Below are 72,089 nucleotides of genomic sequence, written 5' to 3' on the forward strand. Positions count from 1 at the left end.
TAAAATAATCAAACACAGATCAAAAGATGGTGTTAAAAGCCACTTTAAAATGTACGACCACATTATCCATCAGAACGCAGAACTCCTTCGACAACTGAACAAGGACGAACGGATACAAAGTTCCTGGTATTATAACGGCAAGATCTTCGCGTTAGATAACCAAGCTGTGCGACATAAATTCGACATACTTGATTCGATTGACAAGAAGCTGAAAAAACACTACAGGTTGGTAATGCGGCGGGGTGCGGAAATTCGATCGGGATCGAAGTGAACTGAACTGTGAATGTGTATTGCCTAACGAGATCGGGATCGTCATACTTAAAAAACGATGATTGTGTGTATGGTGTAGCAATTCCACCTAAAATTTAAAAATATGAAAAAAAATAATATTTCTTTGTTTTTATAATTGTGCAAATACTTGTTGATGGTATGTTAAAAATAACATTTTCATAAACATAATGATCAGAAATTAATTTTATTATAAAAGTGTAATAAACAATAGTTCAACACAAAGGGAGGTAATCCAAAGAGAAATATGAAACTTTTAGTTGAAAGGAAGGACAACTCAATTTAAGGAAAAGATCACTCTACCTTTATAGTCTGTTTCAAGGTATACCGTAGCAGTGGTCTAGATCAGTGTTATCTAAAATTATTTAAGAAATATTAATTACTTTACAATATTTAATAAACAGAAGTAATTTAGATAAGTTGCATAAAAAAAACTTATTCAATTCATTATAGGTTTTTTCACTTACATATTATGAATAAATTTCCTTCTCTTAAGTCTGATTTGAATTCTTGCTCTGTCAATTCATATAAATCTTCGTCTCTTTCACAATCGTCTTGCCAATACTGGACCTGTAATAATAATAAATTATTATCATGAATGTAGTACATTCTCTTGTAAAAACAAATTTTAAAAATACTAATTTATAATGATCAGAACAAAACACACAAATCAACACAGACAACACAACACAAAACACATAGAAAGAGGTTATTTTTTGGATGATTTTTTATTGGTTATTATTTTGCTAAATTACTTTACTTAAAAAAAGAAATATTTTAATTATATAAATTTTTTACCATCATAATGACTGTTATTAATATAAAGTTTTTATGATGCATAAAACCTTAATACATTAAATGTGGTTTTCCTATATAACGCTTATTAGATTATAAGTAGTTTATCAAAATGCAAATTTTGTACCATACCCTGCAACTTTTTACCATACCCTTTTTTTAACTTGTATTAGTTTTAGTTAAAATAAGTGTTCATTTGAAGTTTAACAGGAAATTACTTTAAATATTCCATTCTTGTACTCAATTATTTGTCCATTCCATTCTATGTTCTCTCCTTCCTCATTGGTCCACACATGGTAGAATAGTTTGGACACTAATTTTTGGGGATTGAAAGATTGTTCACCCTCTGATTTGTCTTGATTGACATGTTCAATGAGAAATTTCAAATTGTCTAAAAGTTTGTCTATATTAAACTGATGTCCCTTTTCACTGAATTTTGTGAAATTTTTAAGATTTTTATCAAGTGCGTACACGTTCTTATATAATGTGATTTGTTTTTTAATTTCACTCATTTTTTCTGATTTTTTCTTTATTTTCCCCACTTCCAGGTCCACTCTCTCCTTAGATGTCCACATACCATCATTGTGCAATACATCAACGGCATCATCAATTTTTTTCTGTTGTTTTTCTTTGGTTTTTTTCACAAAGTCTTGTTTGTCTTTAATGATCTTTAAATGTTGTTGTAACAATTGTGTTTTCTTGGTCTTGTTAACAAAAATAATATCCTTGGTTTTTTTTCGAACATCATTAATAACTTTTTCTTTCTCTTGCAATGATTTTATTTTCAGCCATTCATCAGTTTTGTTATCATTAAATATAATAGTACTTTGAAGATTAAAAACATCGTAAGTTGGTACATCATTCATTTTCTTGTCCAACTGACCCATCAGTCTTTCAACAGAGATATTATTTGAAGGACAAGATCTACATTTTTCTAAAACAACATCTGATGGATTAAAAAACTTGCCTGATGGTTGTAAAAAAGAACTAAAAAGTTTTTCACATTTAACCTTTAAAAGAGAACAAAACTTCTTTATGATGGAACAAGTGATATCGTCATTAAAACTTTCATACAAAATGTCCTCCACATCAGAACATGGTAAAGATGGACCATAAAACAGTGAAATTTCTCTCTTTAAAAGTAAATATGGATTTGTTGTACATGAATCTAAAAAATCTAACATTCTTCTATATACAGAGCCCATTGTTACAGCATTTTCAACCTCATCTGTCTTTCTCCAATAAGGCTCTGTAAAAGTTTTGCATAAAATACCCAGAGCTTTTAAAATACATAAAATAAAATTGTTTTGAAGGCCACATAAAATAAAATTTTGAACAACATTCAAAGTGCTTTTTGATGAAGACAGATAAAAAATAATATGCTTTCTTAAAAAATAAATACCTGCAGCATTGTAAAACAAAACATTAAAACGATTCCCTCTTACATTCATGATCGGTATGTTTCTAATACCTTGGTCTTTAATAAAAATTGCTACTAAAAGAGGGTCACCTGTTCCATCTTTAAAAAATAATTTTGACACACATCTAATAAGATAAAAAGTATAGGATTCTTTACAGAACAAGTTATGAAAATTGATATTAAAATCTTTTTCAAGTTTTAAAATTTCTTTAAGACATTCGTCTGAAAACTGTAAAAGTGGGTGTACAGAACACTTAAAAGAATAAAAATCTTTGTTACAATTAAAATCAGTACATTCATTCATTAAAACTTTGTTAACTTTTTCTTCAGTAAAACTTCTGTCTGTCATAAAACAAGTTACATTATTTAAAATTTCACTAGAATGTCCATCACTAATTTCATTCAGAATATCTGTTGTTGTAGAAACATAAGTATCGACCTTGCCATCACTGACTTCTCTTAAACCGGCAGTAAAAATATCGGAATCTGTAGAAAATTTTACACCATAAAAATGTCTGCCCTTCTTGGTTGTGGCATCACGCAACGTTGTCATATTTTCACAATTTAATAACTTTTCTTTTAACTGATTTTGTCCTAAAACACCCATTTCTGTTGTTAAAACAGAATTTGTACTTTTACATGGAATATCTAAAATTTTAAAATTGACAAGAGATAAAACAGCATTAATAACAGGCTTAATATGATTAATTCCGACATTATGTGACCTTAAAATATAAATAACTTCTCTTAGTTTAAAATCATAAGGTTTTCCTCTTGTACTCTCTCTAAAATTCAAAACTTTCACACCCTCTTTCTCTTTCTCTTTCTCTCAAACCTCTTTCTCACAGTATAAAACATCTAACTCCCTCTCCAAATCTTTCAATACAGTTTTAAATGTATTACATTGAACACCTTTATCTAAAAATACATTTCCTTGGTTTTCAATCTTCTCCTCCTTCACTGTCTCCTTCCTCTGTTTCTTCTCATTAATATACACTTTTTTTCTTAAGTTTCTAATGATATCGTCCTTTCTTTTTATTTTCTCACTACGTCTCTGTTTTTTTATAGCTCTAAGCTGTTCTTTTAATGAAATGATTTTCTTTTGTAGGTTTGTGATTGTAATGTTTGACTCCGTTGTTGAATGCACTGTTGATGGCTTTATTTTCGAACTGGGGTTTTCTTCAATAGGAATTTTGAATTCTTTCTTTTCAAATTCTTTATATTCGGTTGTTTTTTTTCCTTTCAGTTTTCTTAATTTTGATAATCCTCTTTTGATCTTGATATACAGGGCTTTTTTATTCACTAATTTCTTGTTAATTTTCCGGATATGACATATGTCGTTGTGAATGTCATTAATATTTCCTCCTCTCTTCTCAAATATTTCAAATACCAACTTGTGTGTTAACATTTTAACAATATGATAAAACTATATTTACCAATTATATGTTGGCTGTTTTGACAGAATTTTTTATGGAACACATGTTAGTGAGACAATAAGACAAGATACACACAGCACAAAACATAGACATAACACATACACATAACATATGAAGACACATGACATTATTCATTTTAATAGTACACGTACTTACCTTAATATAGTTGTACAACTGTATAAATGTTCACATGCACATGAACATCAGAAAAAGTCCACAGGATAAACAAGGGTATCTGAAAATGGTGTTTATAAAGAAATCAAGTTGAGTGCCAGAACTGTCACTACTTATGTATTAAGACTCAATATTTTGACTATCAGACAATGACCACTTAACCAGCTTACATAAATTTACACAAGTAAAAGTGTCATTTCAAATGTTAATTAAAATTTACAGATATGACATTGATGAATAACTATTTACCGTAAATACTGTGATCAAATCCAATGATGTACTATATAGTGAACAAATTCAATATCAACAATCTGAAATAACAATTTGAAACAGACTATGAGAAAAGGGAGATAACTCAAATTTCACAACTGTCTTTGAAATTTTACCACTTCAATGTTATTATAAAAATGTGAAACATGCATAAATGTGTTCAATATTGAATGCATTCTTATGAATGATAATTAAATTAAAAATATAAAACTAAAATTCACTTAAAATAGCACGTATCTTTACTGTTATAAGAGAATTTCGATTTTTTTAGGTCGGTATCCCATGCCACATAATTTTGTAAAATTCAGCAACAGAAATCAACACATCAAAAAACTATGGAGTTTTTACAGATTGTAGATAACATATAATAGTAACTGAAAATCGATGAAACCAATGCGTACCCTAGATGTTAAACCTCACAAAAAATAAAATTAACATTGCAGTGTAGATACTAGTTACGTTCTTTTTGTAAATACGAAAAAAATACTGTGAAATATCTGTATAAAATGCACTAAAACATTCACAACGTCCATCTCCTTATCACCGCTCATCAAGACATTAATGTCATTGTCCAATTCTTTTCTAAAATGAAAAAAAATAAAATGGTACCTGACGTTGTCATCCGATGTGGTCAAGATGGCCGATTTTGCACAATTTTACTGTATATTGGAGTTATCGTCCTTTGAAAAAATGGCGTCTACTGGAAACGCTATATGGTGTGTGAATGTGTGTTTATGTATTTGTCAAATGATAGTCTGGTAAGTGGTTACTTGCTTAATTTTAAATTGTCATTTTTATTTACTTTCTGTTTCTTCACAATTTTCCTAGGATACCACAGTCGGGTAATATTACAATAGCAACGGTGAACTGCCAGGGGCTAGCAACTTTTAACAAACGTCAAGATGTTTTAAATTATTATAAACAAAAACAATACTCTATTATTTGTTTTCAGGACACTCATTTTATACATGAAAACGAACCATTTATTGAATCCCAGTGGGGATACAAATGCGTTTTTAATTCATATTTGTCAAATTCAAGAGATGTCTGCATACTTTTTAACAACAATTTTGAATTCAAAATCCTAAGAGTAAAAAAGGACACAGATGGTAACTTGCTTGCATTGGATCTAATCATTGAAGAAAACAAAGTAACACTTATCAATATATATGGGCCTAATATTGACACCCCTAGTTTTTATGAAAATGTAAGAGATATTTTCTTAGAATTTGACAATGATTATTTCATACTGTGTGGTGATTTTAATCTAACTCTAAATCCTTCGCTTGATACTTGTAATTACACTGGAATTAATAACCCTAAGGCTCGTAGTAAAGTCTTAGAAATTATGGAAGATTTGCAACTTATCGATTACTATAGAGTTCTAAATCCAGACAAAAAAGTTTACACATGGCGTAAGAAAAATCCTTTGAAACAAAGTCGTCTTGATATTTTTCTTATTTCTGATAGTCTTTCAAATTTAGTTGAAAACTGTTCCATTAAGCCGGGTTACAGGTGTGATCACTCCATTGTTTTGCTTGAGATAAAATTTAATCCCTTCACCAAAGGGTGTGGGCTTATTCTCTTCTGTCAGACAAAGAATATGTAATAAAAGTTCAAGAAACTATTCAGTCAATTAGTAAACAATATCTAGATAATATAGAGAGTTGTGATTTTCAATGTAAAAATGGTATTGATGAAAGTCTTTTTTTTTAGGTGCTAATGATGGAAATAAGGGGGGTGACTATTTCTTATTCAACATATAGAAAAAAGGTCAGAAATAACACTGAAAAAAATCTTCTCCAGGAAATAGAATGTATGGAATCAGATTCTACTATTGATATTAATATTTTGGATGAAAAAAAAAGTGCTCTTGAAAAGCTACGCAAGGAAAAGTTGTTTGGACATATGATAAGGTCTCGTGCCCATTGGATGGAGGAAGGCGAAAAACCTTCAAAATATTTTTGCAATTTGGAATCTAGAAATTATATAAGCAAAACAATAAAAAAAAATTGAAGTTGAGGGTATTGGAAGGGTATATGAGCAAGAAAAAATACTAGATTATGTAAAGAAGTACTATGAAAATTTATATGCAAGTGAGGACACAAATTTAGTAAGGATTGATTTAGATAATATTATTTTTAATTACAATTCACCTAAGTTAGAAAATGAGTTGTCAAATGGTCTAGAAGATGTTTTTTTTAGAAAAAGAGGTATTAAATGTCATAAAACATATGAAGAACAACAAATCTCCTGGGAGTGATTGGTACACTGCTGAATTTTTTAAATTTTTTTGGAAAGATATTAAAAATTTTGTTGTACGAGCCATTAACTGTATATTTTTGAAGAAGGAACTCCCCATCTCACAGAGACTTGGAATTATCTCATGTCTACCTAAAGGTGATAAGTCTAGACAGTTTTTAAAAGACTGGCGACCAATTACTCTTTTAAATGTTTTGTACAAGATTATTTCAGTATTATTTCAGAAAGTATTAGATTATTTAATATCTGATACACAGTCTGGATTTATGAAGGGAAGATACATTGGGGAAAATACCAGATTAATATATGACCTGTTATCTTACACTGAGTTTAAAAACATACCTGGTCTTTTAATTCTTATAGATTTTGAAAAGGCTTTTGATTCTATGTCGTGGTCATTCATATACCAAGTCCTTAAATATTTTGGCTTTGGAGAAAATATTATTCAGTGGATTAAGATTTTAAATACAAACTTCCATGCTGCTATTTTACAGTGCGGCCATTTATCACAACAGTTTGTTGTACAAAGGGGATGCAGGCAAGGAGACCCTGTTGCTCCATATTTATTTATCATGTGTGCAGAAATTTTAGCAATAATGATTAAACAAAACAAAGATATTAAAGGTATTTTTATTAATGATATTGAACATAAGATATCACAATATGCAGATGACACTTCACTAGTCCTTGATGGTTCACCAAAATCTCTTTTTGCAGCTCTTGAAACCATAGAATTTTTTTCTAGTTTTTCTGGTCTTAAAATAAATACATTTAAGACAAAGATTATTTGGATTGGATCAAAAAAAATTTCAGATCAGGTTTATCATCACACAAGATGGAAATTGGATTGGGGGTCAACAACATTCAACCTTTTAGGAATTCAGTTCTCAGTAAATCTTCATAATATTGTCGATATGAATTATAATTTACAAATTCCAAAAATTATAGCTATGGTAGAGCAATGGAAACGACGAATTCTTACTCCCATTGGTAGAATTACTGTTATTAAAAGTTTGCTCATACCGAAACTAAATCATTTATTCATTTCACTACCAAATCCAAAGAAAGAAACAATTTCATACCTTAATAAAATTTTGTTTGAATTTCTGTGGAAATCTAAGATTGATAAAGTTAAGAGGTCAGTCATTACACAGGACTATTCATCAGGAGGGTTGAAAATGGTTAACATTAACAATTTTATAATATCTCTCAAATGTTCATGGATAAAAAGGCTTACAAAATCACACAAACCATGGATGGATTTTTTATTTACCATTTATGGAAATGAGTTTTTACAGAATTTGTTCGATTTTGGTGATAGTTTTGTAATTGAATGTTTACACAAGGTAAACAATGATTTTTGGAAAGATGTGTTAAATTCATGGTTATGTTTTATTATTACCTATATTGATCACCCAAAGGCAAAAGATAATCTTTTAAATTCTCCGTTGTGGTACAATTCAAAAATACTCATAGCAAATAAATATGTTTTCATAAAAACCTGGTACAAGAATGGTGTAAAGGTCATACAAGATTTTTATGATGAAAATTGTAATTTTTTAAGTTATGAAGAATTTAAATGTAAATACAATCTCAAGAATATATGTATAATGCAATACAACAGTGTTAAATCAGCAATTTTTAAGTTTTTTAAAATGTCTAACATTGACAGGACTTCTGTTCAAAGAAATCCTAATCCATGTATACCATTTTTTTTCCAAACAATCATACTCCATGAAAAGTGTACAAAAATTATTTACAATGTTTTGAACGAAAATATGGTTGTTCCAATTGCTGTAACCAGATGGAAAACAGATCTGGTTGATTATAATGTTGAAGATCTTACTGTATATGATATTTTTAAGATTTGTTTTAAAACTACCAAAGATTCTTCTGTACAATGGCTTCAATTTAGAATTTTACACAAAATTCTTCCAGTTGGATACTACCTTAAAAAAATCAATATTAAAAATACTGACACATGTGGGTTTTGTAAAAACAATGTGGAAACAATAATACATGTTTTTATTTCCTGTGAGAAAATACATACCCTGTGGAGTGAACTTAGTTTATACATTTATAGAAAGACCTCTGAAAGAATTGGATTTAATATGTCTAATATTATACTTGGCCAACTTCCATTGTCATTTCATAACAAAGTAATTAATTTTATAATTCTGTATATGAAACAATATATTTTTTGTTGTCTTATGTCAAATAAGACACCATGTCTGATTGGTTTCCTTTATCACTTAAAACTAAAATACAATATTGAAAGATATGCTGCAATACAAACTGGTAAACTACAATATTTTGAAAACTTATGGGATAGTTGGAAAGATATCTTGGCTGCTGATATCTGATTTATTTTTGTTACACTGTATCATGAATATTTTTTTCTATACTTAATTTTTTTCCCATGTAAGCAAGTAACCACAAAATAATAAATTTCAGTGTTTATTCATAAGTGTGTATGTGTGTGTGTATGATTGAATGTCTGTTTTGCATGTCTGTTTCTTTGAAAAAGAAATAAATTATAAAAAAAAAAAAAAGATTGCTTATGACTTAAAGGTGTGTCGTGACCTTGACGCAAGGTCATTCGGGCAAGGTGAAGGTCACTGGCAGAAAAAGTGGAAAATTCGTGGTCGGTCCACATCTTTCTTATGGGGAAACATTGGAAGTTTTTACTTCACACAAAGATTGCATATGACCTAAAGGTGTGTCGTGACCTTGACGCAAGGTCATTCGGGCAAGGTCACTGGCAGAAAAAGTGCAAAATTCGTGTCCGGTCCATATCTTCCTTATTGAGAACCATTGAATGTTCTAACTTCACACAAATACTGCTTATGACCAAAGGGTGTGTCATGACTTTGACCCAAGATCAATTGAGGAAGTTTAATGTCATTGTTTCAAAAAAGCTAAATTCTGTCTGTTTCATGTCTTGTATTAATGAAAATATTAGAAGCTAAAATTTAACACAAAACTTGCTTGTCTCAGGCCACAGAAAACTATTTTTAGATTCTCATTTTCGTCTCTCTGAAAATGGCCTGCCCCGATGAAAATTTTTTTGGAAAAAAAAAATGTGTGGAAAAAAATTTCGGAAAATATCGGGCTCAGTATACCAATAATTCAAAATGTTTAAGTATTAAACGCTGCTTGACATGTGGATTTCATTTGATTCGAGTCATGGTTGTTAACGGAAGGATGCAAATTTCCTCATGTATTTACAGTTAACTTAAATATAATGGAATTAAACGATAGAAATTAGTTTGTTTACTCCTATTAGCATTAACAGTTTTCAAAAATAGAACAGTTGTTATTTATAGAAAATGGACAGTGAAATAGATTCATCCAATATTTTCTATAATAGCAAAAATACACGCATTATGATTTTTTTTTCTTAGCGGGGGTATCATTGTGAGCTTGCTCACAGTATTTCTAGTTAGCTTAAGATTATTCGAAACATTGAGCGAAGCTTATTATGGTAACTTTGCACTTTAGACTTTTGATTGTTACTTATGGTTATTGTAGGTAGAATGTCAGTACCTGGATATTCTGCGGATGCATCCTGGGTCATTTCATATTTATTTATTTTTTTTTTTTTTTTTGGGGGGGGGGGGGGTCTACTAGACATAGGGCAATCACTGCCCGTGTCACCTCGTCTAAATGCTCCCTGTTCAGCGCTGCTTGTTGATTTTGGTTTGACACGCTTCCCTTTTTTGGTTGGGTAAGGTGGATAAATCCACCAGATTCATATGTCGTATTACAGAAAGATTAAATCCATAAAAATTAAGCTTTAGATTGTCATCGGCGCTTGAAAAGTATGAGGAAATGACATTTTTAAAATTAGAATTCATCGCAGCAAAACAAATTTACACAAAAAGACGGTATAAATATAACATTACAAATACCTCTTGAATTTTTTGAGGGATGACTGATGCAAGAATAGAATGACGTCACAGGTTTGGGTTATATATATAATAATGGGTCGTACCAAGCGAAGCGGTTTATGAAAAAGCGTAAACTGTCCCAATCTATTTTATAACGTATAAATCAAACAAATATTGAATTCATTGCTTATAATTTAATGTTTGTAAAAAAATCATCTCAACCAATTCATAGAACACGTAAGCTACAACTATTTTGAGTAGTTGCATAGACAGGGTATCTGTAAAGTGCGAAACGAAATAGAAACGAAACGAAGTGAAATGAAACGAAATGAAATATACCGAAACGAAACGAAATATGCCGAAAGGAAACGAAACGAAACAAAACGAAATCGAGCAAAATGAAATATAAAAATATTTAAAATATATATTTTATAGTGTATATTTTAAAAGTAACAAGTCTCTTTTGAAAAACCGTGAAAGTAAAACGCGCGCATTTGTAAATTGTAAATATGGATTACACTTTTGAATAGATAATGCTTATTTTAGTGCAAATCAACACTTTAGACTGTTTCTATATATTTTACCCAAATTATCACTTTCTGATTCCCTAATTTTATCCATTTGTATGTATACTTCTAAACACAAAATCGGATTTTACTGGTGATTCCTGGTCTGCGTTTGTCCGACATCAAACTATGTAATTATAGATCATATTAGTAAAACGTACGTGATTAAGAAGAGGCGAAGCGAGTGTGACCCCCTTCCTAATCAGTTATTTATAAATTGCGTAAATTCTAATCTAATGATTATATGATCTAACTTATTTAGAACATAAACCACTTTCATTGGCTGACCAAAAGTTCTGAGCCAATCAAATATTATCCCTCTTTTGTTTAAAGCCCTCTAAGCTGTCAATCGGGTACCGCCAAATGCGACGTGAACTTCGAGAAATTTTAAACAATTTAAAAACATTTCTTATAGAAAGAATATTTGATGCACAAGTGGGTTATGTTCTAAATCAGATTACGCAGTTTCAAGGCACATAACATTGTTTTTTAAAGTGGGGGGGGGGGGGGGGGGGGCAGAGAGATTTTAAAAATCTTGACTAGCAAAGATAAAATTGGGAAATGGCAACGGGGGGGGGGGGGGACACCTCCGGCCCCTCTGATGCTAAGTGCCTGCTTTCATAAACAGTAAATTAAAAGTGAAAAATAAGAAACTTTTAAAGGAATAATATTGCAAAATCGAAACTAAAATTCAATTTTCTATCATGCATGTAGTTTTTGAACTATGTAAATTTTATATGAAGTAAATAATTCATACACCTTATATAATATAATTATATACATACCTTTAATGATTTCAAAAATATTCTGGTAGTTTCGTTTCGTTTTAATTTCGTTTCGTTTTGTTTCGGTAGATGCGTTTCGTTTCGTTTTAATTTCGTTTCGTTTTGTTTCGGTAGATTCGTTTCCTTTCGATAGATTTCGTTTTGTTTCATTTCGTTTCTATTTTGCTTCGCACTTAACAGGTACCCTGCATAGACGCTTATCTCTTTTGAAACGGTTATCATGGTTGTAACAGACAATACAATATATAAAGAATATGATTCTCTTTATTATCTTAATGTATGTTTGACTGTCAGTGATGCTAATTAATGCATGCATTTGAAAAGATGTCGATCTTCGCCTACTTGTAATGACAATCTTGCCAATTTTTTATTTATTATCTTAATGTATGTTTGACAGTCAGTGATGCTAATTAATGCATGCATTTGAAAAGACGTCGATCTTGGCCTACTTGTAATGACCATCTTGCCAATTTTTTATTAGTGTAGCACGAACTGGCCTCAGAAATGTAATGTTATCAATAACAACCAGTGGTTGTGCGTGCCAATACGATACAAAAAGGAAGGATTTATAAACAATACATACTAATCTGATAGTATTTCCTTTGTTAGTATTAATTGTGAAATTAAAAAAACTATTTATTGTCTCATATGTATAAAAATCAATGCAATTTTGAAATGATTTTGATAATCCGTGCTTTATTTCATGCTTTTTATTACACTTGATTATAAATCATTTTCTTTAATGTTTCATGATCATATTCACCTTCGTTTATAACAATCAGTAATTCTTTCAATATCCAAATACTGGATCTATCATATTCTTAGTTGATAGGAGGTGTGTCCAGAATAGACCCGATTCTATTACAATCCACCCTGAATTATTGCACCCTTAATGAGTTAGTACTTATACTACATTTAAATAGGTATGACTCTCGAAGTTATATAAGGAAGATAAATCATTTAAAAAGTGCCCTTTGATATGTAATAGAGTGAAAATAGTACAACAATATTTTTATTAAGTATTATTTTATGACCTGGCATCAACAGGCTCATCACTAGACACTTAATTACGCGTTTCTCCATGAGAAAAAAAACCAACAATTATACATGTACGCTATCCACATGTATATAACTCATGTACTTTAACAAATCTGTATAGAATTTCCATAATGATACTGTTGTGATATAATAATAGAAGTGACAATGTGGTCGCTTACACACGATATACTAGTAACACTTGCTTTAATAACCTCGACGTTATGTGCAGATACCTGGGGCGTGGTCGTGTTGACACGAGGGAGCGTAGACTGGTCATAATGACATGAAGGAGCTACGCTTTTTTAAACTCTATCTAATGAACATGAGCGATTATAATAATTCCAGAGTGTGGAATTTGTGAGTGGTGGACGACGAAGACAGTGCAAAAAAATCTTCAGGTATGATTGTTTATTTCAAACCAAATACACCCGACATTGTTTTGTTCAAGATCTTTACGTTTGCAAGCACGATCACCTGAGTGGGCTAATTGTATTCAGCGCGTCGGCGCGCCCGCGCGTTCATCTCATCTCTTTTATTTCAAGTAAAATCTTCCCGTAGTAAAACACTCAAATGACGTCAATTTTTCTTTATTTTAAAGCATTATCGCTTACATTAATATCAAGCCCGATAGCAATTACCTTGTTAAACAGTTTTGATTCAGCTGAAATATAGGAGCTTTAAATAACGGTAGGCGGTAGAGCTTTCATTTATTGCAGATTTATTCTTTGGTGCCATAACCAATACTCTTTGTATTCTATTTGTAATTCGAGATTTGACCTTCGGATTATGTCTCTTTTGTAATAACTTTGAGCGGTTAGAGCTTTAGGTTTTATTTCATTTGGACATCACGTAACAATATGTTTAATCTTTAACATGACATTGATCCTGGAGTCTAGTTTTTTCTTGGAAAAATAATTTTGGCCATACAATGACATACAGGGTATCAGTGTTTCACAAAACATACTCGTCATATTTATTAATACTTGGGATCATCTAGAAATTGGACTTATTGAGCCAATAGCCCAACTGGCTTATCTAAATAAAACTAAATCGTATATCCGCTCACGTACGATCGCTACACTAAGCGATCGTACGTGAGAGGATCTTAAAGATTTCCCGATGGCCTAAACATAATAAACGGGGTAGCTAGTATGCGACCGCCCTGTATGTGTAAATTTACATGTATAACTAAGTGCAAGATTCGTCTGAGAAATTTATATTATTTTAATATTAATGACAAGAAGGCCCAGGACTTGCACAGACATTTTCTAAAACCTCAATTTCTCCAGCACATATATTCCCGATATATTGTTATTTATCAAGCGATAATTTTTTGCCAATATAAATATATTTATAATGCAAGGTACTAATATACATATGCGCACAGATCCCTATATTACAGAAATGAATAATCAATCAGGGTACGATTTCTCCACATGGATGGTAGTTCAGGGCAAAGATGTCTGACGTTGAAATATGATAATTCTCTGTACTGTGTAAAACTATCTCTTATTGAAAGAACCAGGGACGTAAATACTGTTATACATGTCTCTGCAGGAACTTAGCTAGCGGCTTAGCTGCTGTATCACACTCCCCTGCCCTATGCAATAGGCCTTAACGGTCACCTGAGTACATTAGCCCATACACAAACTTGTCGAGAAGTCTCATATATGAATTTAATTAAGTTTCATTCTGGAGTAAAACAAAATATAATATTGTAATGAAGACCACTTTCCTGCCTGAAAAAATTCAAAAAGGACTATGAAACCTGTAATTTTAGCGAAAAACTTATTAAGATCATAATAGAGTGCATGACCTGATATTGAAAAGGTACATGAAAATAGATGAAAATAATTTTCCCATATTCGTTAACTTTCAAGTTATGTGTATATGTTTTCATATATGAACTAAAACACGGTGAATAGTAGACATGTTTTATTAAAATAACCTCCCGTTACCCATCCCCAGCGGCAGACGGAAACATTCCCTGTAAGCATTTAAACACAAGACATAAAAGAGAATAGTTACATATGATTAACACTTGAAATTTCCTTTTACATCTGATCCAACTTCTGAATTTTCAATCTATATGTCACAGCTATAAACCATCTGGTATTTATATCAATATCAGTTTACATGCACTCACTGTTTATCAGTGATTTTGATTAGCCAATTATTATTTTACTATTAATGAGTCTAATATTTATTTTAATTTTAACTTCAAAAACTGTTTTTGTTTCAATAAATGAAAATAGTTGCATAGTTTCTTTTTTATCATACAACTTCTTAATACCATTATATTTAATAATTAATAAATCCATTATGAAGAAGCAAGGGAAGATAACTCAATTAACTTTCACAATATCTTAACTTTGATACAGAGCTTCATTCTTTCTCTTTTCTAAATACAAATGTATGTGAATTATCAGGGTGTCTCATTTCTTTCATTGAAATTCCTGAGCAGACAAACTAGACAAATGTACCCCCTCTCCCAGCCATAACACTTGCCTTACATGTAGATGGCATGAAATATTATAAAAGATGACACCTTAATGGTTTTTATTTCTAGATATGCAGACATTTTTTATTCCTCTCCATAGATCTTTTTTAAAAAAATTCTATACATTAACACTAAATGACCATTTTGGCCACACCCTGCATTAGGAATCCCTACCCTATACACTATATGAGTGTTTTGACCCGCCCTAGATTCAGAACCCCTACCTCATGGAACATGAAATTAGAAATTTTGGCAGAGAGTTTCCTGGTCTACAAACTTATGAATTCAGTTTTCCCTACAGGTGTGTGCGAGTAGAAAAGATAATTTTTAAACAGTATATGCATTGAAACTATACATTCATTTTGACTACGCCCTAGAGTCAACACTAATAGTCTAGAGGACATAAAATTTACAATTTTAATAGAGGATTTCCTGGTTAACTTAATATTATGAAGTCAGCCTTTCTTACAGATGTATGAGAGTAGAGAAGTTTTTAAAACATTATATGCATTAGCACTATATGGGCATATTGCCCCCACCCTCATAGCCTGAACCCATGACCCAGGGGCCATCAATTTCACAATTTAGGTAGAGGAGTTTATAAACATCTTAACCATGCATTCAGTTTTTTCCCCTATGTGTGGGAATAAAGAAGAAGGTTTTCTAAGATTTCACGCATTTTCTCCATATTCACGCCCCTAAACTCCTGCCCAAGGGAGTAATGAATTTAAGTATTTGGGCAGAAGACTTCATGGACATCATAACCATGCATTTAGTTTTTAACAAATATATAAGGGAGTAGAGAAGAAGATTTTCTAAGATCTAATTTTGTGGACATCACTACCATGCATTCAGTTTCTTCCCCACATGTGTGGGAATAAAGAAGATTTTCTAAGATTTGATACATTTTCACCATATGGCTACACTGTCTCCGCCCCAGGGCCTAAACCCCTGCCCAATGGGTACTGAATTTAGGTATTTGAGTAGAAGACTTCATGGACGTCATAAATATGCATTTAGTTTTTAAAATATATATGGGAGTACAGAAGAAGATTTTCTAAGATCTGATACATTTTTACCATATGGCCATATTGGCCCCACCCTAGATTCTGACCTAGGGGCCATGAATTTCAAAATGTTGGTAGAGGGTTTCATGGACATCATAACCATACATTCAGTTTTTTCCTCACATTTTTTTTTGCATATTTGGCCCTGCTGGTGGTGCCCTGGGGGTGGTAAAGCCATGAATGTCAAAATTTAGATTCTTTTTACCATAGAAATGGTTCGCACTAAAAGTGGTAACAATTGGCCTTGTAGTTTTTATGAAGAAGTTAAAAATGTAAAATCAGTAACGCACGATGACGATTACATTAGGTCACCCGTGTTTCGCTTACTCTGTAGACAAAGAAAAGCAAAGTAGTGTGACGCCATACTGTAGTTTGTCGGTAAATGAGGGTAGATCTAAGCGTGTACGTTTCAAATGAGATTTGTTCTATCATTTACAATAGAAGAGGCAATATTCTTTGTGGACGGCCACATGGTTAACCGTTTTCCATAATGGTGAACATGTATCGTATGAAAACTGTAAGAAGGTTAATTATACTTTTTTCCTATCTAATTGTATTTTCAATTATTTTATTCTTTTTAAAATTGTTGTTTGTTTTGTGTATCTTGTTTGTTTTGTGTATCTTTGGACTACTCTAGATTAGAATGGTACATCTGGCATTATGCATGATCGAAAAATGTAGCAGAAAAATGCCAATAAGCTATGAAAAGATATACTAGTAAACGATTTGAGTAAAAATTAAAATATATTAAAATAAGAATACCTCTTGGATATAAAAATACTATCATGTCGCTTGATTGTCGTCGAAACTACTTTTTTACAAAGTAAAATAACGTTCTACATGACAACAAATTAATCTAAATGTAAAACGTTTTAATATTCTCAATTTGCATTGCAATCAAAATTATTGAGCTAAGTATTGAGCTAATGTAACAGTTTTGATTTCAATTTTAACAGCCAACCAAATTTGATGACCATTAGGTCCCTACCAACATGAACAATTTCAAATTAGTGTAAAAATCATTAAAGTAGGTACGACGTAGCATTATGAAAAATAACCCCAATAAATTAAGTCAAATAGACTCCAAAAAATGTGCAATTTTAGATAATATATATCACTGATTAAAAAAGGCAATAACGAACTGTCAACCATCAAGTTAACTTAGACCACACGCTATAATGGTATCCAACCAAAATAAAACAAACAATATAACGAAACAATCAAATAGGCATTTTTTGAAGTTGTGTATACCATCAGATATTAAAAATAATTTTCTTGCATAAAGTGGGACGATTTTCTAAAATTTTCGACATGGGTTCTACTGAGTCTTTTTTTTTTGCGTGTTTTTTGTTTTTATACCCGCACTTTTTAAAGAAAGTTCGGTATATTGTTGTTACTCTGTTCCGTCCGTCTGTCTGTCACGTTTTACTTTCTCAAACTGCTCTTACATCTTATAAAACAGCAAACTAAACTCTAAGAGTTTGATTTGGTGTGTCATGTTGTTTTGTAAAAAGGTTTCAAAAATTCTCTGGTAGTCCTGGAGATCAAATAATTGGTAAATAATGACTTTTTTTTCACAAAAAACTTTCTTCCTCGAACTCCTCCTACGTTTTCAACAGTAGACAAATCATCTCTTGGAATATGCTTTAGGGTATCCTATAGATGCGCAATAAGGTTTCGGAATTTTCAATTTTGTCCTGGGGGTCATTTAATGGCTGAAAAATGACGGGTTTATTTTTTTTACAAAAAAAACTGGTTTCAAAAACGTCATTTTTTTTGGCAGTAGCCAGATGATCTTCTAAAATGTGAATGGGGGTGTCATATTTAAGTGTGACCAGGTTCCAGAATTTTTTTTAAATCAAGGAATCAGTTAGGGTTTTTTTTTGCCAAAAAAAAGTATGGTTTCCAGAACTCCTCTTACAATTTTTGGAGTAGCTACATCATCTCTTGGGATATGATTGGGGCTGTCCTATAGATGTGCAATAAGGTTTTAGAAATTTTAATTTCATCCAGGGAGTCAAATAGTAGCAGAAATTTGACGTTTATCACTCAAAAAATAAAATAAAACCATAGATCCCAGAACTCCTCTTATGATTTAATGGATAGACACATCATATATGGGGATATGATAGGGACTGTTCTATAGATGTGCAGTAAGGTTTTAAAAATTTAAATTTCATCCAGGGAGTCAAAAAGTAGCAGAAAATTGACGTTCATCATTCCAAAAAAAACATAGATCCTACAACTCCTCTTATGATTTAATGGATAGACATATCATATCTTGGGATGAGACAGGAACTGTTCCATAGATGTGCATTACGGTTTTGAAAAATTAAATTTAACCCTGAGGCCCATTACCTACATACCGTTTGATGCCCTTTAAGGATCAAGAAAATATATGGTTAAGGGGTGGGGATCTCAACCGTTTTTGAGATATTCGTGCACTTCCAGTTCGAGGTGAGTCACGAACACCCCTGGGGCCCATGACCTACATACAGTTGATGCCCCTTGACACAAGGAACAAGAATATATATGGTTTAAGGGCGGGGATCTCAACTGTTTTGAAGATATTAAGGGACTTGCTGTTCGAGGGGGTCAGGACCACCCACAGGGCCCTTGACCGACATAACATCTGATGCCCCTTGACATCAGAAACAAGAATTATATGGTTTTGGGGTCATGATTATAACAGTTTCTGAGATATATTGAAATTCTAATTCCTGGGGGGTGGGAATGACCTCAGGGGTCAGATTTAATAAACCCTATATATTGCCAGTAACAGTCAATATATGATTATGAGAACCCTATATTATTATCTTTGTCCGTTTTCAAGTTACCATATATGTATTTACAATAGAGTCTACGATTCTTCCTACAAGATTCAATGTTAGACCCCACACCATTTTGACACCCCCCTCCCCCCTCCCCTGAAAAGTGGTTGTGTAACCCAAAATGGGAAAAATCAAACCAAGGTGCACAACTAGATATGCAGGCCTATCGTATCCTAGAGTTTTGTACAATTCTGTTCAGCCATCTTTGAGAAAGAAGTTCAGAGCGGGAAAGAAGAAGAAGACGAAGAATAATAATGCAAGTAATAAGAACCGAACAAAAACAATAAGTCTCCAAATTTTATTCGGGAGACTTGATAATAACGATTAAATAAAGATAGGATCATCGAACATCAATAATTTAAAGATAATTGACAATTTCTGATTCTAAGGGGGTCAGTCATGTCATGTAGGGTCATGACTTACATGCCATAATGAACTGATGCGCCATGATCTAAGGAGGAATAATATCTTTGGATTAAGGTTCTCAATGGTTTTTGGATACTTGATAATTTCATGAAGAACACTTGGGATCATGACCTACATACCATCTGAAATGCCTTGAACAAAGAAACAATAATATATGTTCATAATATATGATTCAATTTAAGAACCCAGATATAGATCAATAATCTATGTTTTGTAATATGCTTCCTATGTATATATACATGAATTAGTTTGTGTTTTGGTCTTCAATTCATGTTCATGACTGTAGTATGGCTTAGTCTTATTTTAAATTACATTAAAAAATTGTCAAATATATGACTTGGAACCCCCACCCCCAAACAAACTCAAATATAAACTGCCCCCCCCCCCCCCTTAATTGTCGAATGATCTTTTAAAATAAAAATATAATTTGGGGTCTAAAAAGTTTTATAAACTGGTAAAAATGTTATTCTTAAAAACAAATACATTACACCTTGCATAATTGACAAATGATCTATTGAGATATGATCTGAAGTCAAATTTCTACATTGGGATCAATAACTAATGTGTATTGACAAGTTAACATTAATAACAATAAATGATTCAAATTATAAATGTTTTTACTCCACATCCAACCCCCCCCCCCCTCCCCACCAATCAAACTAGTCAGTCTTCTTACATTCTTACATATGTACAGTAGCAAATTTTAAATCATTTTTCATTGCTTTTTCTCTCCTTATGCACATTAACATTTTGGAAATTGCTTAATTCAATTTTTAAGATTTAGAAACAAAATGTTATATGCATGTGAATTTGCCTATTTGGGGCAATTGTAAAGTCTACTTAACAAAGCAGTGTCATCACTAGGCTAGGAATTGCCCACATGAATTAAACTAGAATGCCAGGGTGTCTCCAAGGGGGCATAACTTATATACAACTTGATGCGCAATGACACAAAGAGCAAGAATAAATTATATGTTTAGGGATGAGGATCTCAGAAGTTAACAAAATATACAGTGTATCATCACCTTGGGGTCATGTACTTAACACCATTTGATGTATTCATAATGACATTAGAAGATATTTTGTATTTTCCTGTTTCATGGGGTCAGAACAGTCCCCTAAGGTCATGGCCTACATTTTATTTGATGCATTATAATACATTAAGAAAGAAATACTCCTTCCTTCCTATTATAGCTCATAAAAATGATAAGTCTCTACACTTACTTACATGTTATACACAAATTTAATAAAAAATTGATTATACAGGGTCAATATGGGGTCAACTCAATAGTGTAAGTCTGACAAATGAAAAAATAACTTTTGCAATTAAAATGACAGAAACTTTAAAAATGCGATATGATAGGTAACGATTATAACCTTATTTAAATATTAAAAGATGATGATACAGTATGCTGTAAAAGGGAGATCACTTATTTAGAAAGTGAAAGTAATACTTATGTATGCTGGCGTCTCATTATATTGTGCTACTACATGTATTATGCTTACCTATATTGGTCAACATCATTATGATAATCCAATTAAAGCACAATAATGAATTCCTTTAATAGCAGTTAATGGAATCGACGCACTAAGGAACGTTTGATCTCGAACAAATTTAGCTAACATTGTGGATTTTTATGAAGTGATTATGTTATGAAAACTTTGAAATTCATAATTCCAGTGAAAGAACTTGCATCATTACTAAATTGTTTAGGATTGAAGTCTCTCCCTTGGTAATTTTAAATTCTAAAAGATAGAGCGGCATACCCCTCTTTTAAACACTATCATCAAACGTCAACTCTGTCAACAAAGTCCGAAGATATACAAAAATGACAAGAAACAAACAAATTTTGTAATTAAGGAAAATACGTATAATTATTAAAAGAAGTATAATTAGTTTAGATATATGATATAAACAACATCACATTGCTGTTTTGATATCGGCCTTTGTATCAGTCTAGCGCTTGGTATCGGCCCGCGCCTTTCGGGCTATGGCCGATACCATCCGCTCGGGCTAATACCAGGGCCGAGATCTAAACAACAGTGTTATAATCAATATTTATCTCAAGTATGCGCCTAAGAGAGTCAGATGTATCTCAAACCTTCTTCCATCGATCAACTGTAGACGTTTTCAAAACAGACAGAAGCTAGCATTCCCTCCGAGAACGCGCTTAGCAGTCAAACCCTTAGTGAGTAAACAGAACGATGAAATTGAACGAAGACCAACCCCATTCCAAAATGATCCTGATCACACCTGAGGAAAAGGAAGAAGGAAAAGATCAGTTTTCTACTATCTCATAAAAAGGGCCAGAGAAGTCAATGGGAATAAAAATGCGACAAATATATCAAAGAAGGTCTATCCAGAGAGGAAATTAAACCAGAGTTAAAGCGGATAGTATGGACTAATCATATTCATCCTTCAATTACAAAAAGAACGTTTTCATTCTAAAATCATGAGATGTCAAAATTGTCCTTCCAATGGCTATAACGATTAAGCATCCATTAAAATGACCTTAAATAAAACCCGCTATCTTTTGGAGTTTGGAATTAACGAAGTCACAGACTCTAAAAAGGAGAACACCGACTCTGAAGAGGAGGGAAATGGACAGAAATTAGATAAGCTAGGATTGCTACATGTATTTTTTCTTTTCTTTTAAATACCGTTTGTAGAAATAAAACATTACTGCTAAAAAAGGGTGTAATGAAAATGGTTGTTTTCGGGGGTTTTATCATGGAATATCTAGTTACTGTACAAAAAGAAAAGCTGACCATGTTTTTTCACATTTGGTTGTTGAGTTTTGAAGAGCCGAAAAGTCCTTGGAAGATTATTTAACAAACATATACTATGATCTTGTCCATGCTGGAAGTTCCAATGTACCTCAGCAATTGTAGAGATATGTAAGAGAGGATAAAAGATATATCTTATACGTCTTGATAAAAAACAAGATCAGAAAATGGTTGCAAAGACAAGAAGCCTACAGTGTACAAAGAGTTGTTTGGAAACGTTTAAAACAAAGATCAATCGCCCTTGGCATTGATGACCAATGGGATGTCGATTTGATGGAAATGTCAAAATATAAAAAAGAAAAACAATGGGGTGGCGTCTGTACTTGTCATTATCGACATATTTTCAAAATTTTTATGGATGCAACCTCTTCAAGACAAGAATGGCCAACGTGTCAGTGCAGCGTTTAAACATGTCCTTCGAGAAGGCCGGTGTCATACCAGACTTCGTTCAGATAAAAGTCAGGAATTCCGATCTCGAGCTTTCAATGCTTTATTAAGCGAGTAAAACATCAATCATTTGTATAAACGCCCAGAATACCAGAGTCAAAGCCAGTTATGCCAAGCAAGTGATAAAAACAATCAAGTATAACATGTATCGATGCATTACTAACAAACAATCGTATCGTTTCGTTGATAAGATACAGGACTTTGCCAGAAACTACAATGCAACATACCATAAAACAATTGGTATGCCTCCTGTAAAAGTGACCAAAGATAAGGAAAGATACCTTTGGTGGAAGATATGTTAGCCCAAAAAGACACTCATTAAACAGAACACTAAAAAGTGCGAAAACCCTAAACATTCAAAGTATGAGACCATATGCGCATTAGCTATATGTCTTAGAAACATATTTTTACTTGAATACAACAAGAAGTGTTACGGAAAAAAATGTGTAGTATCAAAGAGACCGTTAAGAGGAGGATTACCCATATACAGGCTCTAAACGAAGAAATTAAACGGACATTTTACCAAGTGGAACAGCGAAAGGTGGAAGTTTATGAAGACGACGGCTTTAAAGCGAAAAAATATTAAAATCTAAAGGTTGAGGACAAAACAAACAGTTCTCATTCAATGGTTACCTTTGCCTTCAAAATATAACTGGATGTTGTCATTAGACAGTAATACCCGCACCAAGTGTTTGCCCCTATATAACACTGTTTTGTACCAGTTTATTTAAAAAGAAGGCCAAATGCAAGCTCCGGTAATACATCTAAAAATTATAATTTTCATAACTGAAGGATGAGATTACTTCCCATATGATAATACACATGAGCAGCACTTGATGTGCAATTTGGGGTTGAACTGTTTGCAGTGAATTTTCAGTTAATCAATAATCTTAACATTTTATGTCATAGAAAGTATAATGGTCTATATAATTAATAATTAAATTAAGCCCCCTCCCCGTGGCGGTTGCCGGTTTTAGATTTGCTTCTGTGTGCCTACATATACATTATCGTGTGCACAGATTTAGAGAAGGGGTGGGAGTGAGGGGTCCAGACCCCCTCCCCCCATGAAATTTCATTTATATCAATACATGTATTAAAATTACCAAAAATACACCTTGGACCCCAATGCTCTTACAAACATGTAAACGCTCTAACCAATTGCGCTTCAATGTTAGGTAACATTATTTTGGGGGTTAATATTTAATTAACATTTATTCTTTATTGTTTATCTCAATAAGAAGTATACATCACAATATGCAGGTGTCCTGCACCACCATAATTAAAGCTGTTATTTACGTTATAAAATAGTGCAAGGGGTTTTGAAGAATAGGTCATAAAAATGCATGCATGTTACAAATAACAGATCTTTGTCTGAAGTTACGTACACAACACAGGTCTGCAGGTCTCATTAGCGGGTACTAGTTTTACCCAGCTCTTCGATTAGATGGTTTCATGTGTGTGTTTTCCATATGCAGAAAAGGATTAGTTAAGATGTTTGTGATGATCAGCTAAAGGAATTCATTATTGTGTTTTAATTGGATTATCATTATGATGTTGACCAATATAGGTAAGCATAATGCATGTAGTAGCAGTAACATAATATAATGAGATGCCAGCATACATAAGTTTACTTTCACTTTCTAAATGTGATCTCCCTTTCACAGCATATACTGTATCATCATCTTTTAATATTTAAATAAGCTTATCACCGTTACCTATCCTATTGCATTTGTAAAGTTTCTGTCATTTTAATTGCAAAGGTAGTTTTTTTTTCATTTGTCAGACTTACACTATTAAGTTGACCCCATACTGACCATGTATAAAGAATTTCGTATTAGGCTAAATTTGTGTGTTACATGTAAGAAAGTGTAGACACTTATCATTTTTATATGAGTTATAATAGGAAGGAAGGAAGGAGTATTTCTTTCTTAATGTATTTATAATGCATCTAATACAATGTAGGTCATAACCTTATGGGACTGTTCTGACCCCACGAAACAGGAAAATACAAAATATCTTCTAATGTCATTATGATGCATCAAATGGTGTAAAGTGCATTAATGACTCCCAGGTGTTGTCTTTAACCCCCCCCCCCCCCCATCCACCCAACCACCCGCCTTTATGAAATTGGAAATGATGAAACACTCTATATTTTGTTAACTTCTGAGATCCTCATCCCTAAGCCATATAACTTATTCTTGCTCTTTGTGTCATTGTGCGTCAAATTGTATATAGGTTATGCCCGCTTGGAGACACTTTGACATTCTAGAACTAGAAATAATAAAGTATTTTATTTTATTCATGTGTAGTGTTTGATCCATATGGGTAATTCCTATCCTATATAATGATGACACTGCTTTGTTTAGGAGACTTTACAATTGTCCCAAATAGGCGAATACACATGCATATAACATTTTGTTTATAAATCTTAAAAATGGAATTAAGCAATTTCCAAAATGTTAATGTGCATCAGGAGAGAAAAGGCAATTAAGAAATAATTTAAAATTTTCTACTGTACACATGTAAGAATGTATTAAGAAGACTGAATCTTTAGAACCAGGAGTATAAACATTTATAATTTGAATCATTTATTGTTATTAATATTAACTTGTCAATAAATATTAGTTATTGATCCCAAGGTTGAAATATGACCTCTGATCATATCTCAATAGGTCATTTGTCAAATATGCAAGGTGTAATGTAATTTTTTTTAAGAATTATAGTTTTTTTACCAGTTTATGAAAGTTTTTAGACACCCAAATTATATTTTGACTTTAATAGATCATTTGACAATTAAGGGGGGCGAGAACAGTTTATATTTGATGGGTTTGGGAGTGGGGGTTCCAAGTCATATATTTGACAATTTTTTAATGTAATTTAAAATAAGACTAAGCCATACTATAGTCATGAACATAAATAGTATAGAACAAAACACAAACTAATACATGTATGTATATATACATAGGAAGCATATTACAAAACATAGATGATTGATCTATATCTGGGTTCTTAAATTGAATCATATATCATGTAAATATTATATTATTGTTTCTTTGTTCAAGGCATTTCAGATGGTATGTAGGTCATGATCACAAGTGCTCTCCATGAAATTATCAAATATCGTAAAAACCATTGAGATCCCCACCTTAATCCAAAGATATTATTCCTCCTTAGGTCATGGCGCATCAGATCATTATAAGTCATTGTAAGTCATGACCCTAAGGGGTCATTATGACCCCCTTAGAATCAGAAATTGTCAATTATCTTTAAATTATTAATGTTTGATGATCCTATCTCTATTCAATCTTTATTATTAAGTCTCTGGAATGAAATTTGGAGACTTATTGTTTTTGTACGGTTCTTAATACATGTAATTTTATTCTTTGTCTTCTTCTTTTTCGTCTTTCCCGCTCTGAACTTGTTTCTCACAGATTGCTGAACAGAATTGTACAAAACTCTAGGATATGATAGGCCTGTATATCATCTAGTTGTGTTCAAAATGGTGTGGGGTATAATATTGAACCTTGTAGGAAGAATTTTAGACTCTATTGTAAATGGTAACTTGAAAACGGACAAAGATAATAATAAAGGGTTTTCATAATCATATGTTGACTGTTACTGGCAATATATAGGATTTATTAGATCTGACACCTGGGGTCATCCCACCCCCAGGAATTTAAAATTACTATATATCTCAGAAACTGTTATAATCATGACCCCTAAACCAGATATATTCATGTTTCTGATGTCAAGGGGCATCAAATGTTATGTAGGTCATGGGCCCTGTGGGTGGTCCTGACCCCCTCGAACAGCAAGTCCCTTAATATCTGTTAACATCCCTTAATAACAGTTGAGATCCCCACCCTTAAACCATATATTTTCTTGTTCCTTGTGTCAAGGGACATCAAACGGTATGTAGGTCATGGGCCCCGGGGGTGGTCGTGACCCCCCTCGAACAGGAAGTGCACGAATATCTCGAAAACGGTTGAGATCTCCACCCCTTGATCATATATATTCTTGATCCTTAAAGGGCATTAAAAGGTATGTAGGTAATGGGCCTCAGGGTTAAATTTAATTTTTCAAAACCGTAATGCACATCAATGGAACCGTTCCTATCATATCCCAAGATATGATGTGTCTATCCATTAAATCATAAAAGGAGTTCTAGGATCTAACTTTTTTGGAGTGATAAACGTCAATTATTTGCTACTTTTTGACTCCCTGGATGAAATTTAAATTTTTAAAACCTTACTGCACATCTATAGAACAGTTCCTACCATATCCCAAGATACGATGTGTCTATCCATTAAATCATAAGATGAGCTCTTGGATCGATGTTTTTTTAGTGATAAACGTCAATTTTCTGCTACTATTTGACTCCCTGGATGAAATTAAAATTTTTAAAACCTTATTGCACAAATATAGGACAGCCCCAATTACATCCCAAGGGATGACGTAGCTACTCCAAAAAATGTGAGAGAAGTTCTGGGAACCATACTTTTTTTGCAAAAAAACGTCATATTTTGTTACCCACTGATTCCCTTAATAAAAAAAATTCTGGAACCTGATCACACTTCAATATGACACCCCCATTCATATTCTAGAAGATCATTTGGCTACTGCCCAAAAAAATGACGTTTTTGAAACCAGTTTTTTTGTAAAAAAACCCGTCATATTTCAGCCATTAAATGACCCCCAGGACAAAATTGAAAATTCCAAAACCTTATTGCGCATTTATAGGATACCCTAAAACATATTCCAGAAGATGATTTGTCTACTGTTGAAAATGTAGGAGGAGTTCGAGGAAGAAGGTATTTTGTGAAAAACGTCATTTTTTACCAATTATTTGACCCCCAGGACTAATAGAGAATTTTTGAAACCTTTTTACAAAACAACATGATACCCCAAATCAAACCCCAAGAGTTCAGTTTGCTGGTTTATAAGATGTAAGAGCAGTTTGAGAAAGTAAAACTTGACGGACGGACGGACGGACGGAACAGAGTAACAACAATATATCGAACTTTCTTTAGAAAGTGCGGGTATAATTAATGGGTCTGTGAAAGAACAGGTTACAAGTGATTTTAATTATTGGTTGTTTGAATAAATTTATTATTGCTGTCATATGTTTCCATATTATATAGTTTTATTCAAGTTATTTCATACATGTAAAGTAGAGAGTATTAAGATTGTTGTTCATGGTCTAGTGATCTTAGCGTTGGTTGGTGGTTTTAAGGTGAAAGGTTGAATTCTTTGAAGTGATTTTGGGGTGTTTTTAAGGTGGATCTCTACACCAAATAAGTGTAGGAGATTTTTGTTGCATGCATTTGTTACCAATACTAGGCACAGTATTCAACAATAATAGACCTCAAAATACAATACACTATTTTCTAGAGAATTTTTAAAATATCAGTCTGGTTCCAGATAACCCCTTATTTATCAAATTTTTAAACATTTCTGTTTTAAAATTCTTATGAAAGTGAAATGTTATTAAGTTTAGAAATGAAAAACATTAAAATCACGAATGAAGTTGGTATGATTTTTATTGGAATCCACATAAATATGAAACTAAAATATAAAAAAATTCTTTTAAGGCAAACTGCTGGACAAATTCCCACAAAAACCTGAAAATATAAACAATATTCGTTGGTGAATGGGATGAAGAAAAGAAATTGAATGAAATTGAAAAGTTAAAGGAAATACTTAATTTTTGCAAAAATCTTGGTATGAAAGATCCTGTTTAAGAGTTGTCTTTCTTTATTTTACATGGTCTCAAATATCTTGGGATCAATTTTTTAATTAATAAAAATCACGAAGAAAAATCAAAAAAAGGAACAAGTCTATGCTAAATATGTAGATATAAGATAAATAGTGCTTATGATAATGTTTGAAGCTGGAAAATTATATTTTTGATGAATGCATTATATATATTTAACTCTTTAAAACTAAATATTAGTAGTAAATTATATTATAAATTGCCTTTTACTTTTTTATATACAATAGCAATTATAAACAACAACCATACGCATATTAATACATACATTAGATGTCCATAGTGATACACATGCGTGTGTGGAAATGAAAAACATGCTCCTTTTCAGAATTCTGTCTTTCCCTCATTTGGCTTGCAAATCCGGGCTTCCACTGCTATTGCTACCTAGCTGTATTTATTTTAATCAAAATACATTAGTTTAATGTCAAAGTTTCAATGAAAGTCTTTTACTGCAAATGTTTTTTTTAATTTGGGAAGTTAGGATCAATTCAAGAGATCGTACTACGTACGGTACTTTCATTTTATATTCATCATACATATATAGTTTAAATGAAAATTTGACATCTGCTTACCTATATCGATAATCTGCCACATATGTATGATCGTCTGTTGCAGATGACATGACAAAAATGTATTGCCAATAGCAGCAGAGCAGGGAAACGGTATATTATTTAGATTCCACGTTTTCCGTACAAAACAGCTGATAATCAATGTTAGTGAAAAGCTTTAAACAGGAAGAAAATTGACATATTTTCTAAGCGTTTTGATGATTCAATTCCTATCTCATCTCCTTAGTTAGAAGAGTTCAATTAAACGGTGTATAGCTATTTTGTACCACGACATAATGTTATCAATCCGGAACACAATGGCGTTTCGAACGGAAGTCAGACATGTTGTGACGATGAAGCCTTCCGCCTTAATGTCTCAAGTGACTACTGTTGAGCGTAGTGTGTCATATATTTCAACCTATACAGACTTGGACTAAGACCTAAAGTCAGAGAGTTTATTCACTTTATTAACTTGTGTGAAAGATGAATATATTATCAATTAAAATAAAGGGTTAAAATGCTATTGATTAAAGTAATTATTTTATCAGTAATCAATTATTTATTTGGTTGTAGACCAATTCCTACAATCCTCCATGAGTAATTTACAGTGATGTAAATTGCATATTACCAAGGTTCTGATACCATATATCTGGTAAGATCTATGTTTTGTGTGACTAACATGTATGTGGTGTCCTAATTGTCTTAACTGTGTCTATACTAATTTTTGACATTTATATCTAAAAGTCATAATTATGCATACATGTGATAAATTTACATATTGATCATTCTTATTAATAATGGTGGAATCTGACCAATTGATTGGATTTTTAGTTGATCTATTTTCATTTTCATTTAAGTAGTAAATGTGATCAAATTATGAAATGGAGTTATTGTACTTGATAAATGTGTTTGTGTTGTCTTGTGATGTGTATGTATGTTTGTGTATGTTTCAGAGCCATATATCTTTTATCAGTAGTTGCAATAAAATATGTTACAATGTAGTCTACGTGCGTCCTGTGATAAATCTCGTAACAGGTCAATGCCAATGATGTGAAGTGTATTCATGATTGTAAATGTGTATTATATTACCATAATTTTGTAAACAATGTTAATAAAAAAATAATCAACGTGTGATTAACGAAAAAAGTGTTGTTATTTATAAGCGCAAGAACAGAGTTTTAAAGATATAATAATAAAAATTAAGGAAACGATAAAATGAAAAGTTCTCTGTTGAAGAATTTTTATCAAAATTCAGCGGAATTCATGATTGCAATAAACACTCGTCCCATCCCTAGGGATTGCCATATAGACTATGCGATGTAATTTTTGCATGTTTGACCTGTACAATCGATTGGAATAAACGGTGTGTGAATACATAAGGCGTTTAAATCTCATATTTCAATTAAATGTTTCTGTATATGTTGTTTAGGTCAAAGTGTGTAGATACATTTACTGCTCGTAATATATCGGTCGAATAATCCTCTTTTCACTGAGATATCTTGTTGTGAACTCTTTTAACCAATGAAAGGAAAAGGGTTCCTCTCTTAACGTCATGGAAAACTCCCATTAGGGCTGCCCCCGCCCCATTTCTTACAAAAGTATTTCTCTTTGTTAATTTTAGCTAAGGGACATTTAAGTTTCCCTTTTGGTTTTTACTAGTTAACCTTTCGGTTACTAGTATATTATTTACAAATGAAAATTTTCAATGATGTAGCATTTGTATTACACGGACAAACTCCCATCAGGGACAATAAAAACACCTTTTTTGCCATCAGTTAAATTATTTACAATAATTATTGCTGTATTCAATGACGTAGCATTTTTTTACCTTTTTAATGATGTCCTTTTGTTGTGTATTTAATTTTAAGAATAAAGAGGGTGTGTTAACAATAGGACAAAAGAGATTAAACAATTATTATTGGAACCTCAATGAAATATGAACAATAGAACAAAGATGGGGATAAACAAAAGAACACAGGATGTAGCGTTTTTTCCATGGTTATGAAGGACGTCATTGGTGTTGTCATGGTATGGATGACGTCAATATTTCCTTTGGTATCCTCGCCAATATTAGCCCATTGTAAGTAGCTGGCCCAGAACTCTGGTTTTGATTCTATATCTAGAAATGATTCTTTAAATCTTGCTAAATGTTTGGTACGGGCTGTATTTAAGTCTCTGCTTATGACCAAAGACATACTCTGGTCCAGTTTGTTCATTGTTTTTGCCATCAATCATTTTTCAAGTTACGTAAAAGCTACATAGAAACGTGCTATCAAAAAGGGTAGCCACTACCAAACTGGGACTAGTTGAATGTGTCTTTCGATAGTGTAGTACAACTTCTGCAGTATAAAACCTGAGAAAGAAGGTAAATATTACAATGTGCGTTTTGTAATCTAAGTTTTGATCCATTAAACGGCCTAAAATGTTTACATTTTAAACCTAGCTTGACTATCTAAATCTTTTTTCTTTCTGAAAGACTTTTGTGTGAATAATCTTCTTGGAAAAACATGTGTTAAAATTCAATCCAATTTATATGATAAGTATGATGCATGATTTTTGAAAGTTCGTTATAAAAGTATAAGAAAAGTTTATTAAGCTATGCTACATGTATGAATATTGTGAAGGACCTTTACAATAATCCACTATATTGGAGATTTTGTTATATCCGCATTCGTACTTAACAAGTTTAATGTTGTTCTAGATCAAAACTATTTTTCATTAAACTTTAAACTAAAAATAGTAGTTAACTCTCTCTAATAGCAGTTCTTCTATGATGTAATATATTTTGCTTTGAACAATTTTGAATACTACTTACTTTCGAAATGATTTTAACTAGGTTATAACTTAATCTTAAAGTTCTCAACAGAATTTTGGGGCAAAATGCTTAATACGCCTTATACATGTAGTCCTTTATTGCTAAATGAATTGTTCACTTTAAACAAATTATACACTGCATTGAACATTATTAGATTTGCAACTTTAAAGTGGAATGCTTGAATATTAAAGGTATATGTGGCGTATTTGGAGTAAAAAAAAACATGGTGCTTCTTATAATTAGACGTTTTACAAACTCTAGGCCCGTAAAACATGTTTTAGTTATTTGTCTTAAAACTTTGCTACACGTCTGATGAATATTAATGTGATCCGCCATTTGTAACGCCACTGTGCATAAGTGTGGGGAAAACCAAGTATTGAAAACACGATGGAAGTACAGTTTGTTTACAAATTAGAGTCACGTTTTTCATGTCTTAAATTAGATAATTCTTATATCAGATGATACATAAAGCATTATTATTCCATTATTCATTAATGTAGAAAGGTATGAATTGCTAATTATGTGTAATAAAAATGAAACCGATTTTATATCAACGACACGGTAAAATGAGTAAATACCCCTTCTCCCTGAGAGATGCATGTACGAGAGTGTTTATTTATTCTTTATTTAAAAAATTCCTCTACTTGTGGTTTATAACTAATAAAGTAAAGACATGGAACACATGAAGTACGTATGAACCTGAATAGCAAAACCCCTACAACTTCATGATAAAAACTTAAGTTTGATTCAGTTTTAATTCCTAATCTATCATTCTACATGGTCTCCGATGACAATCTTCCCTTTGTTCCTATCCTTGTCAGTCTGTCTATTTTTTTTTTGTTCTTTGCCAAATCTGTCAAAGTAAACGATATATCTATCGTTCTTGTCGTCGCCATTGTTGTTGTGATAGACTGAGCATGGTATCACGTGACCGATTTAAGGCGGATTTTATTTTCGACTCCATTTATTACTATACTTTTTTATCCGAATGATATAAACTGCGTAATTTATTGTGAAAATAAATCTTTATATAACTTTTTTAAATAATTCAATCAATCAAATATTTCTAGGCATGAAAAAAACGCCACATATACTTTAAGTAATATTTTTAACAATATTGTTTTAAATAATAATAAGACCAAGAACATATTTTAATACAACCCATGAAGATGACAGCAATAAATGACGCACAGAACCATACGATTAACCTCTCCACAAATGAACTCAGTCACACATGTTTACCTCTTCTGAAAACAAGTCTATCATCCACATAACCCCTGGTCTTTGACAAAAGTCAAAGAGCTACGATAAAATGATAATGATGAATTCAGTAATACATATAAACTCTCTCTCTCTCTCTCTTAAGAAACCTTTGCATCCAAGTGTCAATTTTGTTTCAGTATAGCGTCCAATACTATGCGGTTCAAAAACGTATAGTTAAGAATACATATTTTCACCGGATTTTAATGTAATTCAGTTCTATTCAATGGGTTAATATAAGTCTTAAGCATCATCATATCATTAACTTAGATTTGCCTGAGTATACTCAGAAGGAATTTAGATTCAATTAAAACGCATGTGTACGACCATGTTTTTTAGTACAAAAAAACGAACAATATCTAGGATATTCCGATATTTTGCAACGTGTTGTCGCATAAACAGTTGGCATTCTTTTTATTCATAGGTTTTAAATTGTTCACTTATGACGTAATTCCAATGTAGTACAAGGACATCTTTTCAAATGTTTTTTTAATATTAGTACATGTTAAAGCATTTAATTATTTATTAGTTGCCAACCTGTATTTGAAACGAACGTACAAATTAATGCGGTCACTTTACGTTACATAACTTAGTATTGAATTGGCTTAAGATTAATTAGGTTATTTCAGCATCCGCAAATCAGGAATGGAATTCTTGTGCATTGCGTTACTTTAGTCATGCATTTCACAAGGTAAATTTTATTACATCAAAAACATGTATATATAGAATTGTTTTATAATAAACATGCAAAAAACGAATGATAATTCAACCATTTTACTCATCCCACAGCACATGTTTGCTAGAAATATTTGAATTTAATTTAATTAAAATACATATGCATGTATTAGGTACTTTGTTTTTAAAACAACAAATCGAACGTTCGGTATTTAGAAGAAAATAACTCATGAATTGTATGCAATATGCATTTAATTCAGTGCAATGATAGACATTAAAAGTTGTAATTTACAAAATATTATGACGAACAAAAACTGTGTTCTACGTGAAAAATACCATCTTGTTACATTGTATTACTCGCATATCATAACCTGCAAAAAAAGAATTTTTGAAATTATTTTTATGACACAGAAAAGCATGTAATTGAAAAAATGCAGGACATCAGATAAGATATATATTTTACATTCTTGATTTTGATCTTCATTAAGCAAGATTTTTGAAAGTGGCAACCATAAAAAAGATGAATAATTATTTGATAAACAACTGAGAAAATGTTACAAAAACAAATAAATAATTGGAAAAGTTATGTGTGTTTAGATGGGTTACAATCATAGCAAAATGGCAATCTTTTTTGTTGCGTTTCACACAGAAAATGCTTCTTTGAAAAATTGTATTAGGTTTTTAATTATATTTTCGAGACAGTAATAGCGAATATTTTACTAATAAATTCTACAGTTTTATTCTATTTAAGTCCATGTTATATGCTGATGATAAATACTATCCAGATGCCAGTAATACAAAATTTTAAAAGAAATGTGATATTAAGGAAAAATTCTCACATGAAAACTACGACAGCATTGTTTTCAAGTTTCTTTAACTATATTTTCAATTTTGCCGGAAAAAAAACAACACTCGCTTATCATTTGATGGTCATCTTAAGCAGCTTAAGTTTTATGTTTGAATTCAAATATCCAGTTCCTAGCATTTGCGACATTCTTTCTTAGTCTAAACGCGAAAAATTCAAAATGTAAACAAAAACATGACCGAAACTTTGTCCTACATAACGAAGAATTGTTTAGCTCTATATACATGTATCTCACTTATATCTCGAGGACTGACGCTAAGAAGTTTAGTTGACTAGTAATAATGCCTTACGTGAAGCATAGTAAACATTTCAAGAGGCTCATGGGCCACATCGCTTACCCGAACAACAGTTCATGGTACATTTTATCTTAGTTTTTAAATATATCCCTATATATTTCACAGTTAAACATTCAACCCCTTTTGTGGCCCCAGTCTATCTTAAGATCACAATTTAAACAATTAAGACTCTATCCTTTATAAGAATACTCCTTGTAGTTTTTAAGAAAAAAAAATTTAAACATTTTTGCTCCATATATTTCTGTGTAAAACTTTAAACCCCTCTTTGGGTCCCAAGTATTAGTTCGAGGTTTACAAATTCAACGATTTAGAATCTACATTATTTGAGGATGATCAAATAGTAATCAGAAAAATTGTAGCATTGTAGTTCTTGTGAAGCAGAATTTGAAACATTATCACATTATTTTTCCTTGAAAGGGTCATGGTCACAATTTTAGTAAAAATGTCGGTAAACAAAACAGAAACAAACTATTCCTTTAAAAAAAATTGGCATAAAATATAAACGACAGCAACATAGAATACGCTAAAAAAAACTGTTATGCCGAAACTACAAAAGCATTAAATAACATAAATTGCGATGTTTTGTTGTTTTCCGAAATAGCTTTCCTATACTTTTAGTCGACAACTTGTCGAGGATTGTATACTTCCGAAAATAATTTTAAGCATTTAAGCATGATTAAATAATTTTTACTTTATATAGAGCCTGGTTGAATAATGATTTAGTAAAAATTTTAAAGTTAACCTTCCAAGGTAAATGTATTAAAACATAAAATCAATTTTTAGAAGCTGCATAGTTTACAAAGAAGTGCGAGGCGTAATACGCTATTTGCAGATAATAAATTTGCCGGATGCCTGATTCTAGATAGTTTCCAGCATTTGTCACATTTTAGGTCTTGTTCTGTAATATTCAACATTTAGTCACAGGTGCTTGAGGACAGGATCGACCCCCCCCCCTCCCCTTCCAACCCCCCCCCCCCCCCCGGGTATAGACCCCCTTCCCCGGGACTTTTTTTTTATTTAAATTATCCTTTCATGACATATTTCTAATCTAATTTATACACTCAATGCCCAAAATTACCTAAAACAAATATTTTTTTAAAAATCAGACCCTCTGTACATATAATACAAGAAGGTTGCTAACTTCGATCTGCCACTGTGTGTGATTTGCGCATGTGCGATGTTACAACATACCCAGGAAAACGTTCTACAATTTTCTTGATTTTTTTTTAAATATGCGTGCCTGGATTTCATTTTATTGGATATTCCTTACCAGTGCAGTGGTTGTCATATTATTCTTGTTCAAAACGCGTTTTACAAGTATTTTCGTCGTACATGTATGTAACGTGTTCATGTGAATGTAATGCTTGAATGCGGTGAGGCATGAACAGTGTTATCAGCCATATATCAGCTATCAGCCAGGGGTGTGTAGCGATAAGCAGAACAATACAAATAGATAACTAATATGGCGGTAGTCGGAGATAAAAGGGAATAAATGCGTATTTTTGAATTCATGTCAGCTTTAAATATGACCTCACACCTCGTACAAATTTTAAAAAGTCGATATCTTAAACAATTTTTTGTTAACTTTTGAAATCATCTTTTAATATTTTCGCTGTACCTTTGTTCACTTTCAATGTTATGTTGTTATTTATTTTTCAATGTTTTAAAAGTTGTCCGTTGTCTGTCGTCGTTGTTGTCGTAGACTTTTCACATTTTTATCTCCTTGTCCTAAACCACTTGGCAGATTTCAACTAAACTTTGCACAAAACAATCATTGCTGAATGGTTCACAAGTTGTTTAATTGAAGGGCCATGTCCCCGTTAAAAGGGAACACTTTTGAATTATGATATATTTGTTAATATTTTTCAAACATTTTCTCAAAATGTAATGGGCAAAAGAGCTAAAACTTGCGTGGCAGCATCAGCAGGTTCTGTTGATTCAAATTTGTTCAAATCATGATCCCCAAGGGAAGATTGAGGCCCTAATAGGGTATTGAATTTAAACATAAGAATATATAGAGAAACATTTTTCAGAACGTTCTCCTCAGAATCCAGTTGGTCAGACAATATGTTTCTTATGTGGAAGCATCCTCAGGCACTGTATATTCAATTTTGTTTACATCACGATGCCCAAAGGTTAGGTCAAGCCACAAAGGAGGGATTTGGGTCGAGTTGTTACATAAGAGTATACAGTGTAGAAAAACAAATCTTTAGGAAACTTCTCAAAAAATTCCGATTGATTAGAGAAGCTGTTACACGTGTAGAGAAATCCTCAAAGTACTGCACATTAGAGTTCCTTTAAATCACGAAATAAGAAGTTAAGGTAGAGCCGAAAAGGAGAGTCGAAATTTTTGATATAGGATATACAGAGAAAAATCTTTTACGAATCTTCTCAAAAAGCATAGGGCCAGACGGTAACTTGTGTGGAAGCATTCATTAATAAATAGTGAAATTTAAGTTTACTCAAATTATGATACCCGGGGGTAGCTAAAATAAAGTCACAATGGGTTGGGAGATTAAATATTTACATAGAAAATAAATTTGATTATTTTCGGAAACTTAAATGTTATTGTATTTGGCATTATTTACTGCATAAGAATTTATCTTGACATTTGTCGATTCTCAGTTGTTTGACCGTGGCCTCTGTGGTTCTGAGACCATAACAAGGGGTTAAATGTTTGATGAAGATTGATCATGATATGAATAGTTCTTCTTTATCAATGTTCAGTGTGAAATCTATACTACTATATTAAAATAATAGACTCGAATTTTTGGGCTTTAATACCGAGAAATCAAAAGAGTACTGTCTTTTGTTTTATATATTATTAACATCTTTGGTACTTGGAGATTTCCAATTTGCTTTTATTTTTTCTCAATCAAGCTGCGCTAATTAATAATCAACAAAAATTCCTTTAAAAAATCCGGAAATTGTGTGAATTTTTCGGATTCTACAATCTTGCGCATGCGCGTTAAATTACGCTAAATCACGGTGCTCTTTGGTTTATGTTTCCACAATTTCACATTTGCATGGATAAACTCAAAAACGATAATACAAATACGTGTAATTTTTTATTTAACATTTGCTATATATTCTGCTCATGAAAGAAAATACGGGATATAACTCTAACTCTGTGCGTTAAATATAAAAAATTCCGAGAGTTGTGAATGTCAATTGCAACAAGGTGTGCAAATTTGATGTATCTATTTCGTAAATGCGCGACATCAAATGTCCAATGCCAACCCGTGCACGCACGGGTCAAAGTCTAGTATGACTATAAAATCATCCATTTTCAAAAGAGGTTCAATGTTTAGCATAAGAATATGTGGATGGAATTTTGAAATTATTTTTAGACAGGATCATTTTTACTACATTGTTCAAATATTTTTGTATATATTCACTTAAAGATAATTTTAGCATGGTTGTCGTTATTTAGGTGATCAATGTGGCCCATGGGCCCCCTGTTCTCAAATTACTTTACCCATTTAGAAATGTATGATATATTTTAAACAGTTTTTTTCTTTTTTGTAAACAGATGGAAATGGACACAAAAGCAAAACTAGAAAAAATTTTGTCTTTTTGCCAGTCGAGGGGATACGATGTCGGGGATTTAATTACCGACATAATTAACAATTTGAAAAAGTTACGTCCTGCATTATTGAAATCAATCGATGAATTATGGAATAGTGTAAAAAGATTAGAGCGTGGAGTCGATATATGTATAACAGTAATAAAACTATTGGGCTGTATGTGGTCCTTGTCAGGATTGGTATTACCCGTAGTAAGCATTACTTTGACAGTTGCACTTTTAGTTGCCTACTTTCTTAAGATACTTTGTTGTATGTATGATTGGAAAAAGATAAAAATACCCGAACATACCATGCATGATGCAAATCAACACGAACAAGCTGGTTTAGAAGAGATGTTTGGAAGCGCAGAGACACTCATTGATTCTTTTACTGACAGAAAAACACCAAATAAGTCTTCGCTAGACATCCTCAGTAAAAATATTGACATTCATATTGGAGTATCTGAGTTGGGACGTCTTAAAAGTCGGATTAAGTGTCTTATGTTAGGAGGAAAAGATGATTGGCTTACAGCTCTGCAGTTGTTGAAACTGTTTGTTAGAATATCCACGTTCCGGCATTCACTTTTATTTAGATATCAGACTTGTTTGAAAACAAACAAACGCTTTCGAGATACCATATCTGCTTTACAGACGTATATTGAAAAGGAAAGAAGAGATAATATATCATTTCTTTCCAGTATTTTTTCAGTGCCGACACTCAAAGATGTAGGAATTCTAACAATTTTTGATCCATTTGAGGAAAAAGAGCTAAATGCGTATTTAGAGGAATTGAACCTGAAGATGATAAACTTACAAAGCATAATTCATAATGGAGGTTTTATAGTTTCGCCAGCCAGAAATCCGTCCGTCCAACTCGGAAGACTTTTTTTGCTTTTATTTAGTTATTTAGGAGCTTTGAAATGTACTCCTTCTAACATAGGAGCTTTATTAATATTCCAGGCAATTGAAAATACTTTCAATCTTTTTCAAATCGTATCCCAGGACTCTGACAAAATTTTAGTTATGAATGACAATGGTTATTGCAAATACGCCAGAAGGTCTTCTTCTATACCAGAAAATGCTCAGTGGCGGGTAATTCTCGTCGATGAGACTGATGGAACCTTAAATACCTCCTCGTATTTCATACTTTGTAACAAAAAATGGCCAGAAAAACCATTATACGTGGAAAAGTCAATCTTAAAACGTGCAAAGGGATTAGACACGGATTCAAAAGAACCAAAAGAAGTTTGCTTGTTTACGGTAAGATGAGTTCGTAATATCAAGAACGTGCATATATATATATATATATATATATATATATATATATATATATATATATATATATATATATATATATATATATATTCACAGGTGTGTTCTCAGTCAAAAGAAATACGCTCTGTTCTAAAAATTATCTTATGAATCAAGAAAGTTAGTGAAGTTAATTTCATGCTCTGTCTCATATTAAAGTACCTGTACATGTTATGTTATCCTGCTTCTCTTGAATTAAAAATCATTCATTAATCTAAGAATTAAACATGTGGCTAATCATCAGTTATTCACACTTTGTAACTTCAGCTGACTAAGCCAAACCAATCGGGCCCAATTTCTGTACCTTTGCAACATCCAGGAAATCTGAAGGTATTATATATTTATTTTTTCATTAAGCTAAACATGTAATAAAGATATCTCTGCGTGCGTGCGAGCGTAAATAATGGTTATTTACTAACGAAATATATTTTTAAATGCAATTTGTCTTTTTACAGGAAGAACCTACTTCTACAAAGGATCGACGATGGTCGTTTAGAAAAACAAGAAAATTCAGGAAACGAAGTTTTACAGCATTTTCATTCAAAGAGAACAACTAGTGAATTTCAATTGAAATTTTAAAAATAAACAAAATCATAATATTTGTGATTGAGATGCCGTTTGTTTTCATAAACAAATTACGTATGATCTATCATACTTTGAAATGATTGCGCTTCTTACAAAACAATTAAAATGGTGACTTAATATGTTTGATATCAAATTAAAACTACTTCGTCTAAAGGTTTGATAATATGGTATGCTATGCAACGGTATACTATGAAATGCTAAAACAATTGAACAAAAACGCCTCAGTTAACAAAAGAGTTCCAAACATTTTGAAGAAAAATGATAATGTTAATGTCTACAACTGATCTGCAATGTGAACATTCAATTCTTGAATTAAAAGCATTTGAAACCGAGTTAAAATCATGTTGTATTCTATGCTATGGTAAACTATGTTATGATATGATGAATGAGATATGGAATTGTATGCTATGGTTTGTGATTCCAATGTCATTGTATGAGATTCCAATAGTATTTCTATCTAAAGCAATAGCTAGCATTGAAACCGTTTTTAATGGCCGTTTTTCCATGGTAGTAAGAAACCCACTTGATAAAAATTTACGAAACATCAGTCAAGGCATACGAAACATCACAGTTTCTTAATAGACTTGTGAAAATCAAGAGTATCCCCCACTTTTTTTATATTATCAAATTTGGCAAAGTATCCTGACGCAATTTCAATTTACGCGAACAGGAAATGACTCCTCAGAGTGAAGCGGCATAACTTTGGTTCTATAACATCTCTGATAAATCTTACCGATTCCATGGAAAAGACTACCATTCTTTATATTTCACTTCATGCAATTTATGACTAAAATGTCTATAAATTCGCTGTTTCCTGTGTCATCTGATAAAGTTCATGTCAAACAATAACCTAGCAGTCATGTTTAACCACTGGTTAAAAGACTTAACCCAGTTGCAGAATGGTTAACTTTAGCAAATAGTCAATCACTGGTTAAGCAATTTAGCCACTGGTTAACCTTTGAGCCACATAGTTAAACTACAGGTCAAAATTAAACCACTGGACAAGGGGTTTAATCAGTGGTTAAAGATAACCAGTGTTTTGAGCAACCCGATCCTGTTGACTTGTCGCGCGTCAATGTTTGTTTAAAAATTTACGTTGAAACATGCACTTGTCTCGTGTCGTATATGTACTTCACAGTTTAATAAAGTGCAGGAAAATTTGATAATGATGTTTTGATATAAAAAATCAATGTAGTAATACTCTCTATGGTTTAAAGGGGCATGGTCACGATTTTGGTCAAATTTATAAAGGCCTTCCGTTTCTAAAGGAAGACCTTGTACTGATTCTGTTGGAAATTCTTCATTATTATTTAGGGTCTTCAGCGGAAGACCCTTCTATTTTTCTTTTGTTTCTTTTTCACTTTTCTTATTGTTAGGGTCTTCCGTCTACAGCGGAAGACCCTTCTATTATTCTATTGTTTCTTTTTCACTTTTCTTATTAGGCTGTTCCGTCTTCAGAGGAAGACCCTTCTATTATTCTATTGGTTTTTTTCTTAATTTTATGCGTAGATAAATAATTTCGTGTATCAAGTCTTCTTATCTACTATAAATCGGACGGAAGACCCTGTCGTTGCTCGCAACGAGTACGATCTAGTTAAGGTCTTCCGTTTCCAGCGGAAGACCTTATAGTTTTCGTACTGTTTCTTCTTATTTTTTTTCCAAATTTTGTACACGCGATTTCTTGAAAACCTTTTGTCCGATATCAATCATTTTTTTCCACAGATAATTGGGTGTGATCTAAACTTCATACATTTTTTTCATTTTTTGTGTCGTCACCGATTTATTGGCTATTTTGTAATTTTTATCGACCTATTTTGTACAGAGCTGATCTCAGAAACTATCAGAGATATGACTATGAAATTTTCAGGATAGGTAATCAATAGTTTAAAGTTTGGCACTATTATGTTGTTTTACGTTAGTGGCGCTATTTCTTGGAGCTCGCCTAGGCACTCATTCAAAATTTTCATACCTTTTGATCTGTATCTTTTTATCAGTTAATATTTTGTTAAGACATATATAACAAAAAAAGTAGATTATCAAAAGTTCTTTCCAGGAAAATCAACAAAAAGGGGCCCCTTTTTTAGTGGCCAAGCGACACGTAAACTCTATTACAGATAACTTAAAATTGATAGAGATTTTGTAATGCATTATAGAAGCAAAGTTGTTGACCGCAACAATATCTATTAGAAAAAATCATTGCCACGCCCATTTATTACGTAATGAGGGATTTTTAGGGGCCAAAGTACTTAGACTTGGACGCAATATATCTAGAAAAGGAGACGTATTTTGTTAAACATCATAGAAGAAAAAATGTTTGCATTAATGATTTAAATTGATTCCACTTATCAAAACACCAATATCTGTCCCCATAAGGGACCTACAGTGCTGGCCCTTGAAATATTCAATCATTTGTATCTCAAAAATGAATAACAATTTTAGATGGGCGTAAAAACAAAAATGTTAGAATTCTAAAGACCTTTTCAAAGAAATCATGAAAAAGGGGCTGGCTAATTTAATTAGCGGCCAGGACACTCGTAAAGTCTATTACAAATAACTTAAAAACAATAAAGAATTTGTAATGCATTATAGAAGCAAAGTTGTTGATTGTAACAATATCTTTCAGAAAAAAATCATTGCCACGCCCATTTATCACGTAATTAGAGATTTTTAGGTGCCAAAGTACTTAAATTTTGACGCAATATATCTAGAGAAGTAGACATATTTTATTTAGACATCATAGAAGAAAAAATATTTGCATTAATAGTTTAAATCGATTCCACTTATCAAAACACCAATGTCTGTCCCCATAAGGGATCTAAAGGGCTGGCCCCAAAAATATTCAATCATTTGTATCTCAAAAATGAACAACAATTTTAGATGGGTGTGAGAACAAAAATGTGAGAATTCTAAAGACCTTTTCAAAAAAATCATAAAAAAGGGGCTGGTCCCTTCACTTAGGGGCCAAGACACTTGTAAACTCTTTTACAAATTACTTTAAAACAAAAAAGATATTGTAATGCATTATAGAAGCAAAGTTGTTGATCGCAACAATATCTATCAGGAAAAATCATTGCCACGCCCATTTATTACGTAATGAGGGGTTTTTAGGGGCCAAAGTACCTAACCTTTGATGCAATATATCTAGAAAAGGAGACATATTTTGTTAAGCATTGTAAAAGAGAAAATGTTTGCATTGATGATTTTAATCGATTCCAAAGCACCAATGTCTGTCCCCATTAAGGATCTAGAGGGATGGCCTTTAAAATATTCAATCATTTGTATCTTAAAAATGAACAACAATTTTAGATGGTTGTAATAACAAACAATGTTATTTAGGGGCCAATACACTCGTTAAGTTTCTTACACATACCTTAAAACGATCCAGATTTTGTAATGCATTATAGAAGCAAAGTTGTTGATCGTAACAAAATTAGTTTGTAAAACTAATTGCCACAACCGTTGACGACGTAATTAGGGATTTTAGGGGACTAAAATCTTAAATCTTTAATGTGCTGTATGTGAAAAAGCAAAACACTTTGTCAGGCATTTGAAAGGATATTGACAATCATATACATTATCTGAAAGGGAGGGGTTGAGTGGAAATACTGAAATTTCATTGATATTTTAATGGTATCCTTTACAAAATTGAACGGAAGACCTACTCGTTACTCGTAACGAGATCGTATCTAATTATTATTCTTTTTTTGTCTTAAATATTTTGTGCAGGCGATTTCTCAGAGATGACTCGTTCGATTTCCATCAAATTTTCAGGGCTGATTTCTAGTTCTCTGAATTTTATACCACCAGAACAGTTTTTCAAAACTAACTTCCGGTCGGAAGTTATCGTCTTTTTACGATTTTTAAAAGTCAATTTTGTCTGCGACGTTTCTCAAAAACGAGTAAAGTAAGAGGTCTGCAATTTACAGAGATGATAGATCTACCGTTTTTCTGGTGCACCTTGGTCAAAAGAATGTCCGCTGTCATTTCCGGTCGTCACCGGAAGCAGATTTAGAAAATGAAAATTTTCAACTTTTATGTTTTATATTTTCCCCCCAATAAGATGATAGTGACCCTTTCACTTATTCTGAATATGTAATTTGTTTTAAAATCGATGAACGCGTTCTCGAGATATTCAGGATCAAAGTCCTGAAGCGAGAGTCCGAATAGCTCAGTCGTTAGAGTCGTGTACATGGCCCAGGTGACCCGGGTTCAAGCCCCAAGTGCCGCAAAAAATGTTCACTAAATGTTCGCTTACATTTACGATTTTATCTTTGAATTGGTGAGTTTTATCTAATTTATTCAAAAATCGGACGGAATACCCACTCGTTGCTCGCAACGAGAACGATCTAGTTATTATTCTTTTTTTCTTACTGATTTTGTGCTCTTGCAATTCTGCATCTGATGACATGTATCTTGAATTATTGAATTAAATTTCAATTTTTTCAAATCTTTAAATCCCATTTAAATCGTTTTAAAATGACCTCAGACTAATTTAAAAACATAATTTTTATGTTGCGCTTGCAATTCTGCGTATGATTACATATTTTTCGAATTGATTGGATTAAATTTACATTTTTCAAAAATTTTAAACTCATTTAAATTGTGTAAAAATGACCTCAGACATATTCTCAAACACGATTTCTAAGTTGCACTTGTAATTCTGTGTCTGAGAATATCTTTCTTGAATTGATTGTATGAAATTTAAATTTTTTAACAATGACCACAGAAGGAACAGCAATCAGAATATACAACATTGATTTTTTTTAAATAGTAATTTACAGGAAGAATTCTATGAAGTAATCTGTATTGTAACCATTGAATAGATGAGTCATTGGTTGTCTTAAAACATACCTTAAAAGCATCATAAACACAAATTTCTACCCCATATTGTACCAATTCTGAATTCCACTTTGGTATTGCAGTTGGGGTTATTTTACAGGAAATTATCTGTTTGTAAATTGGTTTTGTACATTTATCTTGCAAAAGAAAAGGTTTGTAATATAATGGAATATATGGAGTAAAGGATCTCTTAAATAAACATTTGATATGTACTGGAAGAGAGGATCTTAGATATGTTGATATAGCACTAACTATACTGTTGTATTGCATGTACAAATATGCAAATCAAATTTTTTTTTTGAAAACTTACATGTGACAAAAAATTTCCATTATCATCTAGAAAGTCATTGATGACCTTTACACCTTTTTTGTACCAACTTTTTATAAACAATGTTTTCATACCAACTCTAATATGACTATTATACCAAATAGGCATAAATAAAAATTTTCCTCAATATAATTATCATCAAAAGATTTTAAAACATAGAGCATTGATTTAAATACATCTTTCCAAAATTATTACTTTTCGGAATAACACATTCAGTAATAAATGCATCACCAAAATCTAGTAACAAGTTGACAATGTCTTCACCATTAATGGCCTTCAATATGGAAGTCCATGAGCTATGTCCAACAATTAATCTTTTAATCCATGAACATTTTAATGACATAATAAACTTGTTAATATCCAACATTTTTAAACCACCTTTTCGATATTCTTGAATAACTACTGCACGTTTTATTTTATCACATTTGGCATTCCAAAAAAATTCAAAAATGTCTTTGTTCAATGTGGTGATTACCTCTTTAGGAGTAGGTAAAGACATAAATAAATGGTTGATTTTTTGAATAACTAGAGATTTTACTACCGTCACACGTCCAATTGGTGTAAGGTTTCTTCTTTTCCATTGTTGAAGCATGCTTTTAATTTTTAGAACTTGTATAGAATAGTTTAACTCAGTAACTTTTTCAAGATAGACAGAAAAGTTAATACCCAGTAAACTAAACGTTGTTGAGCCCCAATCTAGTTTCAATCTCGTGTGGTGAAAAACCTGATTTGAGAATTTTTTTGGGCCAATCCATATAATTTTTGTTTTTGAACTATTTATTTTCAACCCAGAAATGTTTGAATAAAAGTCTAGAGTATCTAAAGATGCAAATAGTGACGTAGGTGAACCATCCAAAATGAGAGATGTGTCATCTGCATATTGACTTATTTTATGTTCTTTACTGCCTATTGTAATACCTTTTATTTTATTGTTTTGTTTAATAAGAATTGAAAGTATTTCTGCACAAAGGAGGAATAAATAGGGTGCAATAGGGTCTCCCTGTCTACAACCTCTTTCAATAGAGAGGTAATTAGATAAAAAGCCACTTTGTAACACTGAAGCCTTAAAATTTGTGTTTAATATTTTAACCCACTGGATTATATAATTACCAAAACCAAAAAAGTTCAAAACTTTATAAATAAATGACCAAGAAATAGAATCAAAAGCTTTTTCAAAATCAATTAGGACCAACAGTCCTGGAATTTTTTTTATTCAGTAAAGTGCATTAAGTCATAAATAAACCTTGTATTTTCTCCAATGAATCTTCCTTTTATGAAACCTGACTGGGTATCAGAGATAAGAATATCCAAAGTAGATCTTATTCTATAACTAAGACAACCTGAAATAAGTTTATAGATAACATTTAATAGTGCAATTGGCCGCCAGTTTTTTAAGTATTGTCTGGGCTTATCCCCTTTTGGAAGACATGAAATAATTCCTAAACGCTGAGAGATAGGAAGTTCTTTCTTGGAGAAAATACATGTTATTGAGTTCAATATCATTCTTTTTAGGTCTACCCAAAAGAACTTAAAAAAATCAGCAGTATATCCACCACTACCAGGTGATTTATTATTTTTCATATTTTTTAAAACAACAAAAATTTCTTTTTCAGTTATCTCTTCGTCTAGCAACTCCGATAGACATTTGTCCAAATTTGGAACTTCATAATTTTGAATAATATCTTCAAGATCCAAATCTAAGAGTTCTGAATCTTTTTCTGCATATAAATTTTCGTAATTTTTTTTAACTTCATCAAGTATGCGTGCCTGGTCATAGATCATGCTATTTCCATCAAGTTCTAACTTTTTAATTGTTTTATTTAAATAATTACGGTTTTCTAAATTACAAATGTATCTAGTGGGTTTCTCCCCTTCTTCTACCCATTTAGCCCTAGACCTAATCATATGTCCTTCCATCTTTTCTTTACGTATATTTTCTAATAATAACCTTTTTTCCTTAATTAATGGTAAATTAATTTCTCCCTCAGATTCAAATTTTTCTATTTCTTCCAGTAGTGACTTTTCTCTCAAGTCTCTTTCCTTTTTCCTATAGGAGGAGTAAGAAATAGTGACACCCCTTATTTCCATAAGAAGAACATTTAAAAATATACTATCGTCTACATCATCGGTGTTACCTTGTATATGTTGCGTAGAGAAGTTTCTTTTTTTTCTTACCGATTTTGTGCAGGCGATTTTTCGGATATGGCCTGCCTAATTTTAGTCAAATTTTCAAAGGTGATGCCTGTTGCAACCACTATTGAAATAAAACCACTATTGAAATAAATTATTTCAATAGTGGTTGGGAATGCATTTCATTAGAAAAATCACTTTGCAACCACTATTGAAATAAAACCACTATTGAAATAAATTATTTCAATAGTGATTGGGAATGTATTTCATCTGAAGAATCACTTTGCAACCATTATTGAAATACAACCACTATTGAAATAATTTTTTTAAATAGTGTTCCGGGATGTATTCCATTTTTAAAATCAATTTACAGACACTGCTGAAGTACAACTACTATTAAACTTAATTTTTCAATCGTACCTTAGAACGAATTTCTTTATAAATATTACTTTGAATTTTTTTTCTTTACATTTCTCTTTCAAAAGACATATCATGTCCTATGAATAGTGTATATCATTTGCATATTTGCAATAGTGAACATCTTGTAAATTGCCAGAACTTCTATTCAAACCCCCTGTATATTGAATAATCATTTATTGATAAATATTATTATAAATATCACTATTGAGATAAATTATTTCAATAGTGGTTGGGGGTGTACTTCATTATGACCACTATTGAAATATATTATTTCAATAGTGGTTAAGGATGCGTTTCATTTCAACCACTATTGAAATGAATTATTTCAATACTGGTTGAGGATACCTTTCATTTCAACCACTATTGAAATAAAATATTTCAATAGTGGTTGATGATGCATTTCAGTTTTATGTCTATTATTATGTCTGTTTGTAACAATTTTCTTTCTGCTAGGGGAGTTTCTTAAGATAAGAAGTATGTCTTATGAGATAATGAATTCCTTTTTGATTATGATGTTCTTTGATTTACCTCTATATGGCCATGTTTCCCATACCTTCTGTCATCTGGAACCGAAAGTGTTATGCACAGTCGGAATAATAGGCATTACAATGACATGCATCCCTACCACTATTGAAATATTTTATTTCAATAATAGTTGTAGTGAACCGCATCCTTAACCATAATTGAAATAAATTATTTCAATAGTGGTTGTAATAAAATGCATACCTAACCACTATTGAAATAATTTATTTCAATAGTGGTTATAATGAAACGCATACCCAACCACTATTGAAATAATTTATTTCATTCAATATTGGTCATAATGAAGTACATCCACAACCACTATTGAAATTATTTATCTCAATAGTGATAGTCATTTTAACATATATCTATAATGATATATAAGCTTTAGATTATTTTTTAATATGCAGGGGTTTTGAATAGAAGTTCTGGCAATTTACAACGTTGTCTTCTAGTACAAATAATTTACAATTTTCATAAAACATGATATATCTATAGAAAGAGAAAGGTGAAGAAAAAATATGAAAACAATTCCATATGTTAATCTGCGAGGATTAATTATTTCTGCACAACATTGATAATCCTAAAATAAGTACATTTATTTCATAGTCTTGATTATTATTACCGTAAAATATGCAAGTCTTTAGTACCTTAATTGTGTATTTGAAATTGCTTTATAAATTAAAACGAAAGTATATGTATGTTTATTTGAGAGTATTGGTTATTTATTTCTACTCAGCAGTGAAAAATGTAACATAATTGTGCATTTGAAATTATTCGTAAGATTTCTTGCATTTCAAAATAGTTTGCAAATATGATATACAACTTCGTTCTTTCCAAATGTGTTAAAATAGTGATTACATAGTTATATTTATAAAGTAATTCATTCCGACCTACGATTGAAAATATAAATTCAATAGAAGAAGAACTTTAATGGTGTCTGTAATGTAGTTCTTAATATGAAATACATCCCCAACTTCTATTAAAATGATTACTTCAATAGTAGTTGTATTTCAATAGTGGTTGCAAAGTGATTCTTCTAATGAAATACGTCCCCAACCACTATTGAAATAATTTATTTCAATAGTGGTTTTATTTCAATAGTGGTCGCAAGGTGATTTTTCTAATGAAATACATTCCCAACCACTATTGAAATAATATATTTCAATAGTGGTTTTATTTCAATAGTGGTTGCAACAGATGCCTCGTCATCTGAAGTTTGTACCACCGAGACAGTTTTTCAGAATTCAATTCCGGTCCATAAAAATAAGGAGTTTGCATATTATTGCATCGTCGAGAGAAGTAATTATAATATTCATTTCTGTAAATAACTTTAAAATTATTAATTTACTTTACATAGCGGTGTCTCTATGAAACAGCACCATCTGGGTAAAATGTAGATGCTCGCTTTTGCATAAATTCTCCCGCTGATCTTTTTTTTTTAGCTGATTATATATTATTTTGAATGTCCAACTCTACTCGTATTATTAGATAATATCAGTTGACACACATTTCCCTATAGAAAAGTTCAGAGATGCCATCAATTTTGACTAATTATTAACTTTTGTCAGCACGTAACAGTTCTTAACTTGCACATAGTCTTCAAAATTTAGAACGATTTAAATAAAGAAGTAATCTTAAAGAAAAGGTAACGTGTTTTGTAGGCGGGTTCGGTTTAAAAAAAAATACAATTCCTGACATGAATCATGAGAACATACTGTTTATAAAAATGCTTGCTACCCTTTGATTTAACTCGCCATTAAACATCTCATTTTTTAAAGAATTTTTGAGACGATTACACAAACTGTGTTCGACAAATAGTGTTCCTAAAACATTTTCTTCCTTTCAGTTTTCAAAAGACGTTTTATATACAGGTTTTCAATCCCAACACGTTTTTACAACAAAAGCAGAACTGAAAGTTTATTCTTTATAATCGTTTGACACCATATCACATATATTTTCAACCCGCAGCAACAACGGATGACATACTCGTGGCTTTGCCACGAGCTCTGCTCTAGTTTCTTTTATTTTTATTGTTTACTATGCTTAAGAAATGCATTTTTAATGATCGACCAAAACTTGAGGGTCAGTTGTAGATTTCTATGCAAAATATGGAACTTACAAATCTTTCTCATGTAAACAAGTTTTTGTTTCTATAAGTTTAATATACAGGTAGAAGTTTTTTTTTCAAGCTGATTTTTGAAAATTACTTATTCGTTTTGACCATAAATATACAGTTCCCAGCGTTTGTCACATTCATTTTAGGTGTATAGGAATTTCGAATATGTCAACAAAATCATGGTCTGAGAATTGTTTATATAACAAAGAATTGAAAACTCTGTGTCTTACTAATAACTCGACAACTGAAACTCCAATTTTGATTAACTATTAGAAATACTTAAAGAAGCATTCAACATAACAAGAGATCCAAGGGCAACACCGCTCACCTAAGGAACAATCAGCTTAATGGAGTAATAGTAAAAATACAATCTATCTGGAAAATGTAGTATATTACATGTCGATTCTGACAGTATAAATAAAAAGGTTTTTTTTTCCCCTGGATATTTTTTAAGTTTATTATTAATGTCTTCCGTTTTCAACAGAAGACCTTGTACTGATTCTGTTGATAATTCTTTTTATTCTTTTTTTTTCTTCTGGACGTTTTTTTTAACTCAAAAATTTCGCCTCTTTGTTGTCCTATTACATTCAAATTTTCAGGATATATTGCAAATTACAATTTCTCAACGTCAAATAAAAAATCATTAAAATCAACACTTCCAGTACCGAGTTATTCCCCCTTTTTAAAAAAAAAATCGGCATTCCTGTGCAAGCAAAGGCTCTGAAACCGCCAATTGCATGTGTTACAAAGTCAAAAATCTTGAAAATAGATACGTTGAACGTTGTCCTCCGAGTTTATTTTTTTTACAATTATCTCCCTTTAAAATTAGTTAGAATTTTGTCCTTCAAAAATTCTGATTTTTGGTTGTGTTTTTGTCTCGTAGCTCTTTAGTTTAAAATTTTCTCTGATCACACAAAGAACAAAATATGTTAAAAATATCAAGGGCTTTCACAAGACAACACTGAAAAAGGGCTGGTTCCTTAAATTAAGGACATAGAGCCCTTTAAAGTCTTCGCTTTATTATTAAAAATGGTTAATATTTTGCTATAGCTGTCGATAGAAAAGTTGTTTTTTATTATGTTATCAATGTCGTTACAAAATTACATATATTTTGTACCGGTATTGCATAATATGAGTGTAAAAAGCTTTTCTTGTTAACATGTACCTGTTTTCATTTGGTAAGTAAGCGAATAGTCTTTGTGCATATAACAGACATAAATTAACAGCTGAAAATGTACCAGCATATACGGGATGCTTTACTTCATTAGAAAAAGTTTCTTAAAAGTATACGTGTACATGTTTTTCTTACAACCTTTTTTTTGAGTCACCTCTGTTTAGGTCTTTTAGAAAAACGAAAACGAGAAAATGTAAACGTTCTTTTTCTTTTCTAGTGAGATATATAAACTGGATTTAAAAAATTACTTCCATGAAATAGATTTGAGTCATTTTACTGCAAGCATTTCAAATCGACCTAAATTCTTAGTTGTATGCGTCATTGCGTAACTCATTCCTCGCCCACGGCCGAGAAAATCGGTCGCCATGGTCGCGGCTGGACTACCTAGCGGTCAGGGATTATCTAATACACGATGGTCACGTCTGTAATATGTGATTTTATTTAGCCGCAAACACAAGAATTGTTTTTTATATTGATTACACATTAAAGCTTACTCTTCTTAATTTGAATTAACCGATAGAGTGTCAATTAAGAAATCGTTTTGTTTATTCTTAAAAGCAATGTCATTCTCAAAACGAAGCAGTATCAGACAGATAAATCAACTGTGGGATTTAAGATTTAAAAAACAACTTATATTAATTAGAGTTTAGTCATCATACTGCACACATTTTAAATCTTCCTGGGTTCTGAGCTATCTATGTGTATTGTACCTTTCCATAAGTTATCCCTTATCCGCGACCGAGGAGATCGGTTGCGGCTGCACTACCTATAGAGGTCAGCAGTTATCTAATAACAAGATATACTTGTCTGAGTTTATATACAAGAACTGTTTTAATTTTATGTTTATGTTTAGTGAATTTGTAAGTCTAAAATGTTCTATCAACTATACTGATAATGTTTTAGATAAACAACGAGAGACAACAAAGATTAAACCTTTAAATGATGTTTACCCCTCGCACATACATGTAGCCGAGATGATCCCGCGTGAGTTGACAAGTGATCTGCGGTAGCTTAAATTCGTGTTCTTCTACATATACTTTATCACACATGCATGTTTATTGATATTTTGTTCGATCCCAACTATTTGTTTATTTGAGATTTTGACCGGTACATGTAAGATTGACTTGTGTTTCAACTTAAGATTGAAGATCTACTCGTTGTTTTGCAACGAGCTGGGCTCTAGTCATTAGTTCCTTTTCTAACAGTATGATTTTATAGTCATATCACATTTTGAGCACTGCAGTTCCTAAGAAGATTCTTAAATAATTGTTTATATATGGGATATAAACCTACATTAAACTCTGAGCCCCTTGAGAAACCCAAAAATTGTCAAGGTGCCAAAGTATAAACAATGTCAAAGAATCAACGAACTGATTAATTTCTGAGAAGATTTACTTTATATATTCCTATATACAAACTGACCCCAATTTTTTCCCCACCCTACCACTTGGGGTCATGATATTCACAGCCTTGATTCTACACTACCAGAAGATCCTTTAAAATGAGTTTCAGCTTTCCTGGCTGATTTGTTCTGAGAAGATTTTTAAAGATTTACTCCTTATATTCCTATGTTAAAAAATAGACCCAACATTGTGGTCCAACCCTACCCGTGGGGGTCATATTTTGACACCTTTGAATTTACACTACCTCAGGTTGCTTCAACACACGTTTCAGCTTTCCAGGCTGATAAGCTTTTGAAAAGAAGATTTTTAAATATCAATTTATATATTCCGATGTTAAAATTTGCCCCCTCACTGTGGCCTCACCGTACCCCTGGGGATAATGATTTTTACAACTTTGAATTTAAATTACCTGAGGATTCTTCCACACAAGTTTCAGCTTTCTTTGCCACGTGGTTTTTAAGCAGAAGAATTTTTCTCAAAAATTTTAATAATGTCTGATTATATCCCCTTCAAAAGGGCGTGATCTAAACCTTGAAAAACCTTTGCAACATATTGTTTTGTGCTAAGTTTAGATAAAATTGGTCGAGAAGTTTTTGAGGAAATGTCGAAAGTGTGAATAGTTTTTAGACAGATGGACGTACGGACGACAGACAAAATGTGATCAAAAAGTTAATTTTAGCTTTCAGTGCAGGTGAGCTAAAAACGGAAGAATTCGTGACAATGCCTCAATAAATAAAGACACTTTTTATAAACTTTTTGTTAGGCCATTATTAATTACCTTATTGTCTAAGGATGTTTCCCGATTACGGCAATGAACACACGGCGGATGAGACAGGTCAGCAGAGGATTCTCATTCCTTCATGGCATCTGATCCTACCTCTAATTTTTGTAGAGTTATGTGTTTGATCTACTGCTGTTTTGTATTTTTCCTTTTGAACTGTTGATTTTGAGCACTGTTCGTTATCACCACATTTCATTGAAAAACCATTTATTGTTTGATTCGATAATGAAATGAATATGCTATTTTTTACAGACGCAGAATTTGGCTAGTTAGAAAGACATAAGTAAAAACATTATTTGTGTTGTTTTTTGTTTTGTTTTTGTTTTTATTTTTTTTTTAAATCGGTGTCTTATTTTTACACATCAATACTAGTGTGTATTATAAATAATTAGGTTTGTTGCTGTGAAAAACCTAATGAGTGTTTTATTTTCCGAACGACTCTATAATGAAACATTTATTTATAAAAGGCGATGATGTACACAAATCCAATTAGAAATACTTTTGAAAATATTCCCCTTTATCTTATTTATGAACAATATATTGTTGCTTTTCAATCTAAATGTTTTCTCCCTTTTCACCTTAAAGGTTTGAACAAACCACAATGTTGTTTGTCATTTTATTTTTCTTCAGACACGACAATGTGACGTCAAATCACATGGCAACCATTCTTATACAAAAGTATATTCCAAGGGGCAACTACTCCAAACTTTATAGAAGTTATGGAACATGGTTTTTGTATTCAATATAATGAAATGTCGATATGAGTAGGCGCCGCGTCGGCCATATTGCCGAATTTTATTTCTCACCAGACGGACATGAAAGTAATTCCTGCAGTTACGTGTCATTTATAAACTAATGAATTTAAGTCCAAGGAAAACAAACATATATAGTTTCCCTGTCGTCTAGAAAATTTATCTGGGCGGACGTAAAAGTCCAGGAACTAAAACAATAAGCGTCTGTACAATATTGTTAATTTCTATTGAGGTTGAAATATCTACGTCTGTACCGGTTTACTAGAATACCGTCAATGAAAGGTACAGTAATACTTTAACATACATTATCTTACTATTATCTTCTATTATTTTGTTTTGGTATCTAAACCGTTATCCTTTAAAATATCCGCTTTGCTTTTTCACATTTCATTGAAAAGGTGCACTATTTTTAGTAACCGAAACTAATGTTCCAAAAAAAAATTAACGTCTAAGCTGAAGTGCAATTGAAAAATAATAACATGTTAAAAATTTTACTGTATAAAAACTCTTGTGATTTTACAATGATTCAAATATATTGTTTTAATCTTGTTTGCATCATTGCACATAGCGCAAAACAAATCAAATTTTCTATTTGGTCTTTAGTTTGTTAGGTAAAGGTACCATGACGATTATAAATTATAATAAAGCATCCTAATGTATTCATTCCTGCTAAAACGGTAGCTGGTTATGTAGTTAATTATTTTTGGCAAGGTTTTTGTTCTTTGGATTTCAAAATACAGAGTTAAAATGGATTTATTCTTTATTCATTTAGAAGATTTACCTCCTAATCAAACTAACAGTTCATGTATCCATATGAACAAATTGTTGGACAATGACACAATGACAATTATTTTACTAAAGAATACGTGTACCAAATGGTCTTTATTTAAACTGGATACGTAAAATGATAACAAAAAAACACAAACCATAATAAAATATGACTTTAACACATTTTTAAAACAAACCATTTTTTTCAGGCACTGCTTTTTAAAAAGATTTCTTAAAACTATCGACATAATCAATAGATTGGACCAATGTGACCATTGGACTTTAGTATCTTAAGGTGTTTAAAAAGTGATTGTTATTGACTGAAATATTATTGAATCTAAGGAAAATAATTGTCAAGCAATCGTTTTACCTGGTATTTCAATATTTGTTTTCAGCACGTCTAACATACTAGTAGTTGCAAGAAAGTGAGAATTATCTAACATGTGCAACAAGGTTTGAATCATGCACTCGCACATGAATTCTAAACTTTACAAAATGGTTCCGTTATCGGGGAACTAAATAAACGAAGAGGAAAGTAAAAAAGAGAAGAAAAAACCCGCTATGCATCTATATAAACAATTATATGAACTTAACATTAAACCTCACCTGGTGATGTATTACTAAATATTCATATTGAATTTTTTCGCTTGTAGATTTTTTAAAAATGTAGTTCAATAGAGTCACAATATTATAATAATCTGTGTGATACATTTTGCCAGGATGTATGTAATGTTCAATTTTATTCAATTCAAGTTATTGTCCTTTATTATAAAATTGGCATATTGTTATTAGTCATCGGAATAAGAATTAAAAAAAAATCTTAACTAACATTTGAATATTTTGGCTGTTTAAAACTATTTAAGTTAATTCAAAAGCTAGCTTAAGTTTATTTTCGTAAATTAAAAAGAAATTTATCAACAGATGGCTATGCTTGAAAGAAAAAAGTCGTATGTATCTATAAAAACCAAACTGAGAAAATAATAACTTTTTGTGCCTCCCCAAGAATTTGATTATAAGGAATATCCAGGAAAAGACGGATGATTTTTCAGACAAATGTGCGTTACTCATAGATGTCTTGTGGAAATCTATAAAAGGATTAGAAAGCGGGGACGATAAAATTATTATAAAAGAAGCCATGAATATATTAAGCCATGAGCTCGAACAGTTAGGATTTGAACTTCCCATTCTTACTCCGGTTTCATATGTTGTACATCTTGTGGCTTTTTTTCTAAAAGTCATATTTCGTCTCATTAACTTGAAGAAGATACTTGAGCCCAAAATTACGTCAAATGATACGTTACGACACGAATTGGCAAGTTTAGCTGAGAGATTACAAAAACTGTGATTCTCATCGATGCAGTTGATGATGAAGAACACGTCGAAGAAGCTACCTTACAAGGCTTGATTTCTAACGTTGACATACACATTGGAGTAGATCAATTGGGAAATCTCAAACGTTGCATTTAGACTCTCATGTCAAGTGGAAAAGAGGACTGGCGTACATGCCTAGAGTTATTGAAAATGTTCGTGAGAATTTCCACCTTGCGGCATGCTCTACTTTTTAGAATGTTGACATGTTTGCGAGCAAAAGATTACAGTCGAGGCACTGTCATTGCATTGCAGAAGTATATTGAGATAGAAAACAAAGATAATTAAACATATCTGGGTTTTTTCTCATTGCCAACTCTAGAAAACGTCGGCATTTTAGCATTTTTCAACCCTTCAGATGAAGACGAACTTTTAACATATTTAGAGAAACTACGCCTGTCTTTTCAAAATTTACGTGTTGTGTTGCATGAGCAAATGTTTTTTATCACACAAAAACCAACCCGAATATCCTCTGGGGAAGACCACTTGCTTCTGTTTGTTCTGCCTACGTTTTACTTATTACTTATACTTATTTGGAGCTTTTTTTCAGGGCAGATTTTCAGTTTTTCTTAATCCAATAATTTTACTCTTTAAATAAAATTTTAATTACAACCGTTTTAACAAAATCTTGGGCTTAAGGCAGTACTTGACAAACTCCGATTTGATGAAGGCGGGGTCTACTCATGGTTAACTGCCCAGTCATTGGCTAATAGACATTAATTTATTGATCAGGAACGGAATGACACTCGCCCGACTTCACACAGGGATGTATATTTCGCTGAAACGGCGTCAATTTCACACAGAGAGCAGATATTTTCGGTTTTGACAGTCTATGAATATTAATGGGCATTTCTTATCAAATTAGAGGAAAGGAAGTTTATATCTGACTGCTTGTCTTTCCGATTGAATTACGATCTGATCCATACATCACTAAACGATATTGGACGCTTGTATTCGTGCACATACTCCCATATACGTTACGATGTGTTCAACACGAACCGATGTGCTGTGTTGCGATTGGATTTGATAATTATTACGATTCTTTTCACGATCAAGATTGAAGATGATCACGAACTGAGCTACTATTTGACCCGACAATATATTTATTTAACCCGACTTATCACATTGTCATATCGCAAACGACCGCAGTCCAGCGTGTTATTTTCCTTCTCCAAGATATATCCAGATTAACACGATAAGGGGTGCAAGAATAAATCTGAGGTGCAGCGCTTTTAAGCCCCTGTCACACTGTCAAAATCTTGAGCTACGGTAGTGTACGAATTCAAAATTCGTACTTTTTCGGGGTTCGTCTTAGAGATAGTCGTAGGCTTTCTTTCTTTATCGTAGGCTCTCTTCCTTCATCGCAAAAAATCGCCAAACCCGGTGTTTGCTTTGAGCATGTTCAAAACAATCGTGCCCACAGTACGATTGTTAAGGATTCGTAGACTTTCGCACGACTCTCGTACTGCACTGGTGCACATAGTCGCAATAAATCTTCTCATTCATACGAAAATCGCAAAACTTCGTAGTACGTACGATGCTACGAATGTCCTACCTTAAACCTTGAGTATTTGAACTTGAGTTCATGCGATTGTTTCTCGAGTCTTCCCCGAGTGTCTTCCGAGTGAATGGGAATGTAGTTCGATCTGATGCGAATACAATACGAAAACATAAGCTCGGGGGCGAGTGCAATACGAGAACCTTTCGAGTGAACTACGAGTTAGTACAAAAATAGAGACTAGTAAGTGTTTTACAGTAGTATTCTTCTTTTGATTATTAAGAACACTGTTCAGTAAATTTATTTCAGAACCTTGACTTTTGAGGTTTGAAAAATTATACTTGTAATTTTTCTTTTTCTTAAAACTGAATTTTGTTCTTCATCAATAATCGAATCAAGAGAACAAATCAAACATTACTGCTGCCAATTTTATCATAATTTAAACGGTTTATGAACTAAAACAATATCTTCTTGTTCGTTTATAATTACAATAATCAGCAAATTATCGAGCAGACATTGTAGTAGAGTCGTACTAGATTCGAAATAAGCACCATCTGTAGAATAATCGCCAGGCTGACCTGGCAAATAATGTCGAATTTTAACTTTTAGTAATTCATGGCCAGTTGTATAAATCGTGACAGTGTGACAGGGGTTTGATGCAGTGCGATCTGATATGGTGATAACCAGTGATTACGATTGGAAATTAATCGTGTGAATCGTAATAAATCGTATAAATTTTTGACTGCCAAAAAACTGTCTTCAATTATCAAGAATGTACATGAACATGAAGATCTGGTGAAATTTGATGTGATTACTATGATTAATCTAATGTAAAGACGGCCATTTCAATCGCGCTGTGAATCGTGGTAATGTAGCATTAGAACAAATTTTAAAGAGTATTGTTTCTCTGCATTTAAACATTATTTTTAGCCATTTTCTGATAATTCTGCATTTATTCATATATGTTTATCATATATTTATATTCTACGATGCCAACATGACTATTAAATATAAACAGAGTTACCTTGTACATGTAGTAGCTGAGTATTCAGAAATGTAAGAATTGATGGTTCTAACATGCATTTTACCTTTGCATAAAAGATTACACCTTTCCAATAAAAATAATTTGTAAAGCAGAGTTGAAAATATATAATCTGATACTCCCTTTAGTCAACATAGACGCTTTATGATATTATTTTTAACTGTATCATTATTTGACGGCTAGGTCGCTTTTTAATGATAAAATTTTATCAGTAATGGTCTCGATTCTGACCACCAATGCAATTTTATAAATTGCTAGTGGATATCATTAGAGGTTGCTATACTGTTTTATAACTTTCAATGATGAAGAGTTATGTTTCGTAACAGTACAATGGAGAGCGTCGGATTATCTTTAGTTATTTTCGTTTTAGTTAATACTGTTTAATTTTTTATTTAGTATGTAAATCATATTTTTGTTTCAGTCTTAGATATATTTACTTGTATGTAATTTACATGTATGTAGCATATAATTTTTGCTTGAAAAACAAACTTCATCTGTTACTATTCATAAACTGATGTATATTTTTTAGGTATTTAAGCGTTTAGTAACTGATAAATGATAATATCTCTTATTATGCAATTGTTACACCAACACATAAAAACATTAAAATCAAGAAACTGCTTAGACTCTTTTTAGTCCCTGTGTAAAATGCGTTCTGCTGTCTGGTTTGGTTAGACATTACTTTTGTTGGCCTATCTCATTTTATCATATGGCTGGTAGCGACCTCTGGTGTGTTCTGTGCTAGTTTTACGATCGCTTCTTCTTATCTTTTAGCGTTATATCTCAGCAGAATTGTGAATAAACCACATCAGAAGTGAATCAATATCATTTTAGTTTTACAGAATTTTGTCATTTTCTTCAGTTTGCATATTACATGTGATCTGATTTCAAGGAGGTCCTGGAGGAAAAAGGTAATTCTTTCGAATTGTGTTACCAAGAGGTCAATTTTCCTTCAACAACAACTTTGATTTTTAAATGTTATTTAACAGTTCCTTTTGCAAGATGCAACACTATGCCAAGTTTTGTTGTTTTCTGAAATAGCTTACCAATACGTTTAGAAGACGAGGCTTGTGTACTTCCCGATTTAAACTTTTACGCATTTAAGCACCATTAAATAAATATGTGACATTGTATATTACATGGCTGAATAATAATTTCACTGTATAAAAGTTTATTTTTCAAGAGAAATGCACCAAAATATGACATCAATTTACAGGAAGCTGCAAAGTGAACATAGTAGTGGGAGGCGTAATGTGTGTGAAAATAGTGAATTCGCCGAATGCCCGATACTATACATGCAATGTTCATTAATTTAGTGCATAATCAGTGCTATACGTGTTACAATGTACAAGTTAAGTGGTTAAGATACCTAATCCAGGAGTGCCTCTATAATATGTATTATAATACTTTTGCAAGTAGGCCACTCCTCTTTAGATGTCTTCATATAAAAGCAGAGGCTAAAATCGGTGGAATCTGTGATAATTTTAATGCTTTCACGTTTCTGTTAAAAACACAATCATGCATATGGTCCACGTATTGCAGTCCTTTTTTAACAAACAGCACAGTGTTATTGATATAATGAAATTTTATCTCTCGTCAAGGGTATATTCATTGTACATGATAATCGTAAGGTGCCATTTAAAAAGTTGCATTTAGCACGTCGGCATATCGGAATAGTAATATGGTTGCTTAGTTTCAAAACACTTGAAACTTCTTTTTAAACACGAACGTAGTATATTTAAGATGCAATTGTCTGATATTGCACTCCAGGGGTCCAGACTTATTTGAATATTTTAACTTTTTGAAGTAAATCACAAAAGCCGTTAGTATTCAGAACATCCACCCTACCACTCTCTAAAAATACCGCTACTACCCCCTGCCCTCCCCGAAAAAGGTTTTTTTCTATATTAGCGCATGCATGTATGTTTTGTTTCATGTTTAATTTAACAAATAACTTGAAAATGATGTTTGATATAACCGAATCAAGTAAAATAATATAACAATGTATGTCTTTGTTTGTAACGCTCTATCTTCTTGGCTGAATTAAACAAAAAATGACGCAAATGTATACATTTTTACGGCGTCTAAATTTGTGTAAATCGTATTTTTTGTATTGCATTACGCCTAGCGATTTATATTACACATATTATTCACACATTGTATTCCAGTCAGTCGTTGTAACATATTGTTCCTTTATAACATTGTATATTTAGTGTTTATTAATTTACAGTAAAATTTTCAACTGAAAATTGTGCAATTTCTTATTCATAACATGATTTATGCACCCCCCTCCTTCCCACGAAAAAACAAAAGAACTGCAAATACGCCTGACTTTTGAATGTCTCAATTGTTATGAGGACAATTCTTCCAGATATTCTCAAAACCGATTTTGGATTTTTTGCAGAAAAACTGCAATAGCAAAACTTTTTAGCTTTAAACCATATGTCATGTAAATCACCTCTAGTTTATTTGCGGCGTTTCAAGAAAATCGACCGTCTGGTTCTTTTTAGGGACCACCTCAAAATAGAGGTACATTTACCGTAGGTATATATATAGAACATTGTCATTTTCCGCACTTGGAAGCAGATTTAAAAAAATGCTACAATAGCTTTTTTTCTTAAATTATTATATATGATTAGTATTATAATTTTCTACCTTGTATGTAAAAATTCTAAATTCTGCCTTCTGGTTTTTAGTGGGGGCAATCTCAAAATGCACCAAATTTTGCTATATATTTGGAACATTGCGAATGAAAATTGGTATAATTGATTCATTAAAAAATAAGGAAAATGTCCTCGATGACAGCATCATTTTGTGTATAGAATTTCAACGGCGTACACATTTTACTTTTTCTTTCATTTTATTTCTTATAACATACTCCCACAAAGCCTTATTTTGTCACAACGTCATAAAAGCACAATTGCAACGCCCCGGCCCCTACTGCACAACGGAAAAATCGTTTAAAAATTACAAATTTCCTTAAAAAATCCAAATAAAAAAATCGGTATTTATTGTGTTGTGTTCAGTTTTATAAATGATATCGAAAACATTTCATTAGAAGTATAAATCCACTGTGTTATACTAGAAATCCCCAAACAATGTGCAATGAAAACTTAAGTCGGCCTCCTTAAATTTTCTTTCAACAAAGCCTTGTTCATGCTTTGTCCTTGATGTTATATCAATCTTGAAAACGTTTCTATTATTAATTTTAAATATTTGTTTTATTGATGTTAATATATCTAGATTTACGTGTTGTTTTAAAACTTATCAGTTTACTAAGTGTCAATTTATCATCTTTTTTTCAGGTATGATTTGTTGGTAATTTTATTCAACAATATTTATATACCAACCAAAAATGTTGTATTGTTTTTTAAACAATACTTGTAGAATAATTTCCGATTTATTTTAATAGATGGATGTACCTACATGTAACAAGGAGAATCATTCAGTTTCTACAAAAACTAAACTAGAAGCTATCAAATCCTTTTGTGCGAAATTTGGATACGATGTCAAGAACATCCTCAAGAAGATAGCCGATGATCTATCTGACAAAATTACTCCATTTATAGATAAGTTATGGAGATCCATAAAGGGACTAGAGAGTGGTATCGATAAGTATATCATTATAGAAGTAATGACAATATTAGGTTGCATTTGTTCTTTGCTGGCTTGTGGATGCCCAGTTTTTGGTTTAGCTTCAGCAGTTTTACGATTAGCGACATTTTTTCTAAAAATTACTTTTAGCGTCATTGATATAAAACTGTTCCTTGATCCTAAAATTGCGTCACATGAAACAATACGACACGAATTGGCAGGCTTAGCAGAGAGATTAGAAAGAACTGATATTTTTATTAATGCGATAGATGCTGAAGAACATGTCGATGATTGTGCGTTGCAGAGTTTGATTTCCAACGTTGATATACACATAGGGGTTGATCAATTAGGAAATCTCAAAAGCCGAATTAAGACCCTCATGTCTGGTGGAGAAAAGGATTGGCGTATTTGTCTGGAATTTCTCAAAATTTTTGTGAGAATTTCTACCTTACGACATTCTCTGTTATTTCGAATGCTGATATGCTTAAAAGCTAAAGATTATAGTCGAAGTACAGTTAGTGCTTTGCAGAAGTGTATTGAGAAGGAAAGAACAGACAACCAAAAGTTTCTTACTTTTCTCTGTGTGCCATCATTGGAAAATGTGGGCATCTTGGCTATTTTTGATCCATCCGAGGCAAAGGAAGTTGTAACATTTCTAAAAGAACTACAACTATCTCTTCAAGATTTAAGTCCAGAGCTTCATGACCAGGTTTATCTCATCAAACCAATCACAGATTCGAATATTTTATTCGGAAGACCATTTTTTTCTATTAGCTCTGTGAGAGCGATGAAAAACCCATTAGATGTTCAGAACGTACGAATCAGATTCAAATTTACGGCTATTGAAAACAAATTCAATCTTTTTCACATCAAGTCACCAGATTTGGGTGAATACATGTATATGAAAGAAAATGGATTATGCAAATATGACAAAATGTCGTGTGTACCAGAAACTGCAGAGTGGAGGATACTTCTTGTTTGCGACACAGACAAGAAAAAAGAAAATCCATCTCGTTTCATCATGTGTACCAAAAAGTGGCCAGAAAAATTCATTTTTATTGAAAAATCATTTTTTGAGTGCGTAAAGGGGCTAGAAAACAATTCAAAACCCAGTCAGGAATGTTTATTTACGGTACGTTACATGTACCGTTCATTACTAATATATGCTATTGCAAATAAGGACTTTTTTTTTTAAATATAAAAGTATTTAAGAAAAAAGTCTTAATTCAGATAAATGTGATGTTTCTTACCTCCTGATGATTATGAAAGAATACGTTTAAGAAACAAGAGCAAAGATCGTTGCACAGCAACGAGTGGGTCTTCTGTTAATGTTGAAAGTAAAGCTAGAAGTTCATGTAAGATGCAGAATTTCTAAACCAATAAATAGAGTACCTAAAACAAAAAGATTAAAATAATTGATTTGTTATGGGTAAGACTTAACAAAATCCAAATTATTCTGAAAACGCAATAACAAAACCTTTACGATTTCAGGAACGACTTCCCGAAAAAATCCGTATGTTCGAAATATGACTTAAGAATTATCGAATAATTTTTGGTACAAGTTAATTTCACTTTGAACTTCACTCTATTGTTTAAACCTAAAACGCAGAATCAAAATTTCCGGTAAAATCAACTTTTAAACCCCGATAGCTCTGTAATGCATTGTCCGATTTAAAAACAGTTCTCAGAGTTAGATTCAGCCTGATTAGCTCTAGAAGTATGTATTTAACTTGATCAAAGCATTCAAATTTTTGAAAAAATAGATTCAATTCCAGTTTCGACCGGAATTGAAAGATTTCCAATTTCAGCCTTTTTACAAAAGCAAAATGACAAATGCATAAGCACAAAAAAGTTTCAAGCCTATATCTTAAAGCGTTTTTTAGAAAAGCCCCGCACAAAATGACTTTTTAAAAATTTTAAAAATGATGTAACGTCATAACTAAAATGACGTTGTCATTTAACTTTAACAACCTTAGAGGACTTTAATATCAAAAAATATTTGAAAGTGTCATTGAAATCGCTCGAAAACTTTTTGAGTAATGAAGCAACACAGAATTTTACTTTGAACTTAAGACTAATATTTTTACCCAAAATGCGGAATTAAAATTTCCGGAAAAATCAAATTTTAAACACCAATATCTCTGTAATGCATTGTCCGATTTACAAACGGTTTTCAGTGCGTATACGTATTTTACTTGATCAAAAATTTTAATTTTTCGAACAATTTGATTCACTTCCGGTTTCGAGCGAAACTTATGGATTTTCATTTCCAGCCTTATTACAAAGGTAAAATGACAAATGTATAACCATTAAAAATTTTAATCCCGTATTTTAAAGTACTTTTGATAAAAGCCCCGGACAAAATGACTTTTTTTAAATTTTAAAATTGACGTAACGTCTAAATGGAAGTGACGTTGTCTTTAAAACGTTGTTTTTGAAACTTAAACATCTTTGAGGATCGTTAACGTGCAAAAATCTCTGAAAGTTTTATCGAAATCGGTGAAGAGGCTTTTGAGTTATTAAGCAAACTTATCCCAATCCCCACCAAATTATACTTCTGACCATCTTTTATTACCAAAATAAAAATCAGAATGAATATCCAGAAAAAACAATGTCCATTGCGTATACGCAGTAATATACTTTGCTTATCATTATATAGCTGACACCACCAGGTGAATTTCCAATTTCTATCGGAATGCGGAGTCCTGGGGAACTTGCAGCATTAATCACCGACGAGATACATACGGTACATATATAGTTGCACATTAAAAACATATTTTATAATTTGAATGTTTGTTTTTATAACTTTGGAATTGAACAAACTCTTTTTTCTCTTTCTCTCTTTATCACAGAACAGTGACATTTGTATAAAACACTTCAAAGTTCCCTTCAATATCATCATGAGTCAATATACTTCATAGTTTATAAACCATTGAGTCAATATCTGAAAAAAAAAACCCAAAATTGAAACAAAGCAGAAATGGTAGGCATTAATTTCTTGAGGTGATAATGAAAATTAGAAAACTAATATCATAATTATTAATTTAATAACTGCAATTTACATATATATATATTTCAAATCTTTGTCAATACATTTTGATAACTAGTAACAAGAAAGCTACAAAGTTCATGATCAGATTTTTGTTTTGAATTTATCAAAGTTTGTACCAAAGAATTTGCTTACAAACTAATAACTTTATGTACGTTTTCATTGTAAATTATATAACAAATCGTTTACAATTTGATTCACATGAAAAAAATCCAAACATGATCTTTGGTTATACAACAAGAAAACCTGAGCTCTATAAAATGCTTGCTCTACATCCGACATTCAAATGTTCGTAACAGAAAATAAGTGGTAAATTAGGTAAAATAAAATTTACTTGTTTTTATTTGCAGGTATTGCCTACTACAACTGCAACTGATTCTACGGGGGAGATACAAAATGAATCGTTTCTTGAAACAATACAGAGTTTCCTGATTAAGCGAAAAATGAATGTTGAAAAAGATATTAAGAAAATACAGAAATACATTTTAACACACGAGAATAACGAACTGCAAAACTCATTACAAAAAATTGCAGAGGCCATATCTTACCTAGATGAAGTTTGTTTCACAGAAAACTCAATTCATGGTATACTGAAACTTTTTTCAATTTATTTTAAGCTTTTTCAAGATGACTTTCAATTTGGTGACATTCTGCGGCAATTGCTGAGAATTTGTGGTGTGATTTTGAGCTGCATTTGGCATGCTCCCGACATGGAAGTTTTCGTATGCCACTATTTGGAAAATGACGAAAAGTATCGATCAACAGTTGCCAAAGATATTCGTGAACTAAAACGTTTTGCGATTTTTCTTCATGAAATTGAACATGCCGATAATATTCTTGAAAGTCGTATAACTGAAATGAAACAAAGGGGCCAATTGTATGAAGAAATGGAATGTATTACAAGCTTAACAGAAAGGGCAATGCCTGAATCTCGTTTAAAGGGTACATTTATTTCAGTCAGCATTCTACAACTTTCCATCTTATGGCAAATGTATGCTGTAGCAAAACTGCCTGGCCACAGTGAAAAAACCGCAAATTATTTGCGGCAAATTATAGTGATGCAAAAGGAGAACAATATAACGTTCCTAAAAAGCTTCAGCGGATGCAATTTGTCTTCGGGTAGTTCGGTCGATAAGTCTTTGGTCGAAAACTACCTGTTCTGCTTTGGATGCGATTCACGTGAGAAGCAGTGCTTGTCTAGCGATTCAAGTACGCCTAAACGATCTGAAATAATCAAATCAACCGGCAGAAAAAAATTGAATTTATTATGGTTAGTTGTTGTGCCTCTCCTTGAACATTACCTGAGAAAAAGTTTAGATTGGTTAAAAGCAAATTCTGAGCAAAAGTAGATCAATGTCTATATATTTGCATGATATTGCATACGGTTCTATAAACTTCTAGGCAAAACACATGTGCGAAGTTGGTGATTACTCAGATTACGCAATACCGATATGCCTGTTAGATATCGAATACTAACTAAAGTTTTGAGAAAAATGTGCTTTTTTGACAAATGATAATTGCTTATAGAAAGATAACACCAAAACTAATACTTTTACCATGTATGTCAAATCATAAAGGAGTGATTATCTAGTTTATATCCTCTGGCCACTTTTAAAGAAGATTTTGTTGATAATCACGGCATGTATTCCACAGTGTCATTCGCACCAATTTTGTACATAATTGTGAATGATGACTACATGATGTATAAGCACCTCGATGTTTGAGTTAACAAAATGAAATTTGTTAAAACAGTATAGCTTAAATGCTAAAACTATCTGAAATTCTACCGTAATTAAACAAAATAACGATTGGTCCATTTTCAAATTTTGAAGAAAAATGATCTCGTTTCAATAAAATTGAAGAATATAGAAACGTTTTAGCAATACGCTATATTGATTTAAACATTATTTGATGCACAACCTGCAAATCCTTTTATATCGGACGGAATACTTTGAAAAAAACCTATTTATTTCACTCATTATTGTTTTGCGTGTTGAACACATCCATTGCACAATATAAGACTTTATTAAATAATGTCTTGTACTTTTTAGCTCACCAGAGCGAAAAGCTCAAGATAGCTATTCTGATCAAAATATGTGTCTGTCGTCTTGTTGTTGTCGTCGTTTTAACATTTTCGTTTTCTTCTTTAGATATACTGTGCCTATTTTAACAGAACTTCGCACAAAGCATCATCGGCGGAAGAGCTTTCAAGTCTGTGGCAATGAATAATCATTTCTTCTTCAAGGGGATGAAAAAAAGGGTGAAAATAGGGTTAGGTGATTTAAAATCTTTTTTTTCTATTGAAACACATGACCAATGACAAACTTATCCAATATAATTCTTTTGGAAAAAATTCAAGGTTGGTCATATAAAGGGTTAGTTCTTCTCTAAAGAAGAGATAAAAAGAAAAAGGTAAAAACATGGTTGGGTGTTTTAAAAATCTTCTCCAGAACAACTGGACCAATTTCAACCAAACATGACACAAAGCCTTATTGGGGAAAGGGTTTCAAACGTGTTTAAATGGATATCCAGTTAAGCTTTTAAAAGATGATAATTAGGAATTGGTGAAAAAATGGTTTTTAGAATTTAAAAAATTCAGAATTACTAAGCCAATTTCAACCTAACTTAAGGATTACGTTTACTCAGGGTTTGAGATTTTAAAAAATATTTTTACAAAGTTCAATATCTGAAGTCCAAAGTTGTTTTAAAAACACAAAGTAACAACGTTATCAACAAATATCGATATTGACATCCATGATTCGTTTATTTGAGGAAGATATGCTCCGACAAAGGTAGATTAAAATTTAAACAGAGGAAATTCGGACTAATTGTTTCATTTTCTTATTTTCTCTTAAAAACTTTCTGTTGCAGTGTAATTGCAAAAATTAAGTTTTTATGTGTTTTATCATATCATTTTACATAATTTATGGTTGTATTTACTCGTCTAAAAATTTACATCACTGGCTGGCACGCGATTGGAAAAATCTTTAAAATACATAAAATCGATTCAAGATAAAATATATCAAAATTTTGATCATTGACCTTTTATAATGTTAATGACAACATAATACAGACAATACAAACTGTTTTAGGCAATCAATGGTTTGGAGCTCCTATTAGTCAGTTTTTGTAAAACTCGATCAAAAATGGGCACAATTTTGGAAATTGATAGAGGAAATTCGGACTAAATTAAACTTAAAATATGAGCTCAAAACGATTAATTCAAATATAAAATTAGTATAGCTATTCGTTTTTTATCATTTCCCAACCTACAAATTGTTTTATTATTTTTAATAATTAAAAAATAAAAAAACCTTGAAAATGGTGGACAATTTTGACAAATTTTGACAATTTTTTCAAAAAACATTTAGAGGTCATTAGCAGAAAAAGTAGGTCATTGACCTAGTTATTTGAAAGTGAAAAATAGAACCACAATAGTGGGGCTACAATGAACAATAAGTAGTTTTTTGTTCCTATTAGTGGATTTTTTTTCGCCCCTGATTAAACGTAATCCTTAATGCAAAGCATCCTGAAAAAAGTTTTTTATTTGTTCAAACTAAGAGTTAGTTCCTCTTCAAGGGGTTGATAATTATGAAAGAGCGAAATAGAGAATGGTGTTTACCAATTTTTCTTCTCCATATCCATTGAGACAATTACCACACAACTTAACAGAGGAAAGCTTTGGGGGGAGGTTCACACTTTGTTGAAATGAAGGTATAATTCTTCTTTAAATGGGAATTAATCAGGAAAAAGTGAAAATAGGGTTCGGTGATTGTAAAAATCTTTCTCCAAATCCCCTACTACAGCCAATTAGAACAAGACTTGGCATAAAGCATCCTCGAGTATGGGGGTATGGTTTCAAGTTTGCTCAATGGAAGGCCATTAGATGTTGATGAATTGTAATCAGCTGAAGCAAATAGATTGACACTGTGCATTGACATTTCATTTTTTTGTATTAGAATTAAAATCAGAGAGCTTCAGCTAGTTGATTAGACTTACAGGTTTGACCTATGTTACTTAAGTGATCAATGTGGCTCCTGGGCCCTCTTGTTTTTTGATGCAAACACGAATGTTTACAATTAAGAAGAACCAATTCTAGAAAAAATCAATGTTTTTAACACTATTTTGCATAATTCCATTGCAAATCTTTTTTGGTAATGCATCAATCTATTTAGAATAGATTCAATCACCTTTCTTTAGAAAATGATTTCGAATACTGAGTCAGATTACAAAATGTTTGTTAGATACTAAATAAATGATTATATAAATTCTTTCTGCATTTTTTCAATTTATTTTAATAATCTGAACGCACTTACATATCAAGTGAACGCAAACTGTGAGTTGCAATTTTAAAAGACGACGTTGAAAACTATTACAGATGACAGACAGTGGCTTAAATTATGCTTTAATTGCACCAATCTCTCATCATAAATACACATGATTCTTTGTATTCTTGGGGGCGCTTTTACTCCATTTCATGCTAGATGATACCCCGCGCAAGCGCGAGAATTAATACTTAACACATTATTATAATATAATGCTGAATATGTTAAACCATATTTTTTTCATTCTTGTACATACTTTGTCCAAATGTTTATCCTTTAAAATTGAAATAAAAAAACAAACTGTATTGTTGGATATTTAGAAGACCGGGCAGGGATAAAAAAAATTCTAATGTATATGTACGTGGCCTTAATCCGGTTTGTTGCGACTGACTGGAAAAAAATAAACTGTTTTATTTAATATGTATTTATTTCAAACCAGTGAAAAGGTTTTTAGCGCATCTATCTCTAAATTTAGTTCTTTCTTAAAACCGTATTAATTTTTTCATTTTATTTATTAACTTTTTATTGGGAGTTGATTTTAATCAACTCTCCTATGCAGTTACTCAGACAAACCGAAAGTGAAACAGTGTTTGGACCTCAGCACAAATCATCGCTGCTGACAAGACTTAGTTCTTGAAAATAATTGATGAATTCGATGTAATGTATGCTAAAGCATTGTTTTTTTAAAAATTTAAAAAATTGTTGTAGTCGTATGTATTCCTACGCCAGAGTTCAATATAGTCTCGTTCAACTGGACGCTCGGATGTCTCCGTAAATGATTATGGAGATTTACGGTGTCAGCCGAGCGTTTGGTTGAACGAGACTAGGGTTCAATATTGCTTGGATCCGTACAATTTTTGAGAAATATTTTGTATTACTGATACATAGTTTGATTGAATTAATTTTACTATAAATATTATTTAACATGATTCATATGGGGGGTTCTCGACATTCTTGTCGAAAAAGTCCATAAATTCATATTATAGAAATGTGCATAATTCAAATACAAATTAGAAACTACATGTACTTGTCATGCAAAATAACTTATCATTGATTTTAAGATAAACAAACATCGACAAAATCAACTCCCGTCAGTTCTTCAGTACTTTGCTATTAATTAAAGTCTGATCCAAGGCATCTGCCCGCGATGCGTGATGAACTCGTCCTTCACTTTTCGTTAATTAGTCAATTCACGATCTTGGTTACCCCGTTCTGGAAAGTTCTATTCCATTCTTTCCAGAGGTCGTGCTTCGCAAGCGAATCAAAACTAAAATCGCCAACTAAAGAAACGAATTGGCTTATTTA

General features: G+C 31.9%; 1 protein-coding gene and 2 long non-coding RNA genes across 3 annotated transcripts; 1 reads left to right on the plus strand and 2 right to left on the minus strand.

Moving 5' to 3' along the window:
• Positions 1-441: 441 nt before the first annotated feature.
• LOC128182872 (uncharacterized) lies at positions 442-5,106 on the minus strand. Its single transcript, XR_008243479.1, has 5 exons — positions 4,993-5,106; positions 4,363-4,424; positions 4,096-4,174; positions 756-858; positions 442-643 (listed from the first exon to the last, which is right to left on the minus strand). It is a non-coding gene; the product is annotated as an uncharacterized LOC128182872 (long non-coding RNA).
• A 23,398-nt stretch (positions 5,107-28,504) lies between these two features.
• LOC128186065 (uncharacterized) lies at positions 28,505-29,650 on the minus strand. Its single transcript, XR_008243887.1, has 3 exons — positions 29,325-29,650; positions 29,021-29,140; positions 28,505-28,603 (listed from the first exon to the last, which is right to left on the minus strand). It is a non-coding gene; the product is annotated as an uncharacterized LOC128186065 (long non-coding RNA).
• A 9,438-nt stretch (positions 29,651-39,088) lies between these two features.
• Positions 39,089-40,644, plus strand: LOC128185496 (uncharacterized). Its single transcript, XM_052855079.1, has 4 exons — positions 39,089-39,611; positions 39,798-40,036; positions 40,355-40,417; positions 40,543-40,644. Exons 1-4 carry the CDS (start codon positions 39,089-39,091, stop codon positions 40,642-40,644), a joined length of 927 nt encoding a protein of 308 aa, XP_052711039.1.
• The last annotated feature ends 31,445 nt before the right edge of the window (positions 40,645-72,089 follow it).

This window comes from Crassostrea angulata, chromosome 5 (genome assembly GCF_025612915.1).
Source record: "Crassostrea angulata isolate pt1a10 chromosome 5, ASM2561291v2, whole genome shotgun sequence".
NCBI lineage: Eukaryota > Metazoa > Mollusca > Bivalvia > Ostreida > Ostreidae > Magallana > Magallana angulata.

Excerpts from the sequence above, each read along its gene's own strand:
- LOC128185496 (XM_052855079.1), top strand. The coding sequence starts at position 39,089 with ATGCATGATGCAAATCAACACGAACAAGCTGGTTTAGAAGAGATGTTT. Across the intron at positions 40,037-40,354 it reads AAGAAGTTTGCTTGTTTACG|CTGACTAAGCCAAACCAATC; the intron begins GTAAGATGAGTT and ends TTGTAACTTCAG. Across the intron at positions 40,418-40,542 it reads AACATCCAGGAAATCTGAAG|GAAGAACCTACTTCTACAAA; the intron begins GTATTATATATT and ends GTCTTTTTACAG.